The sequence below is a fragment of the Narcine bancroftii genome, unplaced genomic scaffold, assembly GCF_036971445.1.
Source record: "Narcine bancroftii isolate sNarBan1 unplaced genomic scaffold, sNarBan1.hap1 Scaffold_153, whole genome shotgun sequence".
NCBI classification, from domain to species: Eukaryota; Metazoa; Chordata; class Chondrichthyes; order Torpediniformes; family Narcinidae; genus Narcine; species Narcine bancroftii.
Window position 1 is genome coordinate 4,725,645 of NW_027211888.1, and position 60,948 is coordinate 4,786,592.

The 60,948-nt window shown below is 41.4% G+C and overlaps 2 protein-coding genes across 3 annotated transcripts; both read right to left on the reverse strand.

The window, feature by feature from the left end:
- Window positions 1-16,856: 16,856 nt before the first annotated feature.
- On the reverse strand, window positions 16,857-23,266 carry LOC138750473 (uncharacterized). The gene is made up of 2 exons (XM_069912541.1): window positions 17,561-23,266; window positions 16,857-17,455 (listed from the first exon to the last, which is right to left on the reverse strand). The coding sequence occupies exons 1-2, from the start codon at window positions 17,906-17,908 to the stop codon at window positions 17,039-17,041; spliced, it is 765 nt and encodes a 254-aa protein (XP_069768642.1). The 5' UTR covers window positions 17,909-23,266; the 3' UTR covers window positions 16,857-17,038.
- Window positions 23,267-25,317: 2,051 nt separating this feature from the next.
- Window positions 25,318-58,184, reverse strand: LOC138750483 (microtubule-actin cross-linking factor 1-like). Of its 2 annotated transcripts, XM_069912553.1 has the most exons (8): window positions 57,814-58,184; window positions 47,266-47,475; window positions 42,853-43,081; window positions 42,322-42,638; window positions 41,296-41,463; window positions 38,547-38,670; window positions 36,946-37,041; window positions 25,318-32,162 (listed from the first exon to the last, which is right to left on the reverse strand). In XM_069912553.1, the coding sequence occupies exons 1-8, from the start codon at window positions 58,009-58,011 to the stop codon at window positions 32,155-32,157; spliced, it is 1,350 nt and encodes a 449-aa protein (XP_069768654.1). In that variant the 5' UTR covers window positions 58,012-58,184; the 3' UTR covers window positions 25,318-32,154. The 2 variants fall into 2 exon arrangements, with proteins under 2 accessions (XP_069768654.1, XP_069768655.1); XM_069912554.1 differs by lacking the exon at window positions 36,946-37,041.
- Between the last annotated feature and the right edge of the window lie 2,764 nt (window positions 58,185-60,948).

Consider the following 60,948-nt stretch of genomic DNA (forward strand, 5'->3'; position numbering starts at 1 on the left):
ATCCTCTGCTTCTCAGATGTTGGTGGGGTGTGGTCTTGTTTTCTGGTGCCCTGTGCCAGTCCTCCGCTTTCCCAGAGTTTGCGGTGGCGAGGAAATCTAACACATCTAAATAAAAATTTTACAACTTAGAGGAGAATCTCACATGACTAGAGGGATGGAAAAGACCTTATTACAAATTGAAGCCTAATATTTGAATATTCAGGTGACAAATTTGCAAAAGCATAGAGTATACATTTCTGAAGCTATATGTAATTTTTTTCTAAAGGAACAGAACTTTGAATTTTTGAATGTCATCTTGGCATCCCTAAAAATATATCTGATCTCCAAGTAAGTGCAATACGTCTCCTCATCACTACTAATATTAATTTAACAAATTTCAATTGATATATGAATAGTTTTAATTTGGGCCTTGTTCCTTCAATATTTCCTAATGAATAGAAAGTTGGATTTTTGCGGAAAAACAACTCCTGTAATTTGTTCTGTAATCTGTAATTCTCCTCAAAAAGATCTTGCATTAGGACAAAGCTAAGTTGAATGCAAGAAAGTTGCTACACCTTTACCACACCTAAAACATTGGTCTGATAATTCTGATTTTATTCTATTCATTTTCTCTTGTGTAAGAAGTAGCTGTAGAAGAAAAACTAGTTGTGAATTCCTTCCTCACTGCTGCAGTGTGGAACTCTGGTCAATAGTTCCAGACTTCTGAGTTGAAGTGAATGAATAAACTCCCCTGGATCACATGATCTCTATTGCCAAATCAGCTTCCTGTAGAGCTTTTCAAATCCAACTGCCTGAGTCACCTGACTCCAGGTGCTGCTTTCAGATAAAATCCTTGCTGACATCTGATATATGACTGATGTATAAAGAATTATACTGAACTAATTTATATCTTACATTGAGATCCTTATATGGATCTGCCCATATTAGCCTATCATATACAATATTCAGATCCATTTCCCACCTTTGTCTTGACTCATGAACTCCTCATTTAAAAGTTCCTAATTGTAATAAACAGGACATCATAGAAGTAATTTTTTTAACAATTCCTCAAGAAGGAATTTCTATTTCAGTACAACATGGTTGGTCCTAACTTATCCTTCAAATATGCTCTTTGTTGGAAATAGAAAAAAAGATTGCTATGAGTTATACAATATTTATTTCTCAGTTGCTCAAATGACATTAATTGACCCCTTTCATAACAATCTTCCACATTTCTAATCCCCTTACGAAACCATCTATCCAGAAATTGATGATCCTTTGAAAAAGATACGATGATTTTGAATCAAAGCTATTCTGAGTGATGTACATCCACTTACACCAATTTCATCATTTATTTTATTCCATATATTAATTAAATGTTTCAACAATGGTGTATCTTTATCACCAACCATTAATTTCGATTCCCACTTGTATATAAATTCTTCTGCTTTTCACTCTCCTATTTTATTTGATTCTATTTTAACCCTTTCAAAAAAGAACCAAGAAATATCATTTGAGCTGCTCGATACTAATTTTTAAAATGAGGTAGCTGTAGTCCTGTCAATGTAGAATTTGCATTGAGAGAAACGCAGCGGTCTTTAGCGATCTTATTGAATTGGCTAAAATGGCATAACATGAGAGCAAACATTCCGGAGGAGTGTGGGCCACTTGTAACATGGGATTCAATTGGAAATGGGTTCACATAACATAAAACCATGATGCAGAAGAGGTTGTCTTGGTCTTCCGCAGGTTATAGATCACAAGATATAGGAGCAGAAGTAGGCCCATTTAGTCTGTTCCACCATTCTTCCACTCAGCCCCACTGCCCAGCTTTCTCCCCTTAACCCTTGATTACTTGATTAATCAAATACCTGTCAATTTCTGCCTTAAATAAACCCAATGACCTCAGTTCCACAGATTCACAACCCACTGACAAAATTTGTTTTAAATCAACACCCTTTTATCCTGAAATTATGCTCTCTTGTTCTAGAATCCCCTACCATGGGAAACATCGTTGCCATATGTACTCTGCCCAGGCCATCCAGCATTTGAAATGCCTCTGAGGTCCCCCTTATCCTTCTGTACTCCAACCAGTACAGTCAAAGAGTCGACAAATGTTCCTCATACACTAACCCTTTCATTCCTGATATCATTCCAGTAAATCATCTCTGAACCGTCCCCAACAGGAGCACATCTTTTCTCAAATACGGCACTCAAAACTCTAAATCTGATTGAATGGAAAGGTAATTTTCCAACGACACATAAACAACAGTTAAATAATATTATGTCTGTTGAAATTTACAAAAAATTATTAAAGAGTCAAATAATAACTTTGCTTGAAGCAAGCAGTTCTATTGCAATTTTCCAGCTGTAGGATGAGGTGCAGTTGCTTGCAAGTTTAGCAAGTGGGGTTATGATGTGAAACTGCAAGTCACAGCGCCATTTTTGTTTTTGAAAATGCAAATATGAAAATTTTAACTTTGGTCTCCTTGGTTTGCTTAAGTTTACAGAGGAGACGTTGGGTCAAGCTGAGAAGAGAGAGTTGGATGCCCATTTGGTGAAGCTGAACAGGCAAAAAAGAAAACACAAAACGAGGGACTGAAAAAATAATGAAGCAAACTGAAGAGCTGTTGCAACCAAACCCAAGTAAAGAATTTAATTTTGTGAGGCGTACTTTAGAGACCAAATGATTTGGGCTTTTAATGGTGACCTATTTAAATGAACAAAATCTGATTGGAATTGAAGTTTATGGAATGTTTAGAAGTTGCCACAAAAAGAAATGAGCATATAAATTAGATATTGTAATTAAGATAAATGAACAATACAATGAGCATGGTGTCACAGTATCTTCCTCACTCTACCATACATTACCGTTAAAAGTACTCCCCAATATGAACCGATGTCAAAGTATATACCAGAATTTATCGTACATCACTGTTAAACCTTCTCCCCATTGTGAATCTGGTGTCACAGTATCTGCCTCAGTCTTCCGTACATCACCATTAAACCTCTCCCCAATGTGAACCTGATGTCACTTTATCTCCCACAGTTTATTTTACATCACCATTAAAACTTCTTCTTACTGTGAACCATGTGTCACAGTATCTCCCACAGCTTATCGTACATCACTGATAAACCTTCTCCCCATTGTGAACCCGGTGTCACAATATCTTCCTCAGTCTTCCATACATCAGCATTAAACCTCTACCCACTGTGAATCTAGTGTCACTTTATCTGCCAAAGTTCATTTTTTTAATCACCATTAAACCATATTCCCACAGTAAACCTGGTTTCACAGTGTCTGCCGCAGTTTATTGTATATCATTTTTAAACCATCTCATTACTGAAAATGCGGAGTAACAGAATCTGACTCAGTCTACCGTACATCAATGTTAAACCTTATACCCACTGTGCACCTAGTGTCACAGTATCTGACACAGTTTATAGTATATCACTGTTAAACCTTCACACTACTGTAAACTCGGTGTCTAATGTACATGACCAATAAATTTTCTCCCCACTGTGAACCTGGTGTCACAGTTTCTGACACAGTTTATCGGACATTACTGTTCAACGTTCTCACTGCTGTGAACCCAGTGTCACAATAAGTGTCTCACTCTCCCGTACATCATCTTTGCACCTTCTCCAACTGTGAACATGGTGTCACTGTATCTGCCTCAGTCTTCCGTACATGACCATTAAATTTTCTCCCAACTGTGAACCTGGTGTCACTGTATCTGCCTCAGCCCTACCTTACATCACTGTTAAACCTTCTACCTACTGTACACCTGGTGTCACATTATCTACCTCAACATACCATACATCACCGGTAAACCTTCTCCCCACTGTACACCTGGTGTCACATTATCTACCTCAACATACCATACATCACCGTTAAACCTTCTCCCCACTGTACTCCTGGTGTCACATTATCTACCTCAACATACCATACATCACCGTTAAACCTTCTCCCCACTGTACTCCTGGTGTCACATTATCTACCTCAACATACCATACATCACCGTTAAACCTTCTCCCCACTGTACACCTGGTGTCACATTATCTACCTCAACATACCATACATCACCATTAAACATTCTCCCCACTGTACTCCTGGTGTCACATTATCTACCTCAACATACCATACATCACCGTTAAACCTTATTCCCATGTGAACCTGGTGTTACAGTATCTGACACATTTCATAGTATATCACTGTTAAACCTTCCCACGAATGTGAATCCTATTATAAAATAATGCTCCCCTTCTAAATCTCACAGTATTCTAATCCCCACCTATTTAAAAGATTCCAAAAAAAAGAGAAAAATCAATCCCCAAACGAGCTACTCAAAAGTAGTAGCTCCTTAAAAATCTGGGTGTGGTAAAGTCCACAAGTGGCAGGTGACTAAAGGACTCAGTGTCAGCCACTCCCCCTGTCAGACTTTCACAAAGTATTGAAACAAAAACATTCAACCCAGTGATTCCAGTCCCAATGATTGTTCCGGATCTTCAATATCGAGAAGACTTTGCGTCAATTCAACTTTTTTCCCATTCTTTCCATATTTTCCAATAGATCATTTTTAAACCTTCTCACTACTGTAAACCCGGAGTCACAGAATCTGCCTTATTCTACCGTACATCTCTGTTAAACCTTCTCAGTACTGTGAACACGGTGTCACACTATCTACCAAAGTCTACCGTATATCACTGTTAAATATTCTCCCCATTGTGAACCTGGTGTCACAGAATCTGATACAGTTTATTGTACATTACTGTTAAACCCGCCGGATAAGCTCCAGATAGCGAAAGAGTAGTTCTCGCATCTGCAGGAACTGGGGATCATTCGACGCTCCGACAGTCCTTGGGCTTCACTGTTCCACCTGGTCACGAAAGCCTCCTGTGGCTGGCATCTCTGCAGAGATTATCAATGGCTTAATGACATGACAGTACCTGACTGTTACCCCATCCCTCACATTCAGGACTTTACAGCCAATCTGCATGACGCGAGGGTATTCATCAAGGTCGACCTGGTGCGCGTGTATCATCAAATCCCATTGCACCCAAGGACATCCCCAAAACGACCATCATCACCCCCTTCAGCTTGTTCAAATTCTATGCATCCCATTTGGGATCAAGAAAACCGCCCAGAGCTTCCAGCACCTCATGGATATGGTGCGCAGGGATTTTAATTTTGTGTTCATTTATCTGGATGACATTCTTGACGCCAGCAGAGACTGGGCACAACACAAGTCTCACCTGCACACCCTCTTCTCCCAACTGCCAAATTCGGCCTAATGATCAACCCAGCCAAATGCTAGTTCGGAAAAGAGTCCATGCAGTTCCCGGGCCATACCATCACGACCGAAAGAGCTACACCAGCTGCTATGGTCACTGTAATCAGAGAGTTTCCACGCCCAAACAACCTCAAGGAGCTACAAGAGTTTGCAGGTATGGTCAACTTCTATAACCGATTCATTCCAGCCGCTGCACACATCATGCAGCCACTCTTCGCTCTTATCGCGGCCAAGAACAAGATACGCCTGGACTCCAGAGGCCACGAAAGTTGCCCTCGTGAAGGCTACCCTACTCGTGTCCCCACACACCGACCTTCCTATGTTGCTCTCCGTCGATGCCTCTGCCACCTCCGTTGGTGCCACCCTACAGCATCAGGTTAATGGACAGTGAAAACCACTGGAATTCTTTAGCCAACTTCATCGTCCGCCAGAACACGTATAGTGCTTTCAACCATGAGTTGCTGGGCATGTACCTTGCTGTGCCTCATTTGCACTATTTCTTGGAGAGGAGGCCTTTCACCATTTATACCCACCCCAAACCCCTCACTCAGGCTCTCGCTATGGCTAGAGATCCCTGGTCGGCCTGCCAACAGCATCACCTGTCCTTTGTGTTGGAGTTCACCATCAACATTTGGCACAAGGCGGAGAAAGACAATGTGGTCGCTGACACGCTGCCTAGACTATGACCAGCTTGCCCCGGATCAGTAGTCCAATGATGAGATGCAAGCCTTCAGGACGGCCATCACGGGCCAGCAGTTCCAGGTCCTCCCGATTCTTCTCGGTGATTATACCATCCTGTGCGATGTCTTCATGAGCACCCCATGACCAGTGGTTCCCCAGCAGTGGTGCAGGCATGTCTTCCACCATATCCACGACCTTTCCCACCGTTCCATCAGGTCCAAGGTTCATATGGTGGCAGAATGCTTCATTTGGCACGGGCTTCGAAAGCAGATTGCAGACTGGGCCAGAACCTGCATCCATTGCCAGCTTTCCAAGGTACACTGGAACACCAGAGTTCCCGTGCAGGATTTTGAACACGTCCGAGAATGGTTCAGCCACATACATGTGGACATTGTCAGCCCTTTACCCGTTTCCCGAAGTAACCGTTAACTTTTCACGGTGGTAGACTGCACCACTCATTGGCCTGAGGTTATCGAGAAGCCTCCACAGACTCCTGCTCCCGAGCACTTTTGACCGATTGTATTGCCTGGTTCGGCATGCTGACCCACCTCACCAGCAAACGTGGCACGCAGTTCACCTCTTCACTCTGGGCACAGCTCACCAACAGACTGGGACTGGTCGAGCGATTGCATTGCCACCTGAAGTCGGCACTTATGGCCCACCTCACCGGCCCCAACTGGGTGCATGACCTGCCTTGGGTACTCCTGGGCATCTACTCGACACCCAAAAAGGTCTGCAGGCGTTATCGGCTGAGCTGGTCTATGGTGCACCACTAGCCCTGCCTGGTGAGTTTATCAATGCACCTCACAACTTGCAACAGGCACCGCATGGTTTACTTCCCATCTCCGGGCCCAGTTGGAGTCATTCACACCCCCACCACCGCCCAGACATGGCACACGCGCCTCTTACCAGCCCAGTGAGCTGTATTCCGCAGAGTATGTTTTTATCAGATGAGACCCTTCACAGCACCCCTTCAAAGACTGTATGAAGGGCTGTACAGAGTCATCCAGCATTCAGGATCCACCTTCACACCAGACATTAATGTAAGAGGGAACTGTTTACTGTGGACAGATTAAAGCCAGCACACCTCAACCCCAATGAGCCAGTGGTCGCGGCTCAACCCAAGAAGCGAGGCTGCCCGACAAAAAAGGCCATTGGCACCGGTTCTGGGGGGGCTGTGTGGCGGCATGCCATTAGGCATGTGATCCAGCCCCTCATGTCATGCATGCGGTGGGGCAGCCGTCCAAAATGGCACCGTCGCGGGTTTCTCCCCTAACTCGGCACCAGGCTCAGAAGCCCGTGAACTGCGGCCCACGTGACCCCCCGGTACGCTTCTCAGCCAAGTCTGGGCTGGGAGCATAAGACCAGCCATGCAAACCTGAATAAAGGAATTTTTGCTCACTGAACTCAACCTGTCTGGTTGTAGCTGCCGCTACAGTAGTATCTTAGTTTCTTTTCCTTTCTTTTCTTTTTTATATATTATCAACATATATTTGTAAGCTCTGTAACATTGTGATTTGATTTTAATTGTTATAACTTTCATATATATGTTGATTTAAATAAAATATTCAATGAAAGAAAATTCTTCAAGAATTTTGCAGAAGAAAATTTGGATGGGATGAAACTATCCCAGAATCCATCGCACAAGATTGGAGAAATTGGATTGAGTGTCTTCAAATACTTGGACGTTTGAAGTCAACAGACTTTGGATTGGCCACGTTTGCTGTTACACCATTTTCCTGATGTAGTGAAGGTGATTTTGATCCTGTCAGTTACTGAGTCCTGTGAAAACCAAGTGTGAGTACATGGTGGATTTGTAATGGGAAAAGCCAGAGTTACTCCATTAAAGTCAGTCACCAGACCTTGAATGGAATTGACTGCTGCTACTACGGTGAGCAAAATGGACACTATGTTAAGAAGAGAATTACAGATGGAGTTAGCAGATTCTGAGTTTTGGCCTGATAGTACATCAGTGCTTAAATATATTAATAATGAAATCATGAGGGTTCATATCTTTGTGACTTACAGAGAGAATGAAAACCTGGACAACAACAAATGTCAGATTTACCACAGGCCAGAGTTTCACCTGATTAATTCCCTTTTACATACGTGGAAGTTGATTATTTTGGTCCTTTTATATCACAAGATCTTCCCATGATCTTCCAGTTTAGAGTGTAGTTTTACCAATGAAATTGCTGGGTCTGTCAAACATATCAGGACATCATCTGCAAATAGATTAATCTCATCTTCTTCCTGGTTTATTTACCCACGATCCTTTAATGTCTGGATCTCAGTGAATATCTTCCACCAACGGTTCTCGAATCAAAACGAAGGGAGCTGGAGATAATGGGCATCCCTGCCCACTACACCTGGTTCATGGGAATGCTGAGGACATTTGTCCATTAGGTACAACCCTAACTTTGGGCTTATAATATAATACCCTGATCTAATTTATAAAATTGGACTATTGTCTGATTATTTTAAACCCTTTTCTGTTTATTTAATGAATACATAAAAGCCCTTCAGGTCTGTAATATTTCAATATTATCTATCTATTATAAAAGCCCTCTCTGCTCAGCAAGTTTCTGCCATTAAATACTGGGCCAAAATAACAAATTAAATTTTGCTTTGGATCCTGTTTTTATCGGTTCATTTGATCCAAGATAGACCTTTGCTCCAACTATGAACTTTACGGCCTGTGTGAAGAGGGGATAACAGAGCCAGTTCCTTGTTACTAGTTGTAATTCCCCAACTTCTGCTGGGAATGTAATAAATGGAAAGAGTATAGCATTTGGATCAGGCTTGCTTTAGATAATTTTGGAAAAATCAGTGAATCGCCCTTCATGGGCCATGACGGAATTACAGTTTTCCAAAAAAGTTCTACAATATTACCATTTTCCAAATTTGACACATAATCCATGATTGAAAAACTGATTGACAATTTTGGCCAATTTAGGAACTGTTTTGGGCTAAATGGTTTTTAATTGGGCAACCCTATGATAGATAACCATCTTTTACCACCATCCTTGTCGGATGTAGATTTCAAGGATGTTATAGAATAGGTATTCAAAGTTTCAATTACCCCTTTATTTCAGTTAATTTTGCCACGTTCAAACAATTATCAACTAAATTTTGAACTTAGTAATCACTCTTTTTTGACATTGAAATATTAGACATTTTCTTCAATCTAAGATTTTGGATTTTCCGTGAATTTCTAAGACTAATATTCTTCATCTATTTTTTTAAATTTACGGCTTTATGTTCATGGTGGATTAATAGCATGTATTTATAATAATGTATTGGGTTTAAAATCCAAGATTAAGAGCAGTTGTGAATGAGATTTAAATATAAAATTTCCAGAAGTAGCTGGGTATTCTATTCTCAATTGTATTAATGACTCTTCACTTTATGCTAGGCATTGATTTTTACAATTTAAGGTGGTACAGGAATACATATGTCCAAACTGAAACTATCTCGCTTGTATGCAGATGTTGATTCACTATGTGAGAAATTTAACATTTTCCAAGTCTCTTTAATTCCTCTGTTTTGGGAATGCCCAAACTTAGAGAATTTCAGGAAAGGCATTTTTCAAACTTTATCATTGGTTCTTAAGATCAATTTTGAACTTGTCCGTTAAATTGCTCTGTTTGGTTTTTCTCGTGATCCAGATAAACCATCGTCGGCAGCTCAGAAAAAATTTTGAGCTTTTGCTACGTTAATAGCCAGATGAGCAATGTTATTGAAATGGAAAGATGATTCTTCCCCGACTCATACACTGTGATTACATGATGTAATGTCCTTTTAAGTTTAGAGACAATCATATCTTATATTAAAGATAGAAAGTTCCAATTGATGAAATAATGGGGCACATTCCTAGAATTTTTCTACAATTGGAGGAACTAAATGTGTGGTTTGGCCATTCATCGCCTGTTCTCCGGGGGCTACCAGTGGTTCTACACTATTCTTCTTTTCTTCATTACATAAGGTAACTTTGATTAGAGGGAGAGGTTGGATTAGACCTAATTTTTAGGTTTTTTTCATTTTAGCAGTTAATTTTTTTTCTTTTTTCCTTCTATTTAATTTATTTCAGTTAATGGGTTTGACGGTGTTCTATAGATTATTTCTGATCAATTGTTTTTGAGGTTAATGAAACAGTTTGCCATTGTGTTCAAGATGGTTAAAGGAGAGAAAGAGTAAACACTCTTTATTCTGAATAAGATGGCATCTAAAGGATGACATGGTTGGTGTGGAAATTAGCACAACACCTTTACAGCACCAATGGTTGGGACCGGACCTGGGTTCGGGTCCTGCACTGTCTATAAAGAGTTTGAAAGTCTTCCCTGTATCTGCGTGGGTTTTCCTCAGGGGCTCTGGTTTCCTCCATCCATTCAAAATGTGCAGGGGGTATAGGTCAATGGGGTGTAAATTGGGCAGCATGGCTTCAGGGCGTGAGATTTTCTGCTACCGTGCTGTATGTCTAAGTTAAAAATTAACCGAATATGCAATATAAACGTAACTCATTTTATGGCATCGCGCGCTCATGTGCCTTCTCATAACATTTACTGGGTGATCTCTAAAATTTCTTGATTGATCAAGAACAGTCTCTACTCCTTTCTGAAACCTCTCATGCCTGGGTTCATCCCGATATCCATGTGTGTGTCCTCTCACCAAATTGTTTAAGAATCAGTGACCATAACTAAATCTTTCAGGTTCACATCCTTCCTCCCAGTTTTGTAGTGGAGTCTAATTCTTTGAATGATATTGCCATTACATGTACAATATAGATGTTGTATTTAAAATATAAAACAATCCACATCAATCATCAAGCTGCCATTTACACCTACCTGAGGGATGTGAGAGGACATCAGTACCCAGAGGAAACCCATGGAGTCAAAATTGTAAGGTTTGGAGTAGAGTGGATGAAAAACCAGAAGGCAATTGATGTGTTATGTTGTCTTCTGTTCAATGGATGAGCCTGGCTCGACATTTATCTCGATGCAGTTTTTTTGGAAGTTTATTTAAGAATTTTACAGAACCAAGAAAAAATACAAAGTTTAATCTAAAACTACCCTCTACTACCTCCCACCTCCCTCCTCCCCCTTCTAATCTATCCCAGCCCCTATAACCCTCACCCCTACGAAGCTTATATTAAAAAACTCAATAGCATCGTCTCATAACAGACTGTTACGGTGTGACATCCATTTACATCTTGCAACACGTATAAGGCTTTTACTTAACATCTCAACCCATACATTCCAAATACCAACTTCACATCTTTATAAAAAAAGAATAATTATTTTGCAAATTATACGTTATTTTCTCTAAGTAAATACATGATTGAATTTCATTGTGTCATCTATAAATACTCAATTCGACATCATTTTTCCAAGTTGCAGCTATACATTTTCTAGCCACTGCTAATTCTAAACGAATATATGCAATTTGAGGTTTCTCCAAGCGTAAATTTGCCATAATTGTATTCATGTATCCCAGTAATCATACCCATGGATCCACATATAAATCTATTTGAAAAGAACTCGCAAAAATTTAATCACTTTTTACCAAAAGGGCTTCAACTTTAAACATTCCCACTCTGAGTATAAAAAAAGTACCTGTCTGATCACCAAATCAAAAACACAAATCTGACCCACTAAATCCATATTTTGTCAGTTTTTCAGGAGTTCAATATAACTGATGCAGAAAGTTATAACTAACTAAACTATATCGTACATTAATTAATTTCATAACACTAACCAAACACATGTAAGACCACTCATCCACAGAAATAGGAACACATAAATCCTTCTCCCATTTATCCTTTATTTTAAATATATCTACCTTTTTCATCTTTTCTTGTAATAACATATCATTTCGGAAACAAATCCCTTCTTTCCCCTTATCAACAATTAATCTCTCAAATTTCATTTGACCAGGTTATACTAAAATTTCTACCAAAGCATTCTAATAATAAATCTTGTACTTGATAGTAAGCAAATAAAGTATTTTGTGATATTCCAAATTTCTCTCTGTCTATTAAACCAAAGAAGTGAATCTACTTCAAAACAGTCCTCCAATAATATCACTTCTTTTGATTCCCAATCTTTCAAATAAGAATTATTCATAGAAAATGAAATTGTCTGATTCTGATATAATGGTGTCTTAGCTGAAATCTTACCTTTCGATCCTATAAACTGATTCCATTTATACCATTCTCCTATCAAATGTTTCAATACTGTCAGTTGATACTACTGCAAAAGCAGAGGATTCCATTTATATATAAAATAATGTATTGTTCTTTCTTGTATTTGATCCATCTCCACATTCACCCACATCGGAGGTTGGTCAATATCAAACAATCTATTCATAAACTTTAATTGTGCTACTTGATAATAATTTTGAAAATGTGGAATTGATGACCTCCCAAAACATACCTCCATGTCAACTTTTGCATAGAGACTCTAGACAACTTACCTTTCCATAGAAAGAAACAATCTGCTTTATTTAATTCCTGAAAGAACTTTCCCGGTATAACACTCAGAATAGATTGAAACAAATACTGAATGCGTGGATATATACTCATTTTAATACAATTTACCCGTGTTAACAGTGACTCCTTCCATCTATTTAAATCATAGTTAATCTTATTTAATAATGGTACATAATTTAAGCTGTATAAATTTTGATACTCTTTATCCATTATTATGCCCAAATAATTTTATTTGACCATTTAAACTTCATAAGTTGTTTACAATCTGAATAATCTCCATCTGATATTAGTAATATCTCACTTTACTTTATAGCCTGACATTACCCCGTATCTTTTCAACAAATTTTGTAATGGTTCGAAAGAATTCTTAGGTTGAGACAAATATATCAACACATCATCTGCAAAGAGATTAATTTTATACTCTTGCCCACCAATTGTAATTCCCTTAATATTCATTTCTTGCCTAATTGCTTGGTTCTATAACTAATGCAAATAAGGCTAGTGACAGCGGACGACCCTGTCTAGTGGATCTAAACAAATTGAATGCCTGCAAAATCTGTCCATTTGTCACCACCCGAGCAGGAGTATTAGTATATAATGCCTTAACCCAACTGGTAAAGAGTGGTCCAAATTTATATTTTTCTAACACCTTAAATAAAAATTCCACTCCACACTGTGGAAAGCCGTTTCCACGTCTAGCGCTAATATCATTGTCTGGTTGAGTTGTCTTGAAGCATTAATTATTGTAATTAATTTAGTAATATTATCAGCTGAATACCTGTCCTTGATAAATCCTGCTTGATCCACATGTACTAATTGCGGTAAAAGGTTAGCCAATCTGTTTGCTAAAACCTTTGCTACAATTTTGTAATCTACATTCAATATTATTATTTATTAATATTAGTCTGTATGACACAACTTTTAATGGATCTCTGTCTTTCTTTGGGATGAGTGTTATTAATGCCCTTGAAAACGATTCTGGAAATAAACCTGTATCAGTGGCGAGCTTCAGTACATCAGAATATTCCAGAAATAACAAATCATAAAAATTTCTCTAAAATTCCAATGTAAATCCATCTTCTCCAGGTGATTTTCCACTTGGCATAGATTGTAACGCCTCCTTAAGTTCCAAATCAGTAAATGAACCATCCAAAGTCTTAATATCCTCTTCCACTAATAAAGGTAAATTTAAATTCGACAAAAAACAATCAATCTGCTCCATATCCGAATTCCCTTCAGATAAAGTCCCGATGAAATGTACAAAATTCATCATTAATATCCTGTGGTTTATGTTATCTCTGAATTTCTCCTAACTGCATTCTAGGCACTTGTTCAGTTTCCAATTGCTAAGTTAAAACCGTATGTGCTCTGTCCCTCAACTCATAGTAGAGCTGTTTCCATCATTGAATTATTTTTTCACAATTGTATTATAACAAAGCTTCAATTTGGACAACTGTATTTTATTATCCTCAGTTGAATTTTTCTGAAATGTCTTCTCTAATGTTGCAATTTCTTTCTCTAAGTCCTGAATTTCTGCTATATATTGTTTCTTCACTTTTGCTGTGTAAGTAATAGTTTGACCTCGTAAATATCTTTTTTAAAGTATCCCATAACATAAAATTACTTTGAACTGATCCCTTATTCGTTTCTAAAAAAACCTAATCTGATCTCTTACAAGCGTAATAATTTCAGGTTTTTTTTAACAACGTTTCATTAAATCACCAACAATAACAGGTTTCCACCATCTCTGCGATACTACGTGAAATTAACAATAATGAGTGATCTGACAGAATCCTACTCTTATACTCAGCCTGTCTGATTCGACCCTGCAAATGGGCTGATACCAAAAAAAACTATTCTTGAAACCGAATCATGACGTGAGAATAAAAGGAAAAATCCTTTTCGGTCGGATTCCTCTGTTCCCATATTTCCACTAAATTTAAATCCCCCATCAACTCAGTTATTCTTTTCGCCATTTTGTTTTTTTTTCACAATTTTTCGAGATTTAATCAACAACAGATCCAAACAACAATTAAAATCTCCTCCAACCATAATATTCTCATTGATTGATTCAAATATAAAAATGCATCAGGAACAAAGTGAACATCATCTTCATTCAGTCCGTACAAATTCATCCAAGTCCAAGCCTCTGAAAATAGTTTCCAATTAACCTTCAAAACCCTCTCTACATGAGCAGAAAAAGATTCTAAAAAGGCACCTTTTTATGTATCTCCCGATAGTTTTTACCTGGCCCACCAGGAGTCACTGTTTTCACTTTTGTACATGGTTTTTCATTGTTTGAGAAGATTTTATAATTTGCAATGTTTTCCCGGGAATTTTAACAGCTCTTGGCTAATATTGTGAACTCCGAGTTGCGCACATATTGAAATATGAAAATAAAGTATCTATTTTGAGGAACAGAAGGAAAGGACACTGCTGGTGACACATCTCAGAGAGCAAAGGTGCAGGAAGGGGGAACATTGCAGAGTGCGTCGAAAGAACCAAACACTTGTTGATCCAAACCAAGACTTTTATTAACTAAAAGACTGGAGCATATCATAAGTGGGTCGACCAGTCCAGAATGACCTGGTCTGGCTAGGAGAAATCCTTTAAGACCTGCCAGTAGGTGTGGCTACACTCTCAGCCAATCACAGTCATCCTACAGTACACTCTGGACAGATACACATTGGTGTTAGAATCTGTACTATCAGGGGGAACGACCAGAAGGCAATTGCTGTGTTATGTGGCTCTCTGCAGGTGTGCAGAAATGCTGGGAAACAATTCTGGGGGCCATCTCTTTTTCTTCACCCGTTACAGAGCAGCAGGTAGCTGGGAGAAAACAGCAAGGCTGCAGAGAGACAGATAGATTAGGAGAATGGAAAAAGAAGAGGCCAGTGAATTCCAAAGTAGGAAAATGTCTGGTCATGAACTTTGGGAGAAGGAATAAAAGGGCAGATTATTATTGCATAGGGTGAACATTCAAAATTCTGGGGGAGATGGACCTTGGCATCGCCGTGCAGGATGCCCAATAGGTTAACTTCCATGTTGGTGGTCAATCAGCTGATTGGAATGTTGGTATTCATATCGCAAATAATAGGATATAAGAGCAGGGATGTGATGTTGAGGCTTAAGAAGGCACTGGCGAGGCAGCACCTGCAGTAGCGGAGAGAGTTTTGGGCTCCTTATTGAAGAAAGGATGTGCTGGCATTGCAGAAGATTCACAAGAATGATTCCTGGAATGAAAGGATTAATATATGAGGAAGGTTTGATGGATCTTGGACTATACTCCTTGGTGTTCAGAAGAATGATGAGTGGTAGGGGTCCTAAGAAGCACTTCGAATGTTGAGAAACCTGGATACAGTAGATTTGGTAAAATTATCTCCCATGTTAGAGGAGTCAAGGACAAGAGAGCACAACTTCAGGGTTGAAGGATTCCCACTAAAAACAGAGGTGCAGAGGGATTTCTTGACACACAGACTGCAGAACCTCTTGAATTTTTTAACTGGTGGCTGCAGTGACCAAATCATTGGGTGCATTTAATGCACTTCAACTCTGTCTGCTGCAACAGGGTGGATCTCCCAGTGGCCACCCATTTCAATGCTTACATGGCTGACCGTGGACTCAAGCACATTTAGATTCTGATGAAAACAATTCATTAAATCAGTAAAAGTTCAACCACAGCAACTGCTGGAATATAAGTTATACAAAACTGCTGGAAAAAGCAGGTCAGGAAGCAGAGAAACCAAGAACTGGAGAAGTAAGAAAACAAGTGTATTTGAATTGACAGGCTGGAGAAAACACAGAATAGGTGTTGGGAAATTTGCAAAGAAAGTCCTGGCCAAATAATGTAAGAAGCAGCCAAGTGGAACCACAAGATGCCCCTGTTATGCAATTTACCCAGGTGGCACATTTTTGTGGCCTTGTCTTGAGATGTGCATCTATATGTTGTGGTTAAAAACCCACCGTTAAGCTGGAGGAGCTCAGCCCGGATTTTCAGTGTCCATAGGAGATCAAGATATGTTCCCAACATTTCAGTCCTGAGCCCTTCTTCAAGGAATGAGCCAGATACAGGAACTCTTAGAAAAGGCACTTTCAGGTGGCCAAATGCCCCACTTGTAAAGCCGCATATAATGGCAATATGGGCTGCCGGAAGGCCACCTGAATGCGCAGGATGCGCCTGCCAAATGAACTTGGTAACCCTCCTCCGAGAGGTATAATCGGCACAACACAGAAATGCTGTGGTGCCGGGTGGAGGTGTTTGTTGTGTTTACCATTTTTGTTTTTGTTCTGCGGTGTTCAAGTGTGGAGTGTATTTGCAATGTGATTTGTCCGTTCCATGGTTTACATCTAGTTTAAACATAATGTGAAATGTTTACATTGCTATATCGAACTCAGATATTTATGAAGCAATAAGATTTCTCAAAAAATGTTTTTTATTACATTTTTGACAAGCACACAAGTCTCATTTATATGCAACCATTACTTCATGAGAACACATAACATGCCAGGCAGTAGGCTCATGTTGTCGCATTGGGTGGGGAGGGTGGAGGGGGGAACAAGTTGTGGAAATTAGGAGCTAGGTGGCAGGGTCATACCCTTACAGGATGGACAAAATGGCAGAATGGATGGCCTGGTGCCCATGGGCCTGCTGATTGTGACAATCTGTGCTAATGGGTGCAGGACCATCTGCTTCAACCAACGTCCACTCTGACAGAAAGTCTTCCTTGTTAATCTCACATATATTGTGCAGGACACAGCGAGCAAACACAACACCTGGGACTAAGGTGGTAGAGATATCCAGACGCTTGGACAGGCACCACCGGCAGCCATTTAGACGGCAATATGCATGTTCCACCACTATCCTTGCAGAATTAAGGGCCTTGTTAAATCTTTGCTGATCCAGATCCAGTCCTTGGTGCTGTGTGAACCCCTTCATCAGCCAATTTCGTAGTGGATATGCCAGATGACCCACAAGATGCGCTGGAACCTCCACTCCATTAACATCCTTGGACACCTGCAGGCACAACAATGGAGAATGTTGTTAATTCATACACATGACCGTTGACACAATAAGCATACATAAGATTGACACATGGAGCTTTGTAGGGTGAACACTCACGTCAGGTGGGAAGTGGTATCCGCCCTGGTCCTCTTCCTTTCTATACAGAGGAGAGTTGGTAAGCACTCGGGCATCATGGGTACTGCCCGGCCAACAAACACATCTGAGAAGCTGTAACGTGAATGGAAAGCACAGTGAAGTGATAGACATTGAGATGTGATGTGATAAAGACCAATAAAGGCTTAGCTCACCAGAATCTGTGGTCGACCACCGCTTGCAGAACCATTGAATGCCAGCCTTTGCGATTGTAGTAGGCTGCAGCATGCAAGCTGGGGGCAATAATGGGAATATGTGATCCATCAATGGCACCGGCACACATTGGGTATCCCCTTTGCACCAAGCTGTCATTGGTCTCCTGGAGACGTGTTCCAATGGGCAGGGACATGAGACGTTTACCGAGGAACTTCGTCAAGGCGGCCGTCACCACCTGCACCACCATGCACACGGTGCTGATGCCTATTCCAAAGATGGGACTGATGGATCGATACTCACAAGGGGTGGCATACCAGCGCAGAGCCACAGCTAATCGAAATCCCGGCTCCATGGTTGCTGCGCCTGGTCTATGCGGCTTCAGGTGAGGTTCTTAGAGTTCCAGCACGAAGTGAAAGGTGCCATGCGACATACGAAAGTGTTTCCTCCATTCAGCAACATCAAATTTGGTGTGGTCATTTCTCCAGAACTCAGTGCCCTGGGATCAGTTCAACCTCCAGAGAGACCCATGTGTCACTGACAAGCATCATTCACCTTCGTCTGTGAACAATGGTGGGCGAAACCTCTGAGCAGAAACAATTTCAAGCTGGCACTGGAAGGTGTTGTTAAGGTTACTGAACGCTTACTGTAGCTTTTGACAATTCACATCTGATAGGTAATAGACTCAATCAGCTGTGTTTGGGCGGGAAACCAATATATGAATGGGCTGCCTTTTGGAGGTTGGGACCCTGTTGGGAAGAATTGATCATTGAACCCTGTCTGGAAGATTTGCTGGCCTAAAGACTTGTATTTTCTCACCCACTCTGGAAGCCTGTGAGTGAGTAAAACCTATACTGGTTGTATTTTCATCGGAATTTATAGCTATCCTATAAATACAAACTTCTCCATGTCCGCCACAAGAGTGGGGATCTCCCAGTGGCCACCTGCTTCAATTCCCCATCCCATTCTCTTGCTGACAGCCTGTTCATGGTCTTGTCGTGACTGCAAAAGGTGGTGCTACTGAAATGAAGCACCTCCACACAGCATGAAGTGAACCAGTAACTGCCTTTATATGAACCTCTCGTGCTGCTTTTAGGGGACGACCTCATTCCTCTCTGGGGTGCGCTGGTCTAGGGGAGTGATGTCAGTGCGTTGCGGAGTTGCTGCAACCAGGATGTGGCGACATCTCCCAGGCAACATGTGTCACCAAATGCATGCTTCTCGTGAGAAGGGAAGGGGCCTATGCCATCTTGTACCAACTGACTGGGACAGCGATTCGGCCCGCCTGACCACATGGTCGCTCGGCCTGCTATGAAAAACCTCATCCCTATCACATCCAATTAACACCTTTTGTTGGGCTGGATTTGTCCCCTAACCAGAATTCTGAGCCTTTCTGAGATTTCCTGCTTCTGGGTTATTCTGTTTATTCCTTGAAGAAGGGCTCAGGCCTGAATGCTGGAAAGAATAGCTGAGTTCCTTCAGCATGTCAGTGTGTTTGTAATTATAAGCACAGCGTCTGCAGACTTCTGTGTTTCACTCATCTTTATTTGTAATACAAAGAACTGATGTTGGCAGTGGTGGTGGGGAGAGAGTGGGGGGTGGGGAACCATCTGATGGCATCCTCATTAGTACCTGGACCTACCACTTTGTGTCAGCCTATCCCAACAACTGGGAGCTACAACCCTGCGACATCCCATAGAATTAGAGGACTAACAGTAGATCTGTGTGGAAAGAAGAACCTTAGCTGCTTCTTGCCCTTTCGTGTAAGACTTTATTCGTAATAAATGATCGACCACAAAAAACCCTGTTCCAATTCTCTTTCAGCCCTTAGTATCATGTCCATACATTCCCATCATTGAACATTTTACATGCGCTCTCTGTTTGCACTCGGATGGTGAGTGGGAGCAGTTCCTTTGGTGGTCCAACCTTCTCCCGACCCCTGCAGAGAAGCTGTTCTTCATCCTGCTGATGCTGGTTCTGATCCTCCTTTCTCTTCCTTGATGGGAGCAGCTGAGAGATGCTGTGGGCAGGGTCAAAGGGCTTCTCCAGGATTTGGCATGGCCTCTTCAGACAAGGATCCTGCTAGATCACACTGATGGGGAAGAGGGAGACTCCAGTGATCCTCTCTGTTGCTCTGAGGGTCCTGTGGATTGACTCCAATCCATTTCTCTGCAAGGACCCTCTCATCCAGTTTAGTTTGTACTTGCGTGGTGTTTCAAGGTCCCTCGGCCTGACGGAGATTGCCGATTCTATCGCATCTGCTGATTCCAAACGACCTTAGTTCCTCCGTCCTGTCGGGTCAGTCCGATTTAATGTTTCTCATCTTTTGTTTGATTTTTTAAGATTGTGTAGTGGATGTGTGTGGGGTATAAGTGCATGGGTGCTTGTGGGTGGGTATATGTGTGAGCGTGTGTAAGAAGGGGTGTGAGGGACAGTGTGTGTGTGTGTGTGTGTGTGTGTGTGTGTGTGTGTGTGTGTGTGTGTGAGGGAGTGGGAGTGTCTGTTGGCATTTGGGTGTGTGTGGTAGTGTGTGTGTGCGTGCATGTATGTGGGGGTTTTATTTACAGTGAAAAAGTATATACAGAATATTTACAATATATACAGAATATATACAGAAGAGTGAACAAATATATACAAATATATCAACGATCAAATATATACAGAACATATGTAGAAAGCACAACATCGACGTCAAATGAAAAGAACTCGACAAAATTATCTCACTTATCGAACACGTCCCTGATATAAAAGCACATCTACCAATTTGCCCCGAAATAGTTGGGGTTGTGTGTGGGATTTGGGATGTGTGTGTGGAGTTGTGTGGAATTGGGTGTGTGTTTGTGGACTGCATGTTCGGGTATTGGGGTGTTGGATGGAACGTGTGAGTGGATGTGTGTGGTGTGTGTGGGTGAGATTGTGCGGTGGATGTGTGTGGGTTATATGTGCATGGTTGCTTGTGGGTGGGAATGTGTGTGGGCGTGTGTAAGAAGGGGTGTGGGGGAGGGTGTGTGTGTGAGGGTGCGTGTGCAGATATGTGGGGCTTTTGTTTACAGTGAAAAAGTATATACAGAATATATACAATATATACAGAATATATACAGAACAGTGAACAAATATATACAAATATATCAACGATCAAATATATACAGAACATTTGCACAAAGCACAACATCGACGTCAAATGGAAGGAACTCGACAAAATTAACTCACTTATGGAACACGTCCCTGATAGAAAAGCACATCTTCCAATTTGCCCCAAAATCATTGGGATGTGTGTCTGGAGTTTTGTGGGATTGGGGTGTGTGTTTGGGGTCTGCATGTGGGGTTATGGAGGGAATGGGTGAGGGGTTGTGTGTGGGGTGTGTGGGTAGGATTGTGTGGTGGATATGTGTGGAGTGTATGTGCTTGGGTCCTTTTGGGTAGGTATGTGTGTGGGCGTGTGTAAGAAGGGGTGTGAGGGAGGTTGTGTGTATGTATGTGTGCGTGTAGGAGGGTGTGGGAGTGGGTATGTGTGCGTGTGTGCATTTCCTTCTTTCCATTTTCCATAAGTGAACAAATATATGCAGACATTTGTACAAAGCACAACATCGACGTCAAATGGAAGGAACTCGACAAAATTATCTCACTGATAGAACATGTCGCTGATATAAAAGAACATCTTCCAATTTGCCCCGAAATAATTGGGGGGACCTATCCTGAACGATTTTCAGAACCTTTCATTCTAAATCCCGACTTCCAGACCCATATTATATTCGTCTAGGAACAAATTCTACTTTAAATACAAGAATCTGGTTCGGAGACGGGATTAAGGGGAGAGGGAGAAAAGAGATTCTATTGGAGTGTGGATGTGTGTGTGTGTGGGGTCACTGTGGGAGTTGTCTGAGTGTGTGGATTGAGTGTGTGGGAAGTGGATGTGAGAGGTTTGTGTGGGGTGAGTGTTTGGTAAGTGTGGGGATGTGGGGTGTGTGTGTAAGTGGGAGTGTGTGTGGGAAGTGTGTGTAAGTATGTGGGTGTGTGGGGTGTGTGTGGGAATTGTGTGTGGTCTGTGTGTTGTGTGGAGTCAGTGTGGAAGGTGTCTGAGTGTGTGGGAAGTGTGTTTGTGGGTGTGTGTGAGAGGTGTGTGTGGGGTGTGTGTAAGTGGGAGTGTGTGGGTTGTATGTGAGGATTAGTGTAGGGGGCTGTGTGGGGGTGTCTGAGTGTGTGGATAGGGGGTGAGAGTGTGTGGGATGGGTGGATGGGGGTGTGGAGGGGAGTGTGTTGTGGGGTATGTGTGTGGGAGTGTGTATGAGGGGTATGTGTGTGTGGGTTATGTGTGGTGTGTGTTTGTGAGGGATGTGTGTTTGTGGGGGGTGGATGTGTAGGGAGTGCGGTGTGTGGGGGTGGGTGTGTGTAAGGTGTGTTAATGTGGTGTGTGTGTGTGAGGGATGGGTGTGTGTGGGAAGTGTGTGTAGATGTGTGTTTGTGAGAATATGTGTAGGGGGCAGTGTGGGGGTGTCTGAGTGTGTGGATGTGTGGGTGGGGGGTGAGAGTGTGTGGGATGGGTGGAGAGATGGTGTGGAGGGGTGTGTGTTGTGGGGCATGTGTGAGGGTGTGTGTATGAGGGGTGTGGGTTATGTGTGGTGTGTGTTTGTGAGGGATGTGTGTTTGTGGAGGGTGGATGTGTAGGGAGTGGGGTATGTGGGGGGTGGGTGTGTGTATAGTGTGTTAGTGTGGGGTGTGTGTGTGTGAGTGATGGGTGCGAGAGGGGTGTGTGTGGGAAATGTGTGTAGATGAGTGTTTGTGAAGATAAGTGTAGGGGCTGTGTGGGGGTGTCTGAGTGTGTGGGTGGGGGGTGAGAGTGTGTGTGAGATGGGTGGGTGGGTGTTGTGGAGGGGTGTGTGTTGTGGGGTATGTGTGTGGCAGTGTGTGTGGGTTATGTGTGGTGTGTGTTTGTGAGGGATGTGTGTTTGTGGGGAGTGGGTGTGTGGGGAGTGGGGTGTGTGGGGGTGGGTGTGTGTATGGTGTGTTAATGTGGGAAGTGTGTGTAGATGTGTGTTTGTGAGAATATGTGTAGGGGGCAGTGTGGGGGTGTCTGAGTGTGTGGATGTGTGGGTGGGGGGTGAGAGCGTGTGGGATGGGTGGAGAGATGGTGTGGAGGGGTGTGTGTTGTGGGGCATGTGTGAGGGTGTGTGTATGAGGGGTGTGGGTTATGTGTGGTGTTTGTGAGGGGTGTGTGTGTGGTTGTGAGGGGTGTGAGTTTGTGGGGGATGGGTGTATGGGGAGTGTGTGAGGGGTGTGGGTTTGGGGTGTGTGTGGGGGTGTGTATGTGTGAGTGGGTGTGTGTGGCAGGGTGAGTGTGTGTGTCAGTGTCTGTGTGGGGCACCAACGTATATAGGACATGGCAAGCATTGCATGCGCCCCCACCCTGCTTGTCAGCGCTACTTCCATCCCCATACTTGTCAATGATGACGTCATCTTGCACCCCTTGACACATCAGCGATGGCACCAACCTCCCTCCCTCAATCAGCGATGGCACCAACCTCCCTCCCTCCATCAGCGATGGCACCACCCCCCTCCTTCCATCAGCGATGGCACCAACCTCCCTCCCTCCATCACCGATGGCACCAACCTCCCTCCCTCCATCAGCGATGGCACCACCCCCCCTCCTTCCATCAGCGATGGCACCAACCTCCCTCCCTCCATCAGCGATGGCACCACCCCCCTCCCTCCATCAGCGATGGCACCAACCTCCCTCCCTCCATCAGCGATGGCACCAACCCCCCTCCCTCCATCAGCGATGGCACCAATCCACCTCCCTCCATCAGCGACAGCACCAACCCCCCTCCCTCCATCAGCGAAGGCACCACACCCCCTCCCTCCATCAGCGACGGCACCAACCCCCCTCCCTCCATCAGCGACGGCACCACCCCCTCCCTCCATCAGCGATGGCACCAATGCCCTCACCCACACCTCCCCATGGGTCAGCGACTGCACCAATGCCCTCACTTCCACCATGGGCGCTATTTTGGGGTTTGTGTGTGTGGGGAATTTGGGTAAGTCTCTGATGTTTGGGGATGTGAGTATGGTGTGTATGTGTGGTGGGTTAGTGTGTGTTGTGGGTTAGAGTGTGGGGTGGATTTGAGTGTGGGGGTTGTTTGTGTTTGTGTGGTGTTTTTGTGTGAGTTTGTGTGTGTTAGGGGTTTTGTGCTTGTGTGGTGTTTATGAGTGGGGTTTGTGTGTGTGTGGGATTTGAATATAGAGAGTGTGTGTGTGGGTATGGGATGTGTGGCTTGTGTGGGGTTTGCATATGGAGGGTTGGTGTGTGTGTGTGTGTGTGTGTGTGTGTGTGTGATATACGTGGAGGGAATGTGTGTGTGTCTGTGTGTGAGCGCATGAGTGTGGGGGAAATATGTGTGGGGTGGTGTGGGTGGGTGGATTTGCGGGTTTGTGTGTGAGGGGGTTGTATGAGGGAGTGTGTGTGTGGGCATATTTATGGCTTGTGTGTGTGTGTAGGGGTATGTGGTTCGGGATGTGTGTGTAGGGCCATGTGAGTGGGAGTGCATGTGTGAGGGACTTGTGTGGGAAGGTGTTTGTGCAGGGTCGCATTAGTGCGTGTGCATGGTGGGATTTGTCTGGCAATGTTTGTGTCAAGGGTGTGAAGGGTGTGTGTGCGGAGAAATAAGTGTGGCAGTGCATGCGAGGGAGAGAGTGTGTAGGGGGCATGATTGGGAATGGGTTTGTGCGTGGGTTGTGTGTGCAGGGGTGTGAATGCGGTGGTGAATATGGAGGGGCGTCCATGTGCTGGGTGTGTATGTGGGGTATGTGTTTGGGGGATGGGTGGAGGTCTATGAATGGGTGTGTGTGTGTGGTTTGTGTTGGGTGTGTGTGGGACGGGTATGTTATTGTTTTTGTGGGGAAGTCTGTAGGGTTATGATTGTGTGGGGTGTGTATGTGGGGAGTGAGTGGGGGATGTCCATTGGGGCCATGTTTTTTGGGGCAGATGTGTAAGGTTGTATTGTGTGAGTGTGCGTGTATGTGTGTGTGTAGGTGGGTGTTGATTTTGTGTTGGTTGTGTGTGGGAGGTGGTCAAGTGTGAAGGTGTGTGTGTTTGGGTGTGTGTGTGAGAGGTATATGGGGTGTGGGTGGGTGTGTGTGGGGGGGACTGTGTGTGTGAAAGGATGTGTGTACGGGTATGTGTGTGGGAGGTTTATCTGTGTAGGGGTTGTATTGTGTGAGTGTGCGTGTATGTGTGTGTGTAGCTGGGTGTTGATTTTGTGTTGGTTGTGTGTGGGAGGTGGTCAAGTGTGAAGGTGTGTGTGTGTTTGGGGGTGTGTGTGAGAGGTATATGGGGTGTGGGTGGGTGTGTGTGGGGGGGACTGAGTGTGAGAGGATGTGTGTACGGGTATGTGTGTGGGAGGTTTATCTGTCCAGGGGTTGTATCGGGTGAGTGTGAGTGTGCGTTTATGTGTGGGATGTGTGGCTGGGAGTTGATTTTGTGAGTTGTGTGTGGGAGGTGGTCATGTGTGAAAGTGTGTGTGAGGGGTGTATGTGGGCGGTGTTTCTGGGTTGTGCGTCGGGGTATATGTGTAGGTGTGGTGTGTGGGAAGGGGATTGTGGGTGCATTGGGTGTTTGTGGAGTGAGGGTGTGGAAGGTGTGTATGAGTGTCGAAGGGTGTTTGTGTATATCTGTCAGAGGTTGTGTGTGGGGGAGTATGTGTATGGGGGATATGTGTGTGTGTGTGCGCAGAGTGTATGTTTGGGAGTTTGTGAGCGTGAGGGTGTGTTCCTGGGATGTGTATGTGTGTGTGGGGTGTGCATGTGGGAGGTGTGTGATTGTGGGGGGTGTGAGTCGGGGCTTGTATGTGTGGAATGTGTGTCTGGGGATGTGTGTTGGGGGTTGTGGGTAGGGTGTGTGTGTGGGAGGTGTGTGATTGTTGGGGTATGTGTCTGGGGTATGTGTCTCGAGTGTGTTGCAGTTTTTTCAGGGGGGGGTCTCGTGTTTTTTATTGTTGGTTGAGGGTTTTTGTTTAAGTTAATTGTGAAAGATTGGGTGCCATTGTGTAAGTTGTAATAAGTAATTTAAGTTTTACAATTGTTAATGTTAAGGGTTTAAATCACCCAATAAAAAGGCAATGTGTGATAGATTATATTAAGAAGCTAAAAGTAGGGATCGTGGCAAGATAGCGTAGAGTCTAGACATGTAATCTCGACCTCTCTGGCCAGATTTTTAAATACCTGTTTTTTAACCCTTTGTTTTCAAGTTTAAACTTTTTAAATTTTAGTTTAAAGTATCAAGCAATTATTATGGCCACTAATGGTAAAAAGATTAAACCTCAAGTTCATAAGAATATACATTTTCGAAGTGCTGAGGATCTGGGGACTAGACGACCTGAAACAGCCCCTGGCTCAATTTCTTCATTGCCTAGACCCCAAAGATTTCCTGTGCGGGCTGAAAAAAAATCTATTGCTACCAAATGAAGGATGGCGCTGGAATTACCCATTCCCCGGAAGAAGGTGCGTGTTCCCAAGAAGTAGAAAGCCTTTTGATTTCAATGGAGGGAGCACACAGGAAAATGTCTCCATTGTTGGAAATGCATCAGGTCGACGTCGATTCAATCCAGTTAAAGAAGTTTTGTGACATAAAGGTTATAAGTCTACTTTTCGTTACCCTGCAGTGTTGAAGGTGTTTTACGGAGTCTATCAATTTTGGTTTTTTGAAACTCATTGTGAAGCAATAATTTTTGCTGACTCATGGCCAGATATAAGAGGACAAAGACATAGTCCAGCATTATCTCCTAAAGAAAACTTTGGTAGCTCTGGAAAAGGAAGAAATGGCAAAAATGGGAAAAAAACAGGAATGGAAAGAGTCCAACTTCTGAAATGGGATTTTCAAGATTGGAGTCTTTTGGGTTAAAAGAATTTTCTTATTCTATTTTTTCTTTTGTTCTTATAATATTTTGATGTTACTGACTGTTTGGCTGGGCAAGGAGAGATTTGGACTTTCTTTACTAGTCATCAGCCACTGGTGGGTGACCCACACCCAATTTTTGTTTAGGGGATTACTACCTTTTGGTAGTTTTTTTTTTGGGGGGGGGGGTTTCTTTTTTTTTTCTTTTTCTTTATTTTTAATTTTTTTTTATTTTTAATTTTTTTTTAGTTTTTAATTTGTGATTTTTTTATTGGAGGGCCTATATACATTAATTTGAGTTTTTATATAAAGATATTATTGGTATTTAGTAATAATAGTAGATATGTCAAAGTTGAGGTTTGCTACTTTTAATGTTCGAGGATTAAATAGTTAGGTTAAACGTAAGCGGGTCTTGGCATATATTAAGAAAATGAAAATTGATATTGCTTTTTTACAAGAAACACATTTGAATGTGAAGGAAAGCGTGAAATTAAAAAGGAACTGGGTTGGGCATGTATATTCTTCTTCATTTAATTCTAAGGCTAAAGATGTAGCTATTTTGATACGTAAAAATGTATCTTTTGAATTACAATCAAAGGAGAAAAAGGCAGAAAAAATAAAAATTTAAAGAAGCTAAAAGTAGATATTGTATTTTTGCAAAGGACTCATTTGACAGAAAAAGAACATTTGAAGTTGAAGAGAGATTGGTCAGGACATGTAATTTTTTCTTCATTAAACTCTAAAACTAGAGGCGTGGTGATATTAGTTAATAAAAAAAACTTTTTGCTGTGGATTTTTTTTTGATAATGTTGGAAGAGTACTGATTGTTAATTGGAAGATTTTTTTCTGAAAGTTGGACTTTAATGTATGTTTATGCACCAAATGAAGATGATCAGACATTTTTTTCAGGGACATTTTTAAATTCGAATCAGGCATATGGGAATGTGTTAGTCGGAGTAGATTTTAACTGTTGTTTGGATCCCTTGTTGGACAAATCTCCAAAAATTGTTGAAAGAACTAAAATGGCAAAAAGACTGTTTAAGATGATGGAGGATTTAAATTTAGTGGAAATTTGGAGGAAATTAAATCCAACTGAGAAAGATTATTCACTTTATTCAGCTCGGCATAATTCTTTCTCTAGAATAAATGTATTTTTGATTTCTGTGCATTTACAAGTAGATTTAATTTTGCAGAATATAAAAGTAGGTTATTCTCATATCCTTCATTAAATGTTTAGGGACTGAATTAACTGAGACAGCTTATCGATGGAGGTTTAATGAAAAGTTATTGAAGAGACCAGATTTCATTTAGTAGATGAGAGATCAAATTATTTTTTATTTACAAATGAAAGAAAATTCAGTTCAAAGTAAATTTATTTTGTGGGATGCTTTAAAAGCATATTTGAGGGGACAAATTATTAGCTATACAACTAAGAGAGAAAAAAACTATTTATTTGTAAGTTTAAATTTGGAAAAGGAAATCGAAGGCTTGGAGAAAAAAATTTAAAAAAATTATACAGAGGATGAAAGGATAAATTTATCTAAAGTGAAATTACGTTATAATTTACAAACGTATAAATATGAGAAAATGATGTTGGAGTCTAAACAATGTTATTATCAATTGGGAGAAAGAGTGCATATGGTTTGGCATGGCAACATAAAACTGAGCAAGTATCAAGGACAATTAATGCTATTAGGAAGAATGGAGAAATTACATAAATGAATACTGATGAATTTTTAAAATTTAATGAAAATTTATATATGTCAGAGGGTTATCAAAAAATGGATCAAATTGATTTATTTTTATCTAGTTTAAATTTGCCAGTGTTGAATGAATTTGAGGTAAAGAATTTAGATATTTTATTTACTGAATTAGAATTGAGAGAAGCTTTGCAATCGATGCCTGATGGGAAATCTCCTGGAGAGGATGGATTTAAGGTGGTGTTTTATAAAAAATTTAATGATTTATTATTTCCATTATATAAAGATGTTTTGAAACAAGCAACTAAAATGGATGTATTTCCAGAATCTTTCTCAAAAGCATTGATTACAGTTATACCTAAAAAAAGAAAGGAACTCTTTAAAAGTGTCACCTTACAGACCGATATCATTATTAAATGTTGATTATAGATTGGTGTCAAAAGTTTCAGATAATAGGTTAGTGAATTATTTGCCAATTTTTTTTACGTAACAATCTGGTAGGGTTTGTCAAAGACAATGTAGTTAAATTGTCATCAGATAATATAGTTAAATTGATTTCATTAATTAATGCTAAAAACAACAAGATAATCAACCAACGGATATATCTTTGGATGCTGAGAAGGCATTTGATCGAGTTGAGTGGAAGTTTTTGTTTAAAGTATTGGAAAAATTTAATTTTGTTCCATTTTTTAGGGGTTGTGTTAGGGCTTTATATGCAGAACTTACGACAAGGGTAATAACGAATGGTGAGATTTCAAAATCTTTTAATTTATCTTGTTCTACAAGACAGGGTTTTCCTCTTTCACCTGCTTTACTTGCTTTGGTGACAGAACCTTTAGCTCAGGCTGTTTGACATGATTTTGGTGTTAGAGGACTTAAAGTGAGAGAAAATGAAAATAAAATTAGCTTATTTACACATGATGTTTTTGTATATTTAACTAATCCAAAAACTTCACTAAAATTATCACAGGACTTGTTGAATAAGTATGGTAAATTATTGGGATATGAGATTAATTGGGAAAAGAGTGAGGTTTTACCAATAGCAGAAGAAGATTTTATGGATTGTAGACAAATTACTAAATTTAGATGGTCAAATAAAATTAAATATTTAGGAATAGTTGTAAATAAAAATGATCATGAATTATTTATTTTGCATTATGTACCTTTATTAAATAAGGTTAAAATTGATTTAGATAAGTGGAAAGATTTACCACTGACCTTAATAGGAAGAGTGAATTGCATAAAGATGAACATTTATGCTCGAGTACAATACTTTTTTCAATCTATTCCTTGCATAGTTGGGTTATTCTTATGGAAAGGTAAATTATCGAGGGTTTCTTTCCAAAAATGGACTTGGCATTATAAATTGGGTGGTTTGCAATTACATTGTTTTTATAATTATTATGAGGTGGCACCGATGAAGTTTATTAATTGGTTATTTGATAATCAACAATCTCCTAGGTGGGCAAAGATAAAGATGGCTCAGATTTTGGAAAATAATATTAATCATTTCATTTATAAATGGAATCCTTTATTGTTACAAGAATTTAAATTATCCGTTTTTCGACATATAATGAATATTTGGTAAAATCGCAATTTAATTCTTGATTCTATCGGAATAGTTTCGATAAGATCACCATTATATCAGAATAAATTAATTCCCTTTTCATGATAGAATCCTTACTTAAAAGATTGGGAAATTAAAGGATTAGTGAATGTAATAGATTGTTTTGAAGCAGGGAGGTTTTGTTCATTTAAAAGGTTGCAGGAAAGATATGGTATTGCATCAAATTCTTTGTTTATTACCAACTTTGAGATTATTTAAAGAAGAATTATGGGAAGGAAATAAATTTACCAGGTCAAAAGAAATTTGAATTATTAATTGCAGATAAAGGTGAAAAATGCTTTATTTCTGATATGTATAGGTTGTTGCAGGAGAAAATGGAAAAAGACAAATGGGAAAGAATTAAATATTATTTTGACATGGGAGGAATGGTCAATACTGTGTGTTGACGGTGTTACCAAGTTAATTAATGTGAGGTATACTATGGTCAATTAGAATTTTTTGCATCAATTATATTCAACCCCTGAGAAATTGAAGAGATATGGATTCAGTTTAACAGATTTCTGTTTTAGATGTAGAGAGCAGAAAGTTACTTTTGTACATTCAGTTTGGTCGTGAAAGAAAATTAAGCATTTTTGGGAGGAAATTATAAAATTTTTGAGGGATTTGTTTCAAAGGGATATTTAATGGATCCAAAAATATGTTTGTTGGGTTATGTTAATGTTCCATTTGTTGATTCAAAATGCCTAAACCATATTTGGCTTTGTTAAGATTTGGGTTAGCAGTAGTGAGAAAATATATAGCTGTCACATGGAAGAATATAAACTTGCAAAGATGGCATAACGGATTGCACTCTTGTCTATATTTAGAAAAATTAACATATAATGTAAGTAATTATTCTTTTTTATTTATATGTGGTGTTTATATTTGAAACACATGGCTATAGAAATTAAATCAATGTTGTAATGTTGGCAGACCAATCAGGGAATATTTGATACATTTCTCTAAGGTTTTGGGGGAGGAGAGGTTGTTTTTTTTTTCTTTATTTTGGTTATTTTTTTCTTTTTTTGGTTTTTATTGTATTAGTAAGGGGGAGGGGATGTAGTTTACAGTTATTTTATGTGTATTTGATTTTCTTTATGTAATTTGAGAATATTAAATAAAATCTTTCAAAGAATCGAGTGTGTATGTGTGTGTGTGTGTGTGGGGCGTGTGCGTCAGGGTTTGTGTGTGTGGGGGTGTGGTAGGAACTGCCGCTGATCCCCGAGTCCTTCCCACTGCCGCCGCTGATCCCCGACCCCTCCCCACTGCTGCCTGACACATCGATTCCTCCAGACGCTCGAGATTCCAGCCGGCTTCTCTGAGCAGGGTGTCACGGTTGATGTAGTGGTTAGGGCAATGCCTTTACATGGCCAGTGGTCAGGACTGGACCTCAGTTTGAATTCTGCGCTGTCTGTCAGAAAGTTCTCCTCCTCGTTGCTATCAAGTGGCTTCTGTGTTCAATCTTGCCTTTGAAAGTTCTTCTGCATTCAGGACAGGTTGTTCCAGATGGCAGATCAGGCTTGGGTTGGTACGGCCTCTCCTCTCATCTTCTTCTATTTCTGCACATCTGCTGGCTTCAAAGGTTGCTGTTCCCTCTCAGATGATGGTTTGCCAGACCTTTCTGTCCATGGTTCATCCACCCTTTGACAGGTCTTGTTTTTCATCCTGCAGGGTGTCTAGCCACCCTCCTCACCAGGCAAGCCTGATGGGGGAGCCGGTTTAGTCGCCGACCACTCGACCATGCGACAGGTAGTACTGGGTTACATGGTACCAGTAGCACTCAGGCGAGTGACCTGACACAGATCCTTGTTTACTCTTCACTTCATGCAAAAAGGCTCCCAAGTACTCATGTTGACCATGACTGTGGCCAATATGCCTTTGTTGAAGAGCCTCAGGATCCGTACTTCCATTTCAGTTCATCTAATACTAGAAGGGGTGTCCTATAGTTGTTTTCTTGATGCAGAGTTAAAGGCTTTGGTGTGGGTGATGAATGATGTGTACAAAGGTTGGATCTGTTCACTACATTTTTTTGGAGTTGTCGAATTTTTAGGTGTTGGCAGAAATCTCCTTGAACTTTGTTGAGATCCTCCAGGACTGGATGTAGAAATACCTGAACATGTTGATTGTGTTTCCAAGTGTGGCTGCCTTATTGACAGTTGGTCCTGCTACCAGCTCGACTTCCAGCACAAGTTGTTGTCCTCCCTTCTGCGCTTCACGAATCTACAAGCAATGGAAACAAAAGTCATTCAAGGGAAGAGATGAACAGAGTTGAGGAAGATCACGCGAAGACGACCAATGGTCTTCAGCTCAAAATCATCTTCACTTTTTCGTAAAGATTCAGAGACAATAGAAACCCATTAATCCCCTATCCCTCTATCCCTCCCCCTTCGTCGACAACTCTTCCTCCCTCTCCCTCCCTCTCCTTCCCCTCTAACTCTCACTCTCTACGAATATCCCTCCCCATCCTCAAAAACTCTCCTTTCCTCTCCCTCTCCTTTTCCCCTCACCCTCTCCCTCTATCACTCCCCTTTCCTCAACAACTCTCCCTCCCTCTACTTTCCTCTCCCTCTCCCCCTCACCCTTTCCCAAAATCCCTCCCCTCAAAAAATTTCCCTCCCTTTCCTCCTCTTTCCCCTCTCCCTCTCCTTCCCCTCTCCCTCTCCTCCTGCCCTCACTCTCTCCCTATATCCCTCCCATTCCTCAAAAACTCTCCTCTCCTTTCCTCTCCCTCTCCTCCTCTTCCCCTCACCCTCTCCCAAAATCCCTATCCCTTCCTCAACAACTCTCCCTCCCTCTCCCTTTCCCCCTCCTTCCCCTCCCTCTCCTTCCCCTCCTCACCCTCACCCCATTACTACCCCTTCCTCGAAAACTCTCCCTCACTCTCCTTTCCTCTCCCTCTCCTTTTCCTCTCCTCCTCTTCCCCTCACCCTCAGCCTATATCGCTCCCCCTTTCTCACCAACTCTCCCTCTCTCCTTTCCTCTCCCTCTCCATCTCTTATCGCTCTCCTTCTCCTCTTACCCTCACACTCTTCCCTATATCCTTCCCCATTCCTCGACAACTCTCCCTCCCTCTCCCATTCCTTCCACTTTCCATCTTCTTCTCCTCCCCCACTCTCTCCCTATATCCCTCCCCCTTCCTCGATAACTCTCCCTCCCTCCCTCTCCTTCCCTTCCCCTCACAATCTCCCTATAACCCTCTGCCTTCCTTGACAACTATCCCTCATCCTCTTTCCCTTCTCCTTCTCCTTCCCCTCACCCTCTCCCTATATTCCTTACCCTTCCTCGACAACTCTCCCTCCCACTTCTTTCCTCTTCCTCTCTTTCCCCTATCCATCGACTTCTCCTCTTCCACTTCCCCTATCCCTTCCCTTCTTTGACAACTCTCCCTGCCTCTCCCTCTCCTCTTCCACTCTAACCCACCCCCTTCTTCGACAAGTCTACCTCCCACTCCATTCTTCTCTCTCTCCTTCCCCTCTCTTATGCCCCTCACCCTCTCCCTATATTCCTCCCCCTTCCTTTACAACTCTTCCTCCCTATCCTTTTCTCTCCCTCTCCTTCTTCACTTCCTCTCCTTCTCCTCAAACACTCCCTGTATCCTTCCCCCCTTCCTTGACATTTCTTCCTCTCTCCTTCCCCTTTCCCTCTCCTCCTCTTCCACTCACCCTCTCTCCCTCTATCCCACCGCCTTCCTTGACAACTCTCCTTCCCCACTCTCTCTCTTTTTCCTCTTCCCTTCACCCTCTCACTATATCCCTCCCCCTTCCTCGACAACACTCCCTCCCTCTCTTTTCCTCTCCCTCTCCTTCCCCTCTCCCTCCTCTTCCCCTCTCCCTCCCCTGAGTGAGGTGCTGGATTTGGGAGGGGGGGAGGTCAAATGCAAGGGAAAGTCTACAATATATCCTTTCTAGCATTGATGGAGAGAAGGATTTTGAGCTGAACGCTCTCTGCACCCTGAAAGAGACAACATGGTGGAGAGGATTGTAAAAAAACATCCAGCCTGCTGGACTTCATGATTTGGGGAACTGAGTGTAAAAGTTGGTGAGTCAAGTTACAGCTGTATAAAATTTTGGTTCGCCGCATTTGGAATATTACGTAGTGTTCTGGTCCCTGAATTCACGGGAGGATGTCGAAGATCTTGTAGACCTCTATCACGTCTCCTCTAATCCTTCTACACTCCAGCTCTGCGAACCTTGCCTCATGAGAATTGTTTCCCAATCCAGGCAGCATCCTGGTAAATCTCCTCTGTCCCCTCTCCTTCCTATAATGAGGTGACCAGAACTGAACATAATATTCTAAGTGAGTCATACCAAAGATTTATAGATTTGCAACATGACAACTCTACTCCTGAATTCAAACCACCTATGAAGGAATCTCAGCACACCATAATCCTTCTTCACTCTCCTATCAAACTGTGCGGCAACCTTGAGAAATGTGTAGATTTGCAACCCAAGGTTCCTCTGTTCATCCACACTCTTAAGTAACTGACCATTAACTCTGGACTCAGCCTTCTGGTTTGTCCTTCCAAAATGCATCAACTCTCAGTTATCTGGATTGAAATCCATCCACCACTTTTCTGCCTAACTCTGCATCCCACCTTCATCATTTTGTAACCTTTAACAGCCTTCATCTCCATCCACAACTCCTCCAAACCAACCTCCGTGACATCCGCAAACTTACTGACCTATCCATCCGCCTCTTCATCCAGGTGACATGAAAATCACAAAGAGCACGGGTCGCAGAACAGATCCCTGCGGCACCAACCTCCAGGCAGAATACTTTCATTCCACTACGACACTCTGCTTTCTTCCGACATGACAGCTTTTATTTCATGCAGGTAATTTTTCGCTCATCCCATGACTCAGGACTTTCCGAAGGAGTCTCCTGTGACCGACCTTCTCAGACGCCTTGCTAAAATCCTCGTAGACCTCATCTATCACCGTACCCTCATTAATTTCTTTTGTAACCTCCTCCAAAGACTGAGTTAGATTTGTGAGGCCCAAGCTTGCCTTCACAAAGACATGCTGACTATCCTTGAGTAGAGTGTATTTCTCCAGATCTTCATAGATCCCATCCTTAAGAATCCCTTCCATTAGTTTACTCACCAATAATGTAAGACTAACCCTAATTCCCAAGATTCTCCCTATTACCTTTTTTAAACAAGGGGACTCTATTTACCATTCTCCAATCCACCCGAGTCGCGCTGCCGTCTATCTCCCTCCTTGCCCACGTGAGTGGTGCTGCTGTCTCACCCCCCCCCCACACATATGGGTCACGCTGCTGCCTCTCCAACCCACCCCCCCACCCCTTCACCAAGGGTCGATATCGACCACTTTGGAGACCCCTAATATGTTATTTAAAGTAACTTAATGTCACTTTATTCGATTCAGCAAAGAGTGGGGCAGGGAGGCAAGGTTAGGGGGGCTTTACTAAAGCTCAGCCTGGAGTGGTAGTTAATCCGCCACAGTTGACATGGCGTTGCAGTCGTGCTCCAATCTTCAAATATGCCTGGATGCAGCAGGCATGGATAATTGCCGATGATTTGCCACAACCCATTTTTTATACACTTGTGGATGCATGAAACTATGCACCAGCTTTGATCTTTTTCAAACTTCGATCATGCGAGGCAGAAGCTTTGATAGTAAGAACCCATTTACTTGTTTCAGATGGTGAAGAGAAGCAACATCCACGTCATTCTGTGCATTTCTAAATGGCACATTGGGGAAGTAGTGAAATCAAATTGCATGAGTGGATGCAATTGCTTTGGATGAGACCTTAAACCACATCCTATATGGTTTTTAAAGAACATACAAGATTCTATCGTACAATAAATTCTGTTCTTTACCCGGCCTCGGGCCTAGTCGGTTCGAGCAGTGAGTCGGAGGAGGCGGAGACCAGAGTTTGGGCAGTGTTCGGAGGTGGAGCGAGTTGAGAGTGACAGGTTTAATTGGTCAAGGCCGATAAAAGGAGGGAAATGCAAAGGAGAGGCCAGCGAGGAGTGGCCCAGTGAGTAGTGGCCTGGTGAAAGAGTGGGGTTTCGAGGCTTTGGCTCGAGAGGGTTCAGCGAGTAGAGGCTGAGGTCGAGTGTATCTAGATTAAGGTAAGACTATATTTTTTTTGTTATTTTCTCTTTCTAAGGTGAGGGGGAAGAGAGAAGGGTTGAGTGTGAGAGCAGTTTGCTCTTTTCAGTGTCAGATGTGAAAGGTCCTGGAGTCTTCGACCTCCTGGACATCCACGATTGCACTAGGTGTACTGAGCTGCAGCATCTCAGGGACCGTGTTAGGGAATTGGAGCTGCAGCTCAATGACCTCGACCTGGTCAGTGAGAGTGAGGCCATCATAGATAGGAGCTATAGCCAGGTGGTCTCAACAGGGCCACAGGAGGAGGATCAGTGGGTTCCAGTTAGGAGAGGGGAAAGGGAAGAGACAGATACAGGAGGGGGCACCTGTGACTGAAGCACTCAACAAATGGTACACCTCCTTGAGGAGCATTCAGGCTGGGGAAGGAATCAGTGGCTGTATCTCTGGCACAAGGTCAACCTCTGTTGCCCAAAAGGGTAGGGAAAGGAAGAGGAGGGTAATAGTTATAGGGGATTCGATGGTCAGGATGACAAATTGTCGATTCTGTGGATACGATTAAGGAAACAGATTGGTGCCAGGGTCTGGGATGTAACTTCCTGTGTCATTTCAGAACAAGTTGGATAGCTGCCTGGATGTGAGGGGATTGGAGGGTTATGGACAGGGAGTGGGTAAGTGGGGCTAGAGTAGCCCACTTAAATCGGTGTGGACTCGAGGGGCCGAGATGTCCTGTATCTGGACTGTAATTGTCTCAGCCAAGATTTATCTTGCAATCAACATCATCTGGTCATTCCTGCATTGCTATTAGGGACCAGTTATGTGTGCAAAATAGCAATGTTTCTCAACTAGGTCAACGATCCTGCTTCATCAATCCAGAAATAAAACATTTCCAAAATCGCAGTGGTGAGAAGTGCCAGGTAAAAGTAAACCTTCAAGATCTTCCACTTGGACATTTGTCCGTTCCAACGTCCTCTTCTGCTCTGATGTTTCCTGACGCAAACGCTGGAATCTCTGTTCGATGGTAGCTAAAATGAACACAAGGTTCTGTTACACATACATTTAAAAATGTCTTCAAAGATTTACCATGTTTCCGGTGTTTTCTTCCCAACAAACACATTTTTTTGGTTTGGAGAGAGAACTGTGGGTTTAGTAATATTTAAAGCAATGCAGAACAGAAGATGACGAGAGAAAAGGTGAGCAAGGAATGAAAAAAGTTTGGAGGGAATCAACGTGAAATAGCAGACAAGTGAAATGAAGAACAGTGAAAAGGAAGGGACATTTGCAAAAGAAAATGGAGAGAGAAAGAGAGGGACAGTTGTGCAACTCTGTTGAAAACATGTTGACTTCAAGGCCTTTTACTCATCGAGAGGAGCAGGTGAAGTGGGGGGGAGCTGGGGCCGGGGAGGAGCAGGAACAACAAAGAATACCCTGCTGAATAGAGAAGACTCTGAGAGCAGCTGCAACCGTTCTCACCAGAACTGTATCCCGCCCTTCAGGTGCTCAGATGCATGGATCTTCAGTGCCCTCCCAGCACAGCATGAGAAATCCCCTCTCATTGGGGGGTCTTTGAGACATCACAGCCCTAAACACTTCCTTGGCTGCATGTTTGCCAGATGTTCACACTTGGTAAATGGCCGCTGCTTAACCTTCTACCATTTCTACATACCCTCTATTTCTATTAATAACTGATCAACAAGACAAACGGAAAATATAGAATTTCTGAGGTTTAGGAAAGGAAACAAAAATGTATAAAAATAAATGAGCTGATAGAGCATCTGGAAAAAAGAAAAGCAACATTAACATTTCGATGGAGCTCGTGACTTCACCGCCTTGCTGGCATATTTTAACATATGTTTCCTATTTCCAGTCTTGTTTCTGTGATTGGAAGTTGTCTGGTTTCCAATCATTCAATCTTCTCTTTAATTGATGAGCCACGGACAAGTATGCATGACTGGAGCCTGGCTGCTTTATTAAATAATCGCAGAGCATCACTTTCAACGAATTCACTGCAAGAATTCCCATTTGCCGCCATTTTCATTTCCAACGCTCCAAATATGGTTCTCAATTCAGTACCTTTAATGCAACAATTTTATAAGACCCAACACTTCTAAGATGCACCACTCGAGCAGAAATTTCATTCAATAAACACACATTTTGCAATACTATTGCGATTCTGGCCTACGAGTCTGAATCACTGACCACAATTCAGTGGAGAAAGTTCGATTGAACTTTCTTAAATACTGCATTTTATTCAAACATTGAAGTGTGCACAGTTCTTTAGTAAATGGTCATTTTCAGAGCTGTTTATGAAATGATAGCCTATTTATGACGTGCTAGGTAAAGATGATTCAACATTTGAAATCCAATCAATTGCAAGAAATATTTTAGAATGGTTCAAAGAGGTTGGTGGGTCCCCACTGGTAATTTGCACAATTTGAAAATGTCTAATTTACCAGCTGGAAGCATCACTTGTATTTGTTGGAATTAGAGAACCACCTTTTGATCTAAACATCAAATGTTGAAATGGTACCTGTGGTCTTTCGAAGCTGGACTATATTTGGAACAACGTCATTGCTCAAATTCAGCAGGCACTTTGCTGCCTCCTGTAACTTTTCGACACCATCTTCATGTTCAGAAATTTCTCCCTGAAGAACCTGTGATTTCAAAATGACACAATGACTCATTCACAATAAAATTAATATTTATTTCTGTATATCTTAGATTTGCCGATGCCTTGGTTAATTTCGATATTGTCTTTGGGTCAAGGAGATAAACAGCCTGTGAAGGCGATTCTATAAATTATCATAAATACCAACAACTCTCTGGCCTGCTTTGGGGTGAGGAGGCGAACATTTTCAAGGACCCAATAACCACAGGATATTGGAATTTTCTCAAACAACCAGATCAAACTTTCTATTGATCATTACTCATTACTCATTAATGCTTCGAGGTATTTAATACGCCTGATGTTTGAGCATTTTCTGATTCTGTTGAGCTCATCATCTTTATCTTGTCTACATCTCTTGACCGGCCCTGAAGTCCCCTTGCAAACCATCAAGGTCACAAGAAAATATTTAAAAATGTTCTGATGCTTAGATTTACATCAGCATTGATAAAATAATGCTGAAGAACTCATTTGGATTTTCACCACTAATGGACATAGATTTGGCTGCAGAGGGTTATTCTGCATTAGCGTTTTTCTGCCTGTCTACTTTTACTCCAGATGACCCCTCTCCCCAATCCATCATCCTTCAAAGGTAAATATGTGTTCTCCCTCAGCAATCTGACCCGTTTGCAACTCCTATTCTCTCGAGCACTTAATGGCCCACAGCTTTTCTCCATGACCATCAATCCCAGGCCATTATTGCAATAAATGGTCCGATTTTTCTCTGACTGCAAGACCAGAAATGCCCTCCACCTCAATAAAGCAAAACTTTCTGATTTGTCTTTCTGATGCAAATTCCAATTCCTCAAACATCAACTCCAGTCAACATGATGCCATTAGTTTCGTTAATGATAGAAAAGGATAGGTCTGGGACTCGGGTTGAGATTTTAAATTGGAGAAAGGCCAATTTGAGGAAATTAGAAAGGAATGAGAAGGTGTTGACCTGGAAAAGTATGTGCGGGGTGAGTGGAAGACCTACAAAGGTGAAATTTGGAGAGTACAGACTTTGCATGTTCCTGTCAAGATTAGCAGGCTTAGGAATCTGGTTTGGAAGAAGAGAGGTGTGCAGCAGGTATAGACATCACAGAGCAAATGAGGTGCTTGAAGAGTATAGAAAATGCAAGAAAAAACCTCAAGAAAGAAACCAGGAAGGCTATGTGGATGATAATGGGGTAAATTGGATGAGTAAGCTTGCAGGTGTTGTGGACACTAAAGAAGGTTTTCAAAGCTTGAAGAGGGATCAGGACCAGCTGGAAACATGGGCTGACAAATGGAATTTAATGCAGATGAGTGTGAGGTGTTGCATTTTGGAAGGACAAGCCAAGAAAGGACATACATGGTAACCAGTCGGGCAGTGAGGAGTATGATAGAACAGACGGATCTGGGAATACAGACACCTCATTCTCTGAAAATGGTGTCACATGTGGATAGGGTTGCAAAGAGAACTTTTGGCACATTGACCTTGATCAATCAAAGGATAAAGTATAATTTTCATTGGTGAGACACAATTTGGATTATTGTGTGCAGTTTGGATCACCTAACTGCAGGAAGGATGGCAATTGTGCAGAGATTGACTTGGATGTGGCCTGGACGTCAGGAGCAGAGTTGTAGGAAAAGGTTAAACAGGTTATGATTTTATTCCCTGGAGTGTAGAATGAGGGAAGAATTGAGAGAGAGATTTAAAATGATGTGGAGGACAGAGTAAATATAGGTAGGCTTGTTCCACTGAGAGCAAGTGAAATACAAACCAGAGGACATGGGATAAGGGTGAAGGGGATAAATTTAGGGGGAACATGAGGGAGAACGTCTTCACACAGAGTGAAGAGGTGGGAGAGTGGAACAAGCTGTCCGTTGAAGTGGTGACTGTGGGCTCAATTTTTAATTTGAAAAGAATTTGGACTGGTACATGGATGGGAGAGGTATGGAGGGCTATGGACTAGGTGCGTCAGAGGGCCTCGGCAGAAAAAGGGTTTGGAACAGACAAGAAGGGCCAAAGGGGCCTGTTTCTGTTCTGTAATATTGTAAGGTTCTATGGTTCGAATACTTCTTTGGAATAAATCAATCTCTGCCACTTTGCAAACAAATCTTACCTCCAAATGTGCTCCAAATCACCACTTTCCTCCCACCCCCCTTCACCTGTTCCTGAAACCCCCATCTATGGAGTTATCGTCTCTGCACCTGATGATCCCATTAATGATTTGCTGAGATTTTTTGCTCTGCTGTTATAATCTTGGAGGTCGTCCAAAATTCTGCCACCATTTTCTTAGGCCCCCATTAAACATGGATAAGGTCTGAGGAAACCCATACTGAAAATAGACACACAATGAGAGCAGAACTGTTTGGCTTCTTTGTTACAGTTTCCAATCTCGCCCCCACCATCTGGAAGCAAATTGGCTGTTGGATCTTCATCAGGCTCCCATTAAAACCTGATCAAGTTGGAATGAATGGAGCTCAACTTCCTATTTCAGGTGCCAAACTTACAACCTCCCATGTGGCCTTAACCACTGTTATTGGATGTGCACATTATCATTATTTCAAAGCATTCATCATTCTACTCGTAAATTAGAATAAGCAACATTACACAGTGATTTATGAAATAACAACTTTAATTTACCATGATATTTTCAAGTTCTTGCTGCAAGATTTCTGGATTAGGGATGGCCTCCAGCTGAACCATTCGTCTTTCTCTTTCTACTCTCTCTAGCCACAAACGCAGCTCATCTGCCTTCTCTTGCCATTGTTCAAATACCTTGGTGCTAAGACGGATTCCAAGTCCAATGCACTATAGAGTGAAAGAAATGAATGAGTATGTGGATTTTTAAAATGTACGATTTTGTGATGCGATCAAATATCGAGTGTCCAATCGATCCAAAATGGGTCAAGCGATACATTACTGGTCCATTACTTATGCCAACTATCATTTTTTTGTTCCCTGCATCAAGTTTTTTGAGGGTCACAGACAAAAAGGCAATGTTCACTCCTCACCAAATGTGAAATGCCTGTTACCCTGCCGTACTGTTCCATTTTCTTGTTATGTCAATAAATCTTTTAATTAATATTTTGAGTTTGCTTTCAAAATAAACTGATGGTCAGGAATATATCAGAAGCATTGAAAACCTTCACAAATTTAGTGTGTCAGTGAAGATTAGACAGAAATTCTTTTGGGGCTGGGCTTGTTCCAGCCGAACACTGCATTTCTGTTATGCCATTCAAGCCTAACCCTTGGGTTTAGGACATACTGAGCCAGCGAGGTGACCTTTGTGGATTGGACACATTACACCGTGTTCAGTGACAAATGCACGTGGGAGGCCAGTCTGGAAAATCTTCACCAATTATGATCTGTTCGACATTTGATTTTATTAAAAGGAAATGAGTTCATGACTTATTTTCTGCAGTGGTCTCTGTCCAACTCGAGTGAGTTTGGCCACCAAGAGAGCTCCACAATACTGGAAAGATTTGATCATTGTTCCTGTTCTTCATGGGTATTATTAATCACAGCCGCAAACCTTTTCCAGAGCCACTCTTATAAGACTAAAACTTACACAAGTTGCTCAGTCTATCAAAATGCTCTCATGTTACTGATCTAAAGTAAAATTGGAGTTTAAATGCTATTAGTCAAAAAAAAGGAGATATGTCATACTTCTGATCGAAGTGCGTTGAAGCGAGCATCGGCGCTTTCAACCGTCTCCTCCACACGTTGGCTTATGGCATCAGGATCAATTGGGATCTTGTAGCTTTCAATTGCATTCCTGATTTCAAAGAGAAAGGCAGCATCGAAGAGACTTTTCCAAGATCGTCTGAGGTATCTTAGATCCCCTTTGAGAAACTGAAAATCATTGAAGAGGAATTTCTGCTTCTTAAGTTTGAATGTCAATGACGTGGAGTCAAATTCCTCAGCTTTTATTTTTTGTAGTTCCTTTTCTGAATGAATCATTAATGTTTCAAATTCATCATGATCTGTTTAAAGGAATATAATGGTGAAATAATCAAAATGATCAAATAATACCAGATTATATAGACTTTGACACATTGACAGGATCCTGTAATAATTACAAGTTGGGGTTATTCCAAACCACATGTAGCTTTCAGTTGTCTTACTTAGAATTCTTTTTAACTCTCAGTAAATAGTATTTTATAGTAATCTGGAAAATAAATGAATACTTTCCCTCACCTTTTCGGAACTTCTGCAGTTCTAGATGCAGATCCTCAATCACGTTTAATTGAGAATCTGCACTTGATAAAGCGGATTCGTACTCCTCCATCAAGACATTCAAGTTCTCCTGCAGTGCAACTTCCTCGTCTCGCAAAGGGTCCTGGACATTTTGTTCCAGGAAAGTCTGAGCTGCCTCTATGGCCAAAACCAACTCTTGCTCTTTCTGGGACAACTTTTGGCGATGTTCCTAGAAAAGAAACAATCCTAGGTTCATTTTTATTGCTCCAAGTTGTCTTGGGGGAGGTAAGGTTTCTATTTATTGCATTTGCAATTGAAATAAAATATTCAAGTTTCCCAATTTATTAAAATCAGGGTACCAAAACACCCTTAAATACACACAGGAAACATACTTCAAGTCCAGAAATCTAAATGGTTTTATGCTTTCGGAGGTTTAATCAACTACCTTGATCTACAATTCTTTGCTTGTGTCAAAGGATGAATCCTGCTGAGATGGAGTAGAATATATTCCATATTTAATTTGACTGACAAGAAAATAAATCCTCTCCTTCAGTATTTGTACACAGTCCCTTCCCTGTCAAACAGACTTACTTTTATTTAAACTTAAGCACATTAAACTTTTGTCATTTGAATGATCTCATCCTTAACTTTCAATTCAGGGATTTAATATTCTTTCATGATGTAAAAGAGAACACGTGAAATCTAACGAGAGGTGACTGTGATCTAGTCAGGAGAATGTGAACTAGTTTGTAACTGTGTAAGAATGCACCCTTCTCACTGAAGTAACTGTGGGGTGGATGTCTATGTATATGAGTGTGTCAACATTTTTAAGAGATGGTGGATCTTCTTGTCTTTTTTCTTCACTGGTATCACTGTTTCCTTCACGCCAGACTTGCACATCTTCGCCCAGTGGTTTGCTATGCCGTAGGCTCCACATTCAGAACCGTATGCGGGGCAATCATTTTGGTCACGGAGGGGTGTTGTCCGCTGCCCTTCCTACAGGTCCTGGGGGTGGCACTTTTCTGATTGTATTTTTTATAGCATCAACCCTTCCTTCTCTTTGCTGTGGGTGGATCTGCATTGATAGGGATTTCATTTGCGTCCTCGTGGCTTTGAAGACTCTGGCTGTGTCAGAGTCTTTGGCCAATTTCAAGCTATCCTTCCCTAGAAGAGACTTTTGCACTTCAGGATGGGCATATTAGTGGATCAGCTAATCTTTCCTCTATATCCTTCCATCTGCATTTTGCAGCATTAATTTTTGGTGTAATAAGGAAGTTAGTAACAGTCTCATCAGTCTCTTACACAAAACCTTGAAATTCATTGCATTCAAGTCTAGGATTAGAGCTGAGTTCAAGGTGAGAAACAACCTTTGCAAATATCTGCTCTGGATCATTTTTCTCCACCCCGTAAGCTCTCAGCTATTAAATAAGTCACGGCCTGGCTCCCCTGTCCAGACATGTATAGAACTAACCTTCTCCTCGCTGTTGCATTTTTAAAATAGCTTTTCACTGCTAAATTGTACATCTGCTGAAACGTTTTAAACGATTCAACCATGTCTTCAGCCTCCCGTCCATCACTGGGTGAACTGCTGTTGCACCAGCCATTCATTTCCAGGTGTACTTTTTCTCTTCTTCCCCTTCAGATTTCAGTCACTTCCAATCCATTTTATAGTTTTATTCTTGTTCTCTCAGACCGACCACTGCCAACATGTTCTGTCTCCGTGTTACCTGGGAGGATTCTTAAATAACTTAAAGATGCAAGATTCAAATAACAGAAGGGAGTTTACTTACTGATGCCTTCCACCATCTCAGGAAACTGTTCACACTCATACTCATGTATAGGTGCCCCCCAGTAGTGCACGACGGTTACCACAGTGAGAAGGGTGTATTCCTAGGAAGTTACAAAAGAGTTCACATGATCCTGACGAGATAACACACCCTTCTCACTGTCGTAAATGTCGTGCACCAATGTGGGGTGCATGTCTATTTGAGTATGAACATTTCCTGGCATGGTGGAAGGCATCAATAAGTAAAATCTCTTCTGCTATTTGAATCTTGCATCTCTAAGAAGATGCAAGATTCAAATAGCAGAAGAGATTTTACTTCTGCTATTTAAGAAGCCTCCCACACAGAGACATAACGGTGACTTTATTGTATTTATCTTTACCATTTTGTTCAACATCCTTTGGACTTGACAAGACTTTATTCAAGTCGCCTTATTCCAAAACAAACCAGGCTGTCAAGCACACACAGGGCAATAATTTGCATACATGTTAAGCAATGCTTTACGAAAAGAAGATAACATCAATTGGTAAATGTTTAAAGATCTTTGCTCTTTTTTAACGATGAAAATCTGACTTGAGCACTGCATATTAAGGAATGACAAACATGAAAATCTATCCCCATTTGAGTGAAAACATTCTGGGTAATTATCATTTTCACATTAGTGCTTCAAGATGCAGGTGTCCCTGCCAGGGCCCAAACTGAACGAACGGCAATATCTTTCCCAGTTAGAAGGGAGAGGAGTGTGGAGGGGAATCAGCAGGTAGTAATGTTCCTACGGACCTAATGCACGTCCCTCTCCATGTCAGAAGGCTCCTCTTTGGACATATTCTTGGAGTCGAGTAGATGTCGTTCACTCCGTTGATAGAATACAGGACTACCTCAGTGGAGAGAATGAATGGAGGGCTAATCAAGCCAACTGCTTTGCTCTGCTGTTGAGGTCCTTGGGCCCTTTGGGAATTGTGCTCATCCAGTCAAGTGCGGAGCAAAGGTTCGCCACCTACTGCTTGACAGGTAGCCTCTGATCTGTTTTAGTTATCACAGTACTCAAAGTGGCTGGTCCATGTTAGGACCACAGTGAGAAGGAGACCTGGAGTCATGTGACAAAACCCAATTGAAGTACCATTATGCAGGTTATTGGTGAACAATGCCACTTTATGTCACAGTGTGTGCGCCACACTTTCCATCGGGCAGCTGATTAAATAAAGTATGGCTTTGTCCTGCTTTTGGTAGATGGACCAGATACCTGAAGAATTTGCCACTTTGTCAGAAGGATGTCAGTGGATCAACTGTGACAAGAGGTACAAAAAAATCTAGACTGAACTTCTCCAGTACTTCGAATGTGATGGAGTCTGGTCCTATTTGTCTGCTGCACTTGGTGTTCCTAAGTAAATCAAATAGGGTGAAAGTGATTTCTGTGATGGTGTCGGAAGAACCAGATGGAACATGCTAGAAAGTGTCTTAACCCCAACATTGTTATTCAGAAGCTGAGGCCTACCACCACTGAGAATGAGGAGACCCTTGGTCCCTCTTTTCCTGTTTACTGTTCATGACCCAGCCGGAAGGACGACAGAGCTCAAATTTCATCAGCGGTTAATTCTGTCTTTGGAATGTTATTTTTTTTTCTGCATTGCCTGCCCACTGTCCAGTGTTGTAAGATTATCAGTCTGGCACCTCATGTGCATCTGCATTCCCTATTAAACCATGGTGATGACTTGTCTTGGTTGTAATGGGAGAACTAACGATGGTAAGTAACACTTTCCTGCTGCAAATGTTAAAGGCCCATCGTACCTTTGGCCACTGTGATTCCAGCTGTCAATTTATTCTGAATCTATCCCATTTAGCACAATGGTGCTACCACACATCAGAATTGAGGGAGCCCCTGGAGAAACATGGGATGAATCTTTCTGCTCCTGCTGTCACCAACAGTTGCCTCAACAACAGGAAAATTGTGGTAGTGAGGGGGTGTAGCCTTACTCACTCTCTTTTCCAAACCAATCCCTAGATCTGCACAAGGATCTGGCCTGGTTGAGTGGACGAACAGTGACGTTGCTACGCCAGAATTCATTCCGGTGGTGTATGCTTCCTCAACCCTTTTTGGTTGTGAATAGCTTGCATGGCCCATTCAATGGGTTATAAAGAGTTAATCACATGAGTGGGTGCTGGAGTTATCAAAATAGGGGAGGAGGTTCTTCCCTTTACAACATCAAGATCCACATTATCTGAGAATACAGCATTACTGAGGTGAAGAGTTTTTGTTAAGAAGCTGCCATGGTGAGATTGTTAGTGAAGGGCCTCTGTGACCATCGTCAATCACTGCCCCTTCACTAGTGAGTTAATCATATTCCCGTCATCTCTCATCACTTGCGTGACTGGGCCAGAGCAAAGAACAGAAAGTAGGACTGAGTTAGAAAGAGGATCTGCTAGATCTTTGAATAGGATTGGGAGAAGATCGTCAAAATTCAATTCAACATTATTTGGAAATTGTGGTAGTCATTATTTAAGTGAAATTTAGTCAGTCGCCTTTCATCAAATCTGTACTGATCAGAGGTTCTGATGAAAAGTCCAATCCAAAATATTTTTACAATTGTTCGAATATACACTTATCCAAAACACCTGGAAGTGTTCATACCTTCAGGCCTTGCTGGTGGTCATTCAGTCTTTCGCCCATCTCAGCAAATGACCCCATCGCATCGTCCTCTTCCTCCATCTGGAAACCATCACCTAATGCGTAGAATTCGTCTTCGGTGATATGAACTCCATAGTGACCCTCGACTGCCAACCATTTCAGAAGATCACCTACTGTCTTCTTATGTTTTTGTAGGTGACCTTCTGTTGTTTCCTACAAATTGCAAAATCCTGTTAGTTTGAAGACGTGTTGTACTTTCCTGGCAGCAATTCCATATTCCCTCATCTATTTGCAAACCCTTGGGATTGAGGAGGATGTGAAACCACTTGAGTGGAAGATGCCTGTTTATAAACAGGGGCCATTCCACACCATTTCATCGGAATATGCACATGGGCAACACGTGGTCTTGCCCAGTCTTCGATCAATACGAAAAGGATGGAAAATACTAAAGACCAGCCTTCTATACACACACACGGGCATCGACGGAATTCCGCTTCATCATTTCCCTGCTCATGTCTCCCTAACACTGCCTTCATTTCTCGGGCCCCTTCGTCTAATCCCTCCCCTTTCATTTCAAAGGCCTTCTCTGCGTCTAAAGCAACTGCTACTGTTGGCGCTTTACTCCCTTCTACTGCATGAATTAAGTTAATAAATTTACAAATATTGTCTGTTGTGCGTCTTTTTTTAATAAATCCAGTTTGGTCTAGATTTACCATTTTAGGTACATAATCTGCTAATCTGTTTGCTAATAGTTTAGCTATTATCTTATAATCTGTGTTAAGTAATGATATTGGTCTATATGATGCTGGTGGATCTTTCCCTTGCTTTGGTATTACTGTAATTATTGCTGTTTTACATGAATCTGGTAAGCTTTGTGGTTTGTCAATCTGGTTGATTACTTCCAGGAGGGGAGGAATTAATAAATCTTTAAATGTTTTATAGAATTCTATTGGGAATTCATCCTCTCCTGGTGTTTTATTATTTGGTAGTTTTTTTTTATTATCTCTTGTATTTCTACTATTTCAAATGGTTCTGTTAATTTATTTTATTCCTCTATTTGTGATTTTGGTAGTTCAATTTTAGTTAAAAATTCATCTATTTTGCCTTCTTTCCCTTCGTTTTTAGTTTGGTATAATTGTTCATAGAATTCTCTAAAGTTTTCATTGATCTCCGTTGGATTATATGTGATTTGTTTGTCTTTTTTCCTTGATGCCAATACCATTTTCTTAGCTTGTTCTGTCTTAAGCTGCTATGCTAGGATTTTGTGCGTTTTTTCCCTTAGTTCATAATATTTCTGTTTTGTCTTCATTATGTTCTTCTCCACCTTATATGTTTGTAGTGTTTCATATTTTATTTTTTGATCTGCCAATTCTCTTCTTTTAGTTGTATCTTCCTTCATTGCTAATTCTTTTTCTATATTTACTATTTTCCTTTCCAACTGCTCTGTTTCCTAATTATAGTCCTTCTTCATCTTGGTTACATAACTTATTATTTGCCCTCTAATGAACGCTTTCATTGCATCCCATAGTATAAACTTATCTTTCACTGATTCGTATTTATTTCAAAGTACATTTTAATTTGTCTTTCAATGAATTCTCTAAAATCCTGCCTTTTAAGTAGCATGGAGTTTAATTTCCATCTATACATTCTTGGAGGGATGTCCTCTAACTCTGTTGTCAATATCAAGGGTGAATGGTCCGATAATATTCTAGCTTTATATTCTGTTTTTCTTACTCTATCTTGCTTACGAGCTGATAACAGAAATAGGTCTATTCTTGAGTATGTTTTATGTCTACCCGAATAATATGAATATTCCTTTTCCTTTGGGTGTTGTTTCCTCCATATATCCAAAAGTTGCATTTCTTGCATCGATTTAATTATAAATTTGGTTACTTTGTTCTTTCTGTTAATTTTTTTCCCAGTTTTATCCATATTTGAATCCAAATTAAGGTTGAAATCCCCTCCTATTAATATGTTCCCTTGCGTATCTGCTATCTTCAAAAAAATATCTTGCATAAACTTTTGATCTTCTTCGTTAGGTGAATATACATTGAGTAGATACCAAAACTCCAAATATATCTGACATTTTATCATTACATATCTCCCTGCTGGATCTATTATTTCCTCTTCTATTTTAATTGGTACATTTTTACTGATTAATATAGCTACTCCTCTTGCTTTTGAATTATACGACGCTGCTGTTACATGTCCTACCCAATCTCTCTTTAATTTCTTGTGCTCCAATTCAGTTAAATGTGTTTCTTGCACAAATGTTATATCAATTTTTTCTTTTTTCAGTAAATTTAGCAGTTTCTTCCTTTTGATTTGGTTATGTATTCCGTTAATATTTAAAGTCATATAGTTCAACATAGCCATTTCATACTTTGTTTATCTTCCCTTTCCGTTTCTCCATCATCACCTTTCCTTCTTAACCATTTCTGTTTTCTTGTTTTGAACACTTTATAAGACAACATTTCTAAAACATCAAAAATTTTCCTTATTCTCCTATTTAAAACTTCTTTAACCCCATTCTCCCCTCCCCCTCCTGAGTTGCCCTTTATCTCTTGTTGGGCAAACACATCTCCCCTCTCCATTTGGATTTGCGAATTCACTCGCAAATGTCAACTGATTTTGCAGTGACCGTAACTCATCCCCACCCAGCCCCCCCCGGAAAAGATTTCAATTTTCATATGTAACAAAGGTCACTCTTTTAATTCCCTCCTTATTCCCTCTATTCCCTTTCATTCCCTTATTAATTCTTATCTATACTCTATATATTTTCCTCTAAATACGTATACATTCATGTATACACACACATACATACACATCTACATATATATATATATATATATTTTTTTTTAATATATATATATAATATATACATACATATACCCATATACACACATACATATAGTTCGTGGTCATTTTTACTCTCATTACATGTCTTCATCTCTCTGCTTGTTTTGTAGTTGTTCTGCAAATTTTCGTGCTTCCTCTGGATCCGAGAATAGTCTGTTTTGTTGCCCTGGAATAACTATTTTAAGTACCGCTGGGTACTTTAACATAAATTTATATCCTTTTTTCCATAAGATCGTTTTTGCTGTATTGAACTCCTTCCTCTTCTTCAGGAGATCAAAACTTATGTCTGGATAGAAAAAAAATTTTTGACCTTTGTATTCCAGTGGCTTTTTGTCTTCTCTTATTTTCTTCATTGCTTTCTCCAATATATTTTCTCTTGTATATCTTAAAAATTTTACTAAAATGGATCTTGGTTTTTGCTGCGGTTGTGGTTTCGGGGCTAATGTTCTATGTGCCCTCTCTATTTCAATTTCTTCCTGTAATTCTGGTCTTCCTAGGACCCTGGGGATCCAATCTTTTATAAATTCTCTCATATTCTTGCCTTCTTCACCTTCCTTAAGGCCCACAATCTTTATATTATTTCTTCTAATGTAGTTTTCCATTATATCTGTCTTCTGAGCTTACAGCTCATGTGCCTCTTTAACTTTTTTATTAGATTCTTCTAATTTCCCTTTTGTCCTTTACTTCCATTTCTACGATTATTTCTCGTTCTTCCACATTCTCCACTCTTTTTCCTATCTCTGATATGACCATTTCTATTTTATTCATTTTTTCTTCTGCATTCTTAATTCTTCTTTTTATCTCATTAAATTCTTGTAATTGCCATTCTTTCACTGATTCCATATATTCTTTGAAAAAAGATACATCCATTGTCTTGCCTTTCTCTTCTTCTTCTACTTCTTTCTGTTCTTCTTCTTCTTCTTCCTCTGGATTGACCATCTGTTGTTTCCTTGTTTTCTTTTTACCATCTTCTTTCTTGTTGTCGTTATTGTCTCTGTTCTGCACCAGCTGCTGTGCTGCAGGTGTCTCTCTCAGCTGTGGAGATGGACTCCGCAGCTGTTTCCCCCTCCCGTCAGTGTGTTTTTTTTCTTGCGCGGTTGCGCACTTTTACTCGGCTCTGTGAGCCATTTTTGTAGTCCCGAGCCCGGGACTTCCACTGACCTGAGGGAGCGGGCTTTTCTCTCCGCGGCGGGCCTCCTCGGACAGGTAAGGCCTTCACCTTCTTCTTCCGACGTTTTTTCTTCTTCTCTTCTTCCCGTTGTTTTCGACTTTTCTCTCTTCGCTGCCATTTTCTTCTCACCTTTATTTTTACTTTGTTTTAAATTTTAATCTTGTACCTTTGTGTTTTGTGCGTTTTTTAACTTTTCCGGAGAGGGCTGGAATTCCCTGACCGGCCACTACTCCATCACGTGACTCCCCCCATCTGGATCATCTTCAGCTGTCATCATTTTCTTAGTCACAGACCTAGTTACCGCACATGCAGGATATATCTCACCATCCTCTCTAACCACATCCTTACTAGGCCAATTTGTCAATCTTAAAACTGACCCAACTTTATTCTCTGACAAATCATTCCCCAGCAAAAACGAGACACCTTGCATGGGTAACTCCTACTACAACAGTTCCTTTGACTAATTCTGAATTTAGCACAACCTTGTGAAGCAATATTGACCCTACCTCATCTCCAACACCTTTAATCAAAGTTGTCTCCTCTGTGTCTGTCCTTTGATCCACAGTTAAAACGGTTTCTAACAACAATGACTGAGCAGCCTCAGTATCTCTAAGAATGTTAACTGGAACCTGTGGTTCTCCCTCCTTTATTGAGACAAAGCCCTCTGACACAAAAGGCTTGAAAACATCCATGACCTACTGATCAGGTTATGCACCTCTGCTCTCCTTAAATTCCACTGTTTCTGTATACATGGTTCTGGTTAAACCTGTTTTTACCTTTTCTGTTTCAAGACTAGACAGTCACACGACCAGCTTTCTTACACAAATGGCATATAAATACAGAAGTTCTGTCCTTTCCTACCTTTCCTTCATCTTTTTACTGAACATTTTCTCCAGACTTTATTTCAGCCCTACTATCCTGCTCCATCCTAACCTTATGAACAGGTTTATTAATCTGGTCCACATGAGCTCTCTGAAAATGCCTATTATTCTGGAATGTCCTTTTGTGAGTCTTCCTCAACAAATTTTCCTTCACATGTAATATTTCACTATTATAATCCTCTACGTTTGTACTTTTCTCATCCAATGTTTAACTTCAACAATTTTCAATGCCTCAGAAATAGCCATCAGTTCCTATTTTCTCACCTTCTGCAGTTCTGCAGGTGATGATTGTAACAAAAATGTATCAACATCCATTGCTGCAGTTTTTCCAGACACAAGCTTTCTGTAAGCTTGTAAAAATAGCCTGCAAAAACATCCCAATCAACTAATAAATCATGAAACTGCAATGTTCAAATCCTAAAGGATGAGCCCCCATAAAATGTTACGGAGTCCAGATGACCCCAAAAACCAGTAGCAATAGATATGCACGACCACACAGGGTTATTTAAACAAAAGTAGTTTAGAATTTTATTTGAACATGAAAACAGAATTGAACTTTAACTTATTACTTAACCTACCTAACCCACTTAATCCGCCCTCAAATACTAAGTGCAGGTGAGTGTAATGTGTATTGAAGATTAGAAAAGTTCTTTGGATCACAGTCCTGGTTGCAGGCAATTCTTGCAACAGTGCTCATACATTAGCATTAACAAAGTTCACCAAGCTTTGGTGTTTAACAGACAAATGGTTACCACTCAGAAGGGCTCTTGCTGGTTTTCAGAGAGAGAGATTCCATTTCCAGAGCATCTGCAACTGATTTCTTCTTAATTAGTCTTTCTGACAGAACTTGCCCCCTTCAGGGTTCTCCGGATGATCCTTTTTCTTTCAGGTCATCTTTCAGACCACCAGTCTTCTCCTTTCACCAGGCAGCCTTCCAAAGTTTGGCAGCTTGTCCCTCTGGAACAGATTTCTCTGATTCCTTCTCTCTCACTCCCTCCCTCTTTGAGAGCAAAGCTGTTCTAACTCTGCCTGCTAACGCCACATGCTCTCCTAGGCAAGCTGTATGTGGATACTTTGTTGCTCCTTGGCAAAAAGCATGATGCAATAATCCTGCTAAAATTCTGGCTTTTCAAATGTGTGTGTGTGGAAGCTGCTCGAGTAATTCATTCCAAGCTACCTCTAAAACTCTTGTCACACTGCACATTCAGAGATCTGAGAAGAACCCTTGGCCGAGCCAACTTTGCTTGAAAGTAAACAACAATCACTAGCGATCTGTGGTCGTCTCAGCCTTCCTTAAGATAGGTTGCAGACACCACCTTATCAATTAGTGCATTGGATCAGGTAGTGCCGGAAATACACAGAGAAGCCGCTGTGTGGAGATTTCACAGAAATACAGTTTAGAAGCAGGAAAGGATCAGATGTTATTGAACAACAATGAAAGGAACTATTAGCATGTGGTCTACAAAGTAACCTTCTTTTTATATACTTTATTTAAAATCAAATTCAAAATCCACAATAAAATACATCATATTAACATACAAAAATTTCCCCATATATACCCCCCTCCCACCCCCTCTCTTAGCTCCCTCCCATCCTCTACAACCTCAAACTAAAGAAACAAACCATCATAGTCGGGTTTGATGTCACCAATCAACCATGACATATTTATACCCATACATTTCACAGAGGGACCCGCACATTAACAAAAATGGTAGACGGATGGCGTAAATTGTAAGTTATCTTTTCCAATGGAATACATGATTGCAATTCCATGTCCCATCTCTGAATACTTAATTCAATTAAATCTTTCCAGGTTATAGCTTTACATTTTCTCGCTACTGCCTATTCCAACTGAATAAATGCAATTTGAAATGTATCCAATTTCATTTCCAAACTCCATTTTACTTCATATGTCCCAATAAAAATTCCATAATTCCATTCAGAAAGGGTTTCACCTGATCACCTAACCATACTGAATGTAAAAAAGACCCTATCTATTCCCCACATTGAAAACACATATCCAAAGAGATAAATCTATACCTCTTCAACTTCTCAGGTGTTAAGTAAAGTTGATGAATAAAATTACAATGAACGAATCTTTATCTTACGTTTACTGGCTTAGTCACACTATCCTCACATAATGTCATCCAATCATCCTGAGAAATTAAAACCGACAGATCCTTCTTCCTTTTACTTCTCACTTAATAAATATCCGACTTAGGCATCTTATTTTGTAATAAAGCATACATTTGTGTAATCAATCCCCTTTCCCCTCCTTCAATAATTGAACATTCAAATCTCTTCCTTCGAGGTAATCTCAAACTGTGTCCAAAATTATCTAGTAACAAAGTTGGTAACTAAGCATGGACCTGATCCATATTTTTCATTCCATCATTGATATGAAACAAAATTTCCAGCTTCATAACAATCTTCGGCCAAGATAATACCTTTCTTTTCCCAAATATTCAGGAATACGTGATTTATTTTTATACAAAGCTTATTTTAATACAAAGGGTTTTAGCCGAAATTTTGCCCTCAGCACCAATAGCAACGTTGGTCCGATACCATATTTCCATGAAATGTTTTAACACCGGTAAAGGATAATTTTGGAAAAGTTGAGCATTCCATTTATAAATAAACTGTATCATTCTTTGTTCATGAAGCTGAGCCATTTGGATTTTAGCCCAACGTAAACATTGTTGTGATCCAACCATTCTATTAATAAACTTGAATTGTGCCGCTTCATAATAATCCTGAAAATGTGGTAATTATAAAACTCCAAGTCAATTTTTGTATAGATACTCTTGCCAATTTACCTTTTCATAATAAAGATCTTCCCAGCACATGGAAATCCTTAAAACCTTTTAGGAATCCCACATGTAATTGATTGACAAAAATACTGAATACGGGGGAAAACATTCATTTTGAAACACTGTCGTGATGGACACAACCAAGAAAGACTCAGCCACCACATTGAAAGCCATTAATGACGTTTTTATTCAAATTCAGCCCGCGCCCGCTTAAGGGCAGCCTAAGCTCAGTCACCTCGTGCATTGTGATATCAGAATCGCTGCCCCAGGCGTGCGCTGGGCAGGTGACTTGAGGCAGGGAGAAAACCTTGACAGCGCCATCTTCCCATGGCTGCTCCGCCATGTGGCATTATACACCATGGGAGACTGCGCCGCCACATCGCCCTATTAAAGTTATCAGTAAATCTTTCCACCTATTTAAATCTAATTTAATTTTATGCTATAATAGTCTATAATTCAACTCATATAAATGATTATAATTATCATCTACATTTATCCCAAAATACTTAATTTTATCCAACCGCTTAAATGTAACAATATCTGCAGTTTGCAAAATCCATTCTTGTCAAAGGCATCATTTCACTCTTATCCCAATTAACCTTATATCCTGATAATGCACCACACTGTTCCAACCTTGCATGTAACCTTCCTAACGACTGCGTAGGATTTGTTAAATATATCAAAGCATCATCGGCAAATAAATTCATTTTATACTCTTCCTCATTTGCCTTAATATCTTTAATATCACCATCTTGTCTAATCATTCGCGCTAACGGTTCAATAACCAAAGCAAATAAAGCCGGTGACAAAGGACACCCTGTCAAGTTGATCTAGATAATATAAAGGAAGAAGATACTTGTCCATTTGTCACCACTCTAGCCAATGGATTTTTATATAAGGCCTTCACCCAACCAATAAAGAGTGGCCCAAATTTAAATTTTTCCAATACCTTAAACAAAAATCCCCATTTTACTCTGTCTGCAAGGTAACCTTGATTAGAGAGAGGCATTAGATTAGATGTATTTTTTAGATTTAATTTTTCGAGTTGTTTTCTTTTTCTTTTTATTCTTTTGTTTTGTACAATTTATTTCAATAAATGGGTTCACCATATAGATTATTTCTTATTACATTACAACTCCGATTATCTGAAAGGGCTGTGACCAACCGGCTGCTGCCGAGAGGCCGCTCTCCTGGACGACGGCAGGACAAGGAATTCTTCCAACCACTTGCTGGGAGTGAGTGGTGTGCAGTTTGATGGGAGAGTTGGAGAGAAAAGTCAATAGGGGAAGGTAAAGAAGGAATAGAAAAAGAGAGGGGAGGGAGTTACCTGAAACGAGAACAATCGATGTTCTAATTTCACGTGCAACAATTTTTTTTTCAACCTGAGAGGTTAGTTTGTCTCTGAAAAATATTTCATATAAATGCAGATTCCTGATTTGTTTTGGATATCTTCATTTATTTGAATTTTTGTAAACTTTTGGATAAATGAGGGTTTCAGCAAATCTGATTTTGGATGATTGGAGTTGGAGTGTAATTGTTTTGGAGGTTAACAAGTCATCCTGAATGTAGTTTCATTAACTTTGTTTTCTTCGCGTGTCCTTACTCGTAATGGAATGAATTGTCACGTGGTTTTCAGATTTCTGTATGTATGCTTATATGTTAAACTCAATAAAAACATTTTACCAAGAACAAGCATGTGGTCTTGCAGGTAAAAGTCACAGTTAAAACTTAATGACTATTTTCAAATCCACTGCAAAGCATTATCTTCATCATGTGAACCATGGCAGTGAACAGAACAAAAGTATCTGGAAAAAGCAAGGCAAAACACCTTTCAGGATTGGCCCAATGAACATTGGTTCAAGGGTTGCTGAAGGCATTGCAACTGAACACATGGCACAGGGTCAATCCCCAGAGACATTCAGATTTTACACCTATACACTCAAGGCTGAGGTTTCTGACTTGAATTTGATGAAAGGCAAACCACAGATTCTTGGTGCATCTTTACGAAGAACACTCTTGTTTTGATTTCAGCCAGAAAACCAGGACTCCAGTCTTTCATCAGTCTTTCTTCCAGGGCAGAAACCAAAGGAAAGGGCACATTCTTCTGGGGGTCCTTGGTTAATATTTACTCTTAAATCACCATGGCAGAAACACAGAACATAGAACACTGCAGCATAGTACAGGCCCTTCAGCCCTTGATGTTGTGCCAACCCATATATTCCTTCCTAAAAAAAGCACTAAACTCTCCCTACTCCAAAACAATAAAGAGAATTTAATTCCTGCCTTTGACAGCCAATTGTTCCCAGAAGAAATATTGAAAATAATTATACTTCAAATGTAACAACAGAAAATGTTGGAAATAGTCAGCAGGTTGGTCACCTCCTGACTTGCTGGGAGTTTCCAGCCTTTTCTGTTCTTATTGAAATATCCAGTAATTCCAGTTTTATCATTTACACTTTAAACCTTGGGGATCCTTTGTGCTGTGAAAGGAAAGAGAATGTTTTTCATTTTAATTTACAAAAATAAGACTATCTGGACCCATTTATTAAGTAGGAATGTATAAATTCCAAGTAGGATTCACTTGTTGAAGACCTTGTTTAAGTTTCAGAATAAATGAAGCACCCAATCTGTAGATGCTTTGGAAAAAGATAAGACAAAGCGTAACTGATTTACCAACACTGAATTGGAGATAATTAGCTGCGAAACACCAAGCTCTCCTTATAGGATGAGTGTCTGATGTTTACGTGAGTAATGAACCTTGTGCACACAGTACAACTTATGTTCATTTCGACATTGCCTCATAGAAGGTTTCACACGTGACCGAGAGTACCTGCTGCGTGTTTTCTTCCCTGCGGTCGACATTGAAGTCTGACGATTCCTCCGCAGCAACTCGGGAATGAAACCACCTGCCTCTGATCTTCTTGCAGCAGTTGCACGTCATTCTTTTCCGAGGAGTGAGGGATCTCCTACTCTGCTCCTCTTCCCCAGCCACTCGTGCCACTCGTAGACAGCACAAGGCATTGCCCATTCTCCTGCAAGTCACACGCGAGGTGTTTCCAGTGACGTGTGATGTAGTAATTCAAATACGTCACCACCGTGAGCCTCACTTGGCCAAAAAGCCCTGGTATTCGGCAAAGACTGTGCCACGCGCTCGCACCACGTTCAACCCTCACAATGAACACGACTGCAGTCTCAGCAACTGGGTTTGCTGGCTGTGTGATGTCATCAATGGGTTTATTGTTACACAATAATACAGAAAGACAAGTGAAACCATGGCAATCTCCCAATATTTACTCTCTCGCTATGATGTCACAATGAGACCCCAACCCCCCCACATTCTCGGAATGAATGTACTCAAGGGGAGGTTTATATTTGAGGGTCTCCCGCCAACCATTGTTGTCGGGGCAGCCAGGTGGACTCCTCTTGTCATTGCCCCTCCCTCCCAGGTAGTCTGCACCCACCTGGATCGGGTGCCAGGGGGCTATAAGGAGATCGGGGAAGTGATTGATACCCTCCTCTATGAGGGGGTGTGATAAGACAGCCCAATCTGGCCTGTCTGTAATAAAAATGGCACGTGGTGTATGATACTGTAAATTGGACAAATTCACTCCCCACCCCCCCACCCCCACCCCCCCCCTACTCACTCTTGCTGCGGTCGTTTTCGATGTGGTTAAATTGGTGGAGGATATCACGGGCAGGGGCGACAAACCCTGGTATGCCGTGGTCAACATCGACAATGTGTTCTTCTCTAACCCATTAAGCCCCAACTCCCAGGACAATAGTGGAATCCTACACAGGTGTTCTGTGGGCACTGCCCTTCGGGCAGGTTGACCAGGACAGCAGCATTCAGGGGCTGAAATACCTCTCTTCCATTTATGGAACACCAGAGGATTGCACTGGCTTCTTGCTGGGAAGATCACATTCGGAGAGTACAGTTTTGGGTTGGACGTGAAGATGAATGGAAGATAGTAAATTCTGTGACAAAGAGCCGTTACGACACATTCACATCCTTCACCGTGCTGGAGAAAAGGTCAAGATACCGTAAACCAAAAGTTAACATCGCATAGTGATTCCCAAAGTGGGTGCTGCCTCCCCTCTATGGGCATTTAAGAGACCCTTAGACTGGCACCTAGATTAGCGAATAATAGAGGGTCACAAGGCAGGAAGACTTTAGTATTTTAGTTTGGAACGAATATATGGGTCTGCACAACATTAAGGGCATAAGGGCCTCTACTGTGCTGTAGTGTTCTATGTTCTAATGACATCATTCTTTTCACCTTCAAAGAATAGGCACCTGACCTGTCTTGCCCTTCTTTATAAATGTTCTGCATTTATATAAGTGGAGAATATACTGTGGTGATATGCTATTACTCCTCTAGGTCACCAGCACCACCACCTGACAACCTCATATATAAAGCCGACCAATCCTAGGCTCCTCCATTCTGACCTGGGCTTGCACAGAGGCAAGAACTTGCTTTATATACTTGTCTATTAAAACTAGCATTTAACTTGGACTCTGTCTAATGTGGTTGATGTTAGTCACAATTTAATAGACTAATATATATTTATATATATATATATATACAGCTCCGCCTGTTAGTTAATTCAACGGAACCGGGATTGGCCGTGCAACCACCTGGGTTTCTGACTTACAATTAAGGATCGCGACAAGCACGGGCAGAAGGCGTACGACAAGTCGCCCTCCTGATCATGATCTACTACCAGGATCTCCTGGATGGGTTGCTAACTCTGAGACACCCCTAGCCAACCCCAATGTCCCACAGGGTGCACACGCTTGCCCAGGACCGAGTGTCCGCATGGCGAAGGGATCAGTTGGTAGGTGTCCACTCACAATCTGACCATGACATTAACCTTCCATTTGTTTTCAGGCAGCAGAGGAACTCAATCTAATGTATAATAGGGACAAGTGTGTCTTTAGCACTAGGTAACTGGCCATCCTGGGATATGTGGTACAGAACGGGGAAAATCAGCCCAGACCCTGTCCGCATGCACCTGCTCCCAGACCTCCCAGTCCCACACTAACAGAAAACCTTAAAGAGATATTTGGGACATTTTGCATATTATGCACAGTGGGTCCCCAACTATGAGGACAGGGCTTGCCCACTGATAAAAGCCTCCGGTTCCCAACCTGCCCAGCAGCTGTCAAAGCCTTCACAGATATTAAGGACCTGACTGCAAAAGCAATCCTGCCATCCATAGATGAGACGATCCCATTCCAAGAGGAGACCGATGTATCAGATGTAGCGCTAGCTCCTACACTGAACCAGGAGGGGCGACCGGTAGCCTTTTTCTCATGGACCCTACAGTGGTCAGAGGTGAGAGACTCAGCAGTGGAAAAGGAGGCTCAAGCCATTGTGGAAGCAGTAAGGCACTGGAGAGATTATCTGGCATGGAAACCTTGTCAGGACCAATGATCTATGGCTTTTACGTTCGCCAACCAGAACAGGAGAAGATAAAAAAACAATAAAATCTTGTGCTGGAGGATAGAATTGACTACATATAATTACGACATTCTTTACCATCCAGGGAGGCTCAATGAGCCCTCAGATACACTGTCCAGGGACAACTGTGAGGCCCTCAACCACATGTCCCAACTGCAGAGCTTGCACAATGAGCTGGGCCACCCGGGAGTCACTAGACTGTTTCACTTCAAAAGGACCCAAAATCTCCCATTCTCGGGAGAGGAAGTAAGGACAGTAAACAAGGGCTGTCCCATCTGTGCGGAATGCAAACTACAATTGTACTGGCCGGATAAAGCTACACTTATGAAAGCTACTAGATCTTTTGAGCACCTCAGCCTTGTCTTTAAAGGCCCGCACCCTTCCTACGACAGGAATGTCTATTTCCTTAATGCCATAGACGAATACTCCCACTGATCTTTTGGAATCCCATGTCCCCACGTATCGGCAGCCACAGTAGTAAAGTGCCTGCAATCCATTTTCAG

Excerpts from the sequence above, each read along its gene's own strand:
- LOC138750483 (XM_069912553.1), bottom strand. The coding sequence starts at position 58,011 with ATGGGCAATGCCTTGTGCTGTCTACGAGTGGCACGAGTGGCTGGGGAA. Across the intron at positions 43,082-47,265 it reads ACCACCAGCAAGGCCTGAAG|GAACATCGCCAAAAGTTGTC; the intron begins GTATGAACACTT and ends TTTCTTTTCTAG. Across the intron at positions 37,042-38,546 it reads CCAGCTTCGAAAGACCACAG|CTACCATCGAACAGAGATTC; the intron begins GTACCATTTCAA and ends TGTTCATTTTAG.
- LOC138750473 (XM_069912541.1), bottom strand. The coding sequence starts at position 17,908 with ATGACAGCTTGGTGCAAAGGGGATACCCAATGTGTGCCGGTGCCATTG. Across the intron at positions 17,456-17,560 it reads GATACCACTTCCCACCTGAC|GTGTCCAAGGATGTTAATGG; the intron begins GTGAGTGTTCAC and ends TTGTGCCTGCAG.